Genomic DNA, 70,251 nt, shown 5'->3' on the forward strand with positions numbered 1-70,251 from the left:
GTCCGGAGCAAATGAAGGCATCAGCGCTCGCCGAGCCAGCCACCACAAATTACAGCATGTACAAAACAGGCTTCGTTCTCAACTGCCTGCCAAGCCAGGCCGTTTCCTTCTGGTCTTCCGTCCTCGTTACTCGACCAAGCACAGTCCAGGTGCCCGGCAGGAGGCAGGGCCCGGCAGTGCCCCGGCATGCGGCTCGCCCCACACCGGCTGCTCTCGAAGGTGCTGCCATGTCGCCCCAAAAGGGTTCGCTGGCTTGTTTTCTTCACACGCCATGTATTCTTGCACATCGCCAACCGTAATTAAAAAAAAAAAAAGTTTAAAAAGAATATTTGAAAGTGCATGGAATGGAGGTTTTTGCCCTGTTGCTGTGCTCTTGAAGTAGAACAAAAATGGGAAGTTTAAAGAACAACGGTCAGAATTAAGGGCTCTGTGGCGCTCATAGAAGATGCACCATAAGTAGTAAGAGATTTTCAACTTGCTAGGGGCCAGCTTCATCATACTGGTCTTTAAATGGTCTTATTTCTACCTGCAACCTTTTATTTTATATGTAAGTGGGGAAGATGTATAGCATCTTCTTAATGCACGTGGTGTTTGTGGTGTTTATTTTCTCTGCGCAAAGACTTCCAGAGCTGCGAATTTACCATAACAACAGGGTGGTCCATGCAGATTTGTGGATGTGTGTAACCCTGGGATTAGCATGGATGTCTCTCCCTGGGTGACGGAGGTGTCGTTTACACAACCCGGAGCTGATTCAGCTGTTGTACAACTCCACTTCCTCTTGAGGAAATGTAACACCCCGTGCCTGGGATTGGGAAATGTAATTTTTTAATATATTTTTTTTAAGCAGCTAGGAAGAGGAAGCGGTTGAGAGCTTTGCAGCTGGTGCAGAGCAGACCTTTCGCGGGACTACAGGTCCAGGTGGGCAGCCCAGAAGGGGGTGCGATGGTGGCTGGTTCAGAGCAGGAGGAGTTCGGCGTTCCCAGCGGGGCCAGCACAGACCGAGCCCCGTGGGCCAGCCCACGCAAGGGCCGGGGTCAGCTGGTCTCTGCTGTGGGTCCCCCCCGGTCACCCTCCCGGGGACTCCCCATCCCCTCCCGCCTGCGCTGACCTCCCTGTGAGCGCCGCAGCGCAGGGAGAAGCTTCCCCTGGGATGGGACTGAAGCGTCTTTCCAAATGGTCTGGACAGGCATGTTATTTAAATAACAGAGACATATTTAAATAACAGAGTGAAGAAGGGTTTTCTGAGTGATTTTATAAATGTGCTTCTGCTTATATTGTCCTTCTACGTTTATTTCCTGGCTTATTGTCGTATTTCCACTTACATTCCTCGCTAGGTCAGATAAGCGGAATAAGCTTGCAAAAGAAGCGTTTTTTTCAGCATGCACAGCTCATGCCACAGTGACGGACTTGTTAGCAGATCCTGCTACTACGGCCCCTGCCGCTGTTATAAATGAGTTGTGTGCGGCCTCTACAGGAATTGGTTCTCAATTAATGCTTTTATTATACTGCCTAACTGTTACGAGATGCCACTGAGTAAGTGATAAAGAGACAATTAAGGCAGCCCGCTGTTGTGTGTAAGCTAAAATGGTAGATTTTATTTTGTGGTCCTGTTTTGAATCCCAAGTAGCATGAGTAAAACCTACTTTGTGAGGAGAAAAAAAAAAAAAAAAAAAAAAAGCCTCAGCTTTTAAGGCTAAATCCAGATAAAATTGGAAGCATGGTATCCAAACTGACTGATCAGGATTGATGCAACACAGATACAGATGGGTGGCATCGTATTGATTTTTTAATTTTAGCTTTTTCCTGGTTTCTTTGCCTTTCTAGTGTAACCAGGTCAGTTCCTGCTCTCCCTTAATAATAAGGAAAATAAAATCTTTGCTTTCTAGGATAACTGTAGCTGTCTGTCTCCAGGATGTGGAGCTCTGGGAAAACGTCAAACACTGCGAGATCGATGGCAGGCCCCAGCGTTACTTGCACCTCATTCACAGATACTCTGAGGCAAGGCTGCTGCCAGCTCCAACTTGGACACCTCTGTCTGCCGTTATTGATGCCGGAGGGGCAACTGGCTCCTCAGGGAAGCCTGGGCTCCTGTTAGATTTTATTTTCTTCGCGGGGAGGTTGGACAGGGAGGCAGGTGTCATGCTTTCCATGCCAAAGAAAAAGGCTGTGAGCACTGAGACAAGTGAAGCCTTGATTCCCTGGGGCTGGTGCTGGGGGCCCTGGCAGCCCCTTGGCGGTGGGTGTGCTGACTTCCCTTGCTGGGGACACATCCGTAGGGCTCATCCCGCTCCCGACTTCGCAGCCTCACAGGAGCAGATCCAGGGACGAGCCCCTTCGGACCTTTAACAGAGTCAGCTGAAAGTGGCCAGAAGGTCCAAAAGTTACTCCGGAGAGGAAGGGGAGCACCCAGCCCCCACCCCACACACCCCTCTGAAAAGTCAGGTTTACATGACGAGAGGCAGCATAAAATTGGAGTGCAAACTTGGCATATCACTGTGAGGTGACTAAAACCAGAGAATGGCAGGACAGGCCTGGGGGCGCCGCCGTCACCAGCCATAAGGCCAGCGGGCACGGCCGGCACGGGGCACAGATCCGGTGGCACCCATGGGGACTTTGTCCCTGTCACGCACCTGGTTGGGACGCTTCTGTGGTTGGTTTGGGTTATTTGATGTTGTTAACGGGGTGGGGAAGGGGTTGTTTGGGTTTCCTTTTGGGCTTTTCGGTATTTTGGGGAGGTGTTTGGGTTTTTTTTTTGTTGTTGGGGTTGGGCGTGATTTTTTTTTTTTATGTTTAAACCGATGTTTAAACATACGTTTGGCTGCGGCCCCTGCTGCCGCCCCAGTGACGACCCCGCGCCGGGCCGGGCCTGGCTGGCCCCGGAGCGCGGCGCTGCCGGCAGCCGGCACTGGGGGGCAGGAGTTCCCCGCCAACGGGCCCTCTTGGAGCCACCTTCTCCCTTCCCGGCCTGGCGCCTCCGGCACGGGCGGCACCGTGCACCCCCTGCGCGCCCGGCCACCCGCCGTGCGTGCCCAAGGGCTCCCTCTGCATGCCCAGGCCACCCCGCCCCGCCTCCATGCATGCCCAAGATCCCCTCATACGTGCCCGGCACCCCCTGTGGAGGCCTGGCCCCCCCACCCCGTGCAAGAGGCAGCCATGGCAGCCCCAAGGCTGGGCGTGCAGGGGTGCTCAGGGAGGGGGGATGCAGGTGTTCTCACGGGTGTGCAGGGGTGCTCAGGAGTTGCAGGGTTGCTCACGGGCATGCAGGGGTGCTCGGGGGGGTTCTCATGGGCGTGCAGGAGTGCTCCAAGGCACACATGCATACCCCAAGGCCCAGCCCACGTGCTGGGACTGTGGCTTGTTGGGTGAGCAGAGTTGGGTGTCCCTCCAGCTGTTTGACAAACTGGGGGACAGCTGGCTGCAAGGCTGTAACGGCTCCAAGAACTTCCCAGAGCGCAGGGACCTTCTGCCCCTGGTCTGCAGCCTCCCACCAACCTTGGGCTCCTGTGTGAGAGTTCTGCTGCTCTTCCTGCTTCTCCGCTCACCCACAGCCCTCATCCAGGCACTAAGCAGCACCCGGAGAGACCAGAAGAGGCTTTTATTGAGGTGCAAAATGCAGCCAAAGAGTAAGAGGGGAACAGAGGGATGGATGGGGCCCTTGAAGTGTACACATGCCAGGAGCCGCCTACAGATCCATCTCCTGAAATTTAAATTTTTTTAAAGTGAGCGCAGTGGGTGAGTGCATGGCTGCGTTACCCAAGAGTTAACCAGTATCAGGAGTGGGCCTCACGTTCCCCTTTGTAGAGAGGGTTCTTGCAGACACCTTCGACCCTCACTCCCAGGCAATAACCAGTCTCTGATACTTCAAGAAAATCTGTTTTCCTTGTTTTATCTGAATCTGTGTTTTCTAACAAGCAGGACCCAGCAGCCTGTAACCTCTGGCAGCCACTCTCGGAGGTCTGACAATATGCTACGCTCTGCTTTAGGGCTCCCAGTATCAGAAGAGGGGCATTGTTGCCCAGCACGTGGCCCCAGTAAAGTCTCCTGTTCCATACACATCTCTCTGCAGTTAGCAGGTTACTTCCACACCATGGGCTTCCTGTGGGATCACAGGCATCCAGCTCTGGTACCCAAAGGAGCACCCATCAACGCAGCACAAATATCATGTCTGCTCCTGCCAGATCAAGAGAAATTGGTGCAATGGGACAAATAAATAGGAAAGGACCCAGGTCTGCTCCCCCAGGACAGCCCAGATTAGTAAAGTACACCTGGGAAATCCCTTAGGGGCAGAGGGCAGAGCAGGGTGCCCAGGCCCTGTTCGAAAGCCTGAGATGACAGGGAAGGGTGACACTTTATTAATATGCCACTAATGACTGTCTCTTTGGCGTTTCCTGAAAACTTTGTGTGTTGGCTTTGCCTTGTCTGCTCAGGGAGGCTCTGATGTCAGCAGCCAGAAATCCTGCTCAACCAGCCGGACTTGCAAATGAATGAAAGTCAGCTAATCAGCTGTCTTATCTCCTCTCCGCCCCCAAATCACCATCCACTTCAGGCATCAGAGGGAAGCTAATTGACTATTGAGCTTCCTTTTCGTGCTCAGACACCTAGGGTGACTTGGTTATTTTCTCTCATTTTTGTTTCCTAAAAAATCAGCTTCAAAGGCAGTGCTGGTGCAGGTGTCTGTGCTATGTGATAAATATCTACCAAATAAGTAGGGGAGAGGCCTTGCTTCCCTCGGTGCTTGCTGCTTCTCTGAGAGATCTGGTTGCAGTTTTTCTGCCCCTCCCAGCTAACCAGGGCGAGAGGTAACGTTGGAAAAGGACATCGGTTGCTGCTCACCTTCTCTCTTTTCCCTTATCCCCCAAAGCAGAGGGAAGTGGGGACTTTTGCGTGGAAAGGGCTGGTGTGGAGTGGCTTTCCAGGCAATGGGACCTTTGAAGGGACAAGGTACTGTTCCTCCGAGTGGCTTTTGTAATGAGAAGGGCAGATGTCTGTGGGAATGGTCCCCTGCTTGGAGCAGGAGGCTCGCATCCCCACCTTATCTGACCCACTGTGGTCTGACTCTGACCCTCATCCTCCTCCACCCTGCAGCATGCTGGGCTGGGCATGCTACCAGGCTGTGTTTTCCTTCCCCAGGCTGGAGACGCAGTAGAACCTTGGAGGGAGGTGGGAGATGCTGACCTCTTGCCCTGGCATCAGCTGGGGCAAACTACCCCCCCACCCCTGCCGTCCTTCTGGAGTTGAGAAAATAGGAGCAGGTTGCAGAGAGCTCCTCACAACGGCCCCCTCTCCTTAATGTTTCAGGGAGCCGCCCTGTGGGGAAGGAAGCTGTAGCCCTCCCTGTTGGCATGTGCCAGGGGCATGCAGTGAGCCAAGGGCCGGCTGGGCATCACCACTGTCCCCAGCAGGGAGAGGAGCACCTGGGTCTGCACCAGCCACCTGTGGAGGCAGGTCTCAAAAACCATCCCGGGGCAAAGCGTCACCTATGTTGGACCCCAGGGAACCACAAGGGGTCTTTCTGTGCCATGGCCTGCTCGCCAAGTCCCTCCCCAGGAACAAAGCCCAGGCTGGGGGAATAACTGGGACACAACCAAAAGGCTGAGGACACTGTGCTGTAGGATGCGTCAGGGTGTTTACTGTGGTGACAGAAAGCAGGGGCTGCAGGCCATGATACAAATATTTGCATACGTTTTGGTGTTTTGTTTGGATAGAGTACCAACAGTGATATCCAGATGGCCTGAACTGCTCCAAAACTCAGGCACTCGCATGCCACAGGAGTACCATTACGGGCACACCGGGGATGGAGGGAGGTGACAGCAGAAGCATGTTAATCAAAGTGGGTTAAATGGGATCCACCTATACAGACACCTCTAGAGCGTGGCAAAGCACCTACAGAAACCACCGTGCAGGGCACTGGGGAAATCCAGGGACAGGTGAGGTTCAGCGTGGTCCCTGCCGCAGCGTGGCAGCACAGGATGCTCGGGGTTGTGCAGAGCCATGGTGGGGACAGGGAGGTGGGTGGGAAGCAGGGTATGCCGCCAATAGAAGCTTCAATCTACCCCACCTATAATTACCTGGGAGGTGAATGCAACCATGCAGGCAAGGCTGCAGGAGCGCCATGTCTGTCTGGGCTGGACATGACATATTCCTGGTGACAACAGCCTGCTCCAGGAGAAGAGGGGTGGGAGGGATCCAGGCACAGGGGCCACCGGGACTTGGCATGAGGAATCCCAGCATCCTGGTGAGTGCAAACCCACAGCTCCTGTGGTACCATGTCGTGGTGTGCAGCTCTGCCAGGGGTGGTCCATTGCTGCTGGCCACGTCCCTGCGCCCTCTACAGCCCTGCACCAGACAAAAGGAGGTTTCCACCCTCTTTGCCTACTGCAGCAGGGAGAAGTGAAAGAACAGCACTACAGATCAAAACACAGCCACAGCTGCCAACAGCAGGCAGTTCAAAATCTGCTCCTTAGGTTGGCATTTTCACAGGGACAAGCCATCAAGCCATCCCTCAGAACAGCCACTAAACCACGGCCTGGGAAGTGCCAGAGAAGACATTTAGGAGAATAAACTGGCCAGGTGGGACCTACCTAATCCATGGAGGCATCGGACCAAATCTCTGATGGCCGGTCCTGTTTCTCAGGGCTTTGGTGCTACCCTGAGCAGCTCACAGCCTGAGGACAGTCTGTGGGAAGCAGCTGAAGCACAAACCTTGGTGGTCTGGCACCATGTTGGGCCAGCCTGGGTACGTTACTTGTCCTTTCTGAGCTTACACTTGCAGATCGGTGACCCATCTTGTGCCAGGAGCTGGCAGGGGAGGGAGGGCACTTTGCAGGGTTTCCTCTCCTTGTCAGGGTGTGGGGCAAGGACGACATTGGAAGGCGACTGCTCATCCTGCCCGGCAGCACCTGCATCCATCCCTCGTCCCCATGTCCATGGCTCAGGCGCAGATAGCAGTGACAGAGCTGAGATGCCATATCCACCTCGTCCCGCTCACTGGATCCCACAGCCCAGGCTCATGCTGCCTGCCACTGCAACGTTTTTCTTGTTACTTTGCCTGCTTCTGAAAAAATCACTTCATTTATTTGTTTGTTTGTTTTTGTTAGACATGCCTCTATGGCCTAGGCCAAACAGTGCATCCTTTTGGCTTGTGCAAACCCTTTCAGGAGGCTGGCTTGTTCCTCTTATCTGTGAGTTGATGTTTAACCAAGTCAAGCATTATTTTGTTATAATCTTTCTGCATTGTCACTGTTGCCCTTGAGCCTTCCCTCTTCTCCTCCCCTGATTTTTTCAGTCTGTCAGCATCTTCCTTGACTTGCCCTGCCATAAGCACAGGCTTTTCAAGGTGATGCTGTGCTTTGCACCCATCCTGTTCGGCTTGCACAAACTCCCAGATCATCTCTGGTCTTCTGTCCACATTGTGGTATGGGCAGAAAGTTATGGTGGAGAGAGCTGTGCAATCCTGTATGTTTCCCACGTGGTCCATAGGTTGCCATTGAAACTGTAGAAGGGTATAGTCTCGCTTTCCTTTGAGAGCAAAGAGGAGAGGACGGGCCCAGGAGAGGCAGAATGGAAAGAGAAGAGATGCCCTGTTGTGCTGCATGGTAGCAATCAGACCAGCACAACGCAAAACTACAGCCCGTCGAGTTTTCTTTCTTTACATTGCAAAAAGAACAGTTCTTTTTGCAGGAACACACAGCTCTGCTGGGTTCGTTTCCTCCCCGGGGTTACAAAATCTGCTCCCAGGCCCCCATGCGACAGCCTCAGCTGCAAAGACAAAAAGCCTTGCTCTGGTCAGCCACCCTCAGGGCAGGAGAGCTTTCAGGGAACTGAAGGTAACCTTAACAAAGGAAGGGTGAGCCCACCTATTCACAGCTTTCTTCTGCATTTTGTCCTGTGTGCCACAAATACAATTTTGGTCCACAAAATCAGTATGTGAAATAAGGTTAGTCACAGGACTTCCTGGCAAAGCAGCTCATAAACAAGCTTTCCTCACTTCCCTCTTATGAAAGTTCAGCTCCCCTCTGCTGCGCTGACTGCTGTGTTTCCCTCTTCTCCCACTTATCCCCTGACTCCCATTAGTATCTGAGTCAGTCTAGTAAACATTTCGCCCCGTGGCAGCCTCTCCAAACACAGCAGGAAGATCAGGCTCTGGAGTGCACTCTTGACACATCTCCCAGAGATCCTTTCTTCGCACTCTCTGGTAGGTTATTTTGCTGTTGTTCCTCATTCACACGTTGAGAAGGAGGGAACCAATGGCCCATGTATTTGGCAGCTCGTTAGCAGCGAATGGCAATAGGGTCTGTGATGCTTCCTCCTCCCTTCTCCCCTTCCTCACTGGTATCCTCCCTGTGCTTTAACCTTTGTAGTCGCGCTTTCCTGGCCTGAGCGTGCTGTTCAACGTCTGCTGGTAGAAGGTGGTACTTATCTAAGTCTCACCATCATTTATGTTTCACTGAAAAATACGCCTGCTTTCCTGGATGCCAAGGTGGTCGAGCACTAGCACGCACGAAGGATGCACCAACCTCTGTGCATTTATAGATGCACACAGGCCACACTATCAGCATCGTGGCATTTACAGTCTCACCAGTAGCCTCGCTGGCCTTGATCCACATATTTATGTCTGACTTCCTCATCAGCACAAGGGATAAGTGTACGTAGCAGTTGGACCAGATAGAGGAGAGCTCCCAAAGCAGCCAGGAGAGATGTGTACTTATGAGTCATCTGCTCTTTGGTTACTCCTAGTTGGCAGAAAAATGACTCCGTACATACAGGGTTGTACTGGAAATTTCCCCTCCTTGCTGCAGCCTCTGTCACCGAACTTGCTTAGATCCACTCTGGTGGCCTGGCCTCACCCCTTCGCCCAGAGAGACCCTGGCCCTCACACAGCACTATGTTTTACCTACAATGCTCTGCCCATACCAGTTTGGTTGCAGAGCTGTGACTGAGAGTTGTCAGCCCTGTTGTCACCGTGTTTGCCCCCCAGCTAGTCGCAGCCGTGCTGGCAGCCGGACTGGTTTGCAGCATTGCTTGAGGGTTCATTTCCTGGAAACAGGAATTGTGAAGGCAGGAAATTTTCCAGATCACCCTACTTACATATTCAAATAGAGCTGAAAACCTAGCAGGATTTTCTGGTAGCCCTGTGTTTCTGTTATCTTTGTCTTGCTGTAAGACTGGCAAAACTATGAACCGTCCTCACCTCAGCTTCTCAGCGCCCTCCCTTTCCTTCTTACTGTCCTTTCTGAAGTCTTGAGCATCTCCTGATTTTCTCTATGCAGGAGCCACCATCTGTGATGTCTAGCAGCGCACCCAAAGCCGAGCGCTTGCTGTTCTTGTCAAATGACAGCCCAACTGAGACACAGATGTTGAACCTCATTTCCCACAGTCCGGTGGCTTTTTGTACATTTTTCCAAAAGATTTGTTCCATTCTCTCCTCTTGCTCAAATTCCCTTTTAACAACCAACTCAGCTTTGCACGTCTTTTATGCAAACTGCAGTTTCCTTTTGAAGCTCTCCGTGAAGGCCGTGTTTGTCACTTAGCGCTCTGGGAGGATTTTGGGTAAATTGGACTGGAGGCAAAAACCTTTCTGTTCCCTCTCCCAGGAAGGTATCAGATTCCTGCATTTCATGGGCATTTCTGCTCTGAGAAGGAGCTCAGTAACAGTGGTGTTATCAGGCTGTCCCTTTCACATCGATTCCTAGCTCAGCCACATCCAATTCACCTGTTAAAAAGACTCATTGCCATTGTTACTAAGTTCCAGCTGGAGGCTCAGGTGGGTCTTGGTGTGGTCCTGCCCCTACTAAGGCATTGTCATTAATAGCAAAAGGTATACATGACAAATACAGCACTTGGGTCCACTGCCTGTGACAGTAATACTCTCCTGACAGTTAGAGCCCACTGTCCTGTTTGGACTTGTCTTGCCATTGTGTCACAGTGCTGCCACTGCAGGGACATGGGAATGCAAAGCTAGAAAGAGGGAGCAGAGGGGTTTGCATTTAGTGTCCCAGTTTGGCCTTGCAGAAGCTGTAGGAAGAGGCAAAGACAACAGGTTTCTGCCTACCCTGACCGCTCCTCAGGGAACTGCACGTTAACTGAGGGCCACCAAACACATGCATGGGCTCCAGGGGCAACTGATTTTCCACAGCTGCCTCCCACTGCTTTCTTCCTCTGCCTGCACTGGGGCGACTGGGAAGAAACTGTCCATGGGCTGGGGTGATGAGCGCACACACCAGCCCCATGGAGGGAACCACGGTGCCACTGTCTCTTCCTATCTGCCAGCATCGCTGCAGGGGCAGCAGGTTTCTAAGCTGTATTCCTCCAAGGGAACTATGAAGTTATTTCTGGCTTTGACCAAAGTTTTCTCTTCCGAGTGTCCCTGTCTGTGCTCCCCACCATGCCGTGACTGCTCCGCCAGCCTGTTTTCAGCAGGTACTGATAGCTGTGATGTGCCAGGAGCCCTTGGAGGGTTGCCAACGCATTTTGTGAGCCCTGTTGCCACGATACTGAACACAGAGCAGATGTTTATTTCAACAGAGATGGCTTTGATTGCTTTTCGACTTTTCTCTTGAGCTGCCATCGTGTGTGAATACTTCTTCCCAGGAGCCAAGCACTGTTAGGGTCCAACAGGCAGGCGTTGTCGCTGCAGCCAGCGCGGAGGGGAAGGGGGTTGAGGGGCATGTGGCAGAGTGGCACAAAGCAAGCTGGTGGCCCTGGCTGCTTGGGAGGGATGGCGGAGGCTCTGGGAAGGCTGTCGAAAACGGCTGTGCGTGTATGTGTCTGTGCACACGCATGTGTTCGTGTGCACATACCTGTGTTTGTGTGGCTCCATTTTGGTGGAGCGAGGCCGGGGAGGAGCAGGCTCATAGGCTGTGGTCCCTGCACTTCGTTTCTCTGTTTCCTCCCAGTTACCTTCATCAAACCATCAATGCCTCGCTGCAGACTTGGACTGGCGTGGCTGGGGGCTGAGCTGATAAGACCATCCTCTTCTTCAGAGCATGAGAAAGCCAGGCACCAAAAAATATTGAAGATGTGGTAGAAAAGGTAAGGAGATGCCTTTCTTTAGGACAGTAATTCCAGGTGAGAACTACTGAGAAGGGATACTACTTCTTCCTGAATTTTTTTTTTGCCTTTTCCTTTCCCCTTTCATTTCCTCCCTAGTTTTCCTGTTGGAATCTTTTAAAAATTGTCTCTTTCTTTTCTCTCTCTCCTTTAACCCACCTTGTCTCTTTCTTTCTCCCCACCCTTCTCTTGGTGCTGGCGGAGGCAGGTGCTGGGAGCAGCCCACCCCACACGCAGCCTGCCCAGGGCTCCTTTGGAGCGGGTGCTTTGTTAGTATAGGAGTTCCACCAGAACCAGCTTCTTGTAGCTGTTCCCTTATATAGAAATGTTTTCAATTCTATAAATACTGTATGCATTTCACTTAAAAAAAATAAAAATAAAAAAAATTGTTGTACCAGCTATGCAAAGACGCTGTGCTGGTAGGGGTGGTGTTTTGTTTGCCCACTGGCAGGGCCTCTCACTCACTTCCTTCACCCCTTCCACTGTTGTGGCCAAACTATTTTTGGTATTCCAAGAGCGTGAGCTTTGCTGAAATTTTGGTTTCCTGCTAAGGGGGAAATTAGAGCAGGGAAGAGTTATTTAAAAGAATAAAATATATTTTCAAGCCGGAAGGAGCCTATATGAGAACATTAATTTGAGAAGATCAATGTTCTGTGATGTTAAACTACTGAATTGGATATAATTACCTATAAATATATATATGTGTGTGTGTGGTTTATTTTACAGCTGGAAGTGTAAGTAGAGTATACTTGTAATAAAGAGGTCAGAAACACAACACTAACCCCATCTCACTTATGTTGCAATATTGGAGGCATAGGACCATGCCACAGAAGACTGGCTTCTTTAAGCCAAATACTATATTGAAATAAAAAAATCAATATCAAGGATCTTTCTGTGACAAAGGGGGAAAGTTTGCCCTTGAATTTATGAACAGTCCATTCAATGCATTATAATCTTTAGTCACGCAGTGACTCACCATTCGCCACACTGGTACAATACACATTCTCTCTTAGCTTAGTACCTGCCTAATGACAACTTACTGATTTTTTTTTTCCTGTTATGCAAAATTAAAGATAATGTTGAGGAAGAACTCCCAGGAAACAAATGAAACTGTGCTACAGACTTATCTAGTACCATGGGTACGAAGTCCACTTGACCTGCTAGCAAGTAGCCTTGCCTACCATTGCAGGACAGTTCTTCCCACCTCAGCTGTGTCCTGCTTGCCCAGATGTTGACCCTCCGGGTTGAAGCTTCAACATGGGCGCAGCCCAACCGTGCCAGAACAAAGCCCGTCCATCACGGCAGCTTGTCTCTGGCCGGACCCAGTGGCAGGGGCTGAGGGAAGCGCCTGAGAACAGGGTGAACAAGGGCAATGCTTGCACTTGCCTGCAGGGATTTGCAGCTCACGTACTTCCTCAACCAGAGGTGCTAGTTTTATAAACAGTATTTCCCAATGTTGTTGTTTTTTTCCTTCCATTAGATTGTCCAGTCACTTTTGGCCTGTAGCAAGGAGTTCACCAGCTTAACTATACCCTGTGTGAAGAAGTGCCTACTTTTGTTTGTTTTGAACTTGGCACCTGCTTGTTTGATTTAATGATCCTTGGTCCTTGCATTGAAGGAGATGGTGAACCAGCATCCCTCACCCATCTCTTCCATCCTAGGCATTTGCCTCAGCCTGATTATTTTCCTTAAAAGAGCAGGAAGTGTCAATTAAAAAATAGTTCAGCCATTTCTAAGAAGATTGCAGGAAGATGTATCATTTTGCCCTGCTCAAAAACATCATTTTTCCCCCTTGCTTTTGAAGGAGGACATGGAATGTGATAAAGCCATCATCCTTGTGTCAAGGATGTGCCATTGTCTCCTGGAGAAAATGGGGTTGGCCACATTATGTGAAAATCTCCATTTGTGAACACTTAGTTGACACTGGCAGACTTTGACAGCTGAATACTCTAAATAATCCGTTTGTGCTGAAGGAGGTCCTTGCAGCCCCTGTCCCGCAGAATAACTCAGCTGTCCCTTCTGGGGGAACCCAGAGCTGGAGAAGGCTTTTGCCAGACAGTTGTCCTGGTGGTGTGGGACTGCTGTCACCATGCTGGGAACAAGGGGAACCTCTGCTTTATGTCCTGGCACTTGGCTGTGTGCATGCAGGCTGTGGGAGGCTGGAAGCAGCCACGCCAGGTCACGGAGGCAACAGGGAAGGTCGGATGTTGCAGGAGCTGGAGAATGAGAGGAGGCGAAGAGGATGGATGCTGGGCATGGAAAGGAAAGTGCTGGGCAGAAGTCGATGTACTGTGGTACTGTTTCTAGTCCAGCTGCAAGGTTTTATGATTTTAAGTGATTAACTGGATACAGAAATATCAAATTTGTAATATGGGATTGACAAGAGCCACAGCTATCTCCCATGGCAGTGAGTATCAGCAGTTTCTAGGGGCAGTCCTGGAAATTCTGCAGCTGCTGAGTAAGTCGCCTCTAAGACAAAGTGATTTCCCTAATGCCTGTGAATCAGAGATTGATTTATGTCAAAGAATGGAGAAATTATAGCCTTGCAAAAACATTTTCATTCTTCCTTTCCCATCTCCGGTGTTCTAATTCATAAAATAAATATGCAGCCCTTTTTTCCCAATCCCAGTCAACTTTTAACCTCCACAACGTCTTTCTCAAGGTGTTTCAAATGTAAAAACTTGAAAGGCATTGGATTTTACCAGTTTGGGATGCCATGTATTCCACTTTTATGTGATGTCCCATTAGCTGTTCTGCTTGTATTGATAGAAAGGTGCAAGGAGGAGAATTGTGGATCACCACCATGAGCCCGAGGCAGCACTGCACCGGCCGGCTGAACTGCGCAAAGGCGCCAGAGGGTTTGAAATACCCAGATCCACCCTGATACATGGAAACTGAGCATCACATTTTCTAGACAGATGTGTGAGTCTGGTGGGGTCTTTCCTCATGGTGAGTTTGCATCAGCTCTGCTGGAACCAGATCAGACACCTGCTCCTTCCCTCAGCCCAGCAAATCGCTGTGAGGAGCCCCTGGAGCCCACAGCTATAAGATGCAGTATTTTTCTGTTTAGCAGTGCAAGTAATTACATTTTATTCATTTATGTTTGGAAGTTTGAGAGAAATTTCTACCACTTTTTGTGGTAGGTCTAAACCAGCTAACGCAGTGCAGGCACTCTCAAAGAGCCCAGTATTTTTATTAGCTCCCTGCAGTCTTCTGATGTAAAAATAATTATATTTTCACACCAGTAACACAAAAATAGTAGTTAAACACACGAAACAGTAGAAGGTCTGACTTGGGTCACATCGCTACTGCGAGGCCCTGTGAGCTGTCCTAAATGAATTATAGACCCGCTTTAAGTCTTGGAAAACAGCAGCAACTGGTATTTACAGGGCGGGCTGGGAGGGGGAAGGTCTTTCATACAGCAATATCAGCAACTGACCATCTGACTTTCTTAATGCACAAATTAGAACTTGCTAATTACAGAGTGGCATACAATATTACAAGTCTTTTCTGAGGTGTTATGGTGCCAGCCTACCTCACTTCACAGCCTGGCTCGATGATTCAGTTGTTACATGACGGGCTGATTACTTAAGATTCCCTGACAGATTTTCCTCCCTGGCGTCGCTCACCGCATCATGCCGGGACTTTCTGAGTGAGGGAGGAGGGCACAAACAAGTCTTGCCTTTTTGCTGAACATTTTGCTTAGTGCTGTTCCTGCAGTTCTCTTAGCCAATCTGCCATGGGTGGGAGATGACTACAGGAGATAACTACCAGGGAGAATACCTCATCACACGCATAGCAATTGTCTTGCTCTTACTGTTTAAATAAACCTCTTACAGTCCATGCTGCATGCAAGTCAGAAATGCATAAAAGGCCAAAAATCTCAGTGTATGGCCTCAAAACAGGGAGTGTGGATTGGCAGTTAGTACTCTTCTCTGGTACGAAGTAAAGAGGTGTCTTCAAGAGGAAATACATGAAGGAGAGTATAAAATCCAGACAAAGCTGAGACAACCAGTTAGCAGGATTCTGGGGAGAAAACTCAAGGTAACAAATGGACAGAAAAAAGAAAAGCAGAGCCTCAGAGCCAGAAGTGGAACGGAGGGATGGTACTGCATTAGCAGCGCAAAACAAAAATCCTCCAATTTCATTTGTCAGGATTTTTTCAGGGGTCATGTTCTAAAGATCATTAAAAGGTAAGAGGAGAAGCAATTTAACTATGTTTGAGCAGAACAAACCAGGCAGGATTTGGAAGTTCCATGAGTGGATGTTCATTCATTTATTTGTTGAACCACTGTACACAATTAAGAAAGCTTTTTGTCAGTAGAAATCCCTCTTTCTTCCCAAATGTTTATTAATAAAAAATATTTTTAAATTAAGTATACAGTATATAAACTTTCAGAAAATACTTACCTTAAATATTCCACCCATTAAAATCATCTCCTTATAGTTTCGTAGGTAACTTAGGCGTATAACTATCACGTAGAAGCCTTTTAAAAACACGTTATTTTTTAAAAGGTGCGGAAGAAAGTAAATATTTTAATAACGGGAAAGGCTTAACAAGCTGGCAAGTTGGAAAAAAAAATATTCCAGCATGAACCATGAGTCTGTCCTTAACTAACATCACTGTGAGTTTGTTTTTTGGTTCAAACCACAGTGAGTTAAGGATGGAAAGACTGCCTAACTTTGAAATTCTTGGCTTTTGCCTGCTTTAGCACAACCTTACCTTAAACAGAGGTGTTTTGTGTTCCTTGCCACAGTACAATATTTCTCCGAGTCCTAAGGGAGGGAGACTGCCTTCCGTCACATCCTTTCCGAAGGGACCCACCCTCTGAACAGGGTAGCTCCGATACGGCCAACAATCCAACATCTCCAGCTTACCTGAATGTTCTCTTGGCTTTTAGACCCATAAACCTGCGAATCTGAGACAAGTCCCTGCAATACCCATGAGGATATTTGTGGCGGGCTCATGTGATTTCTACACTCTTGCTCAGAAGGGTGAGGGGAAGACCAGTGTGATAAAAGATGTCATTTTTAGCTTTAGCTGGCAAAACTTTCATGTATGGGAATGTGAATCACACACACGAATAGGTGACTCATGTCTGAATGGGAAAAATGTCACCCCAAACCAGTGTTATTTTCTCCTCCCCAGGCCCCGGCAGAAGGCAAGGGGCTGCCCGCCGCGGAGGAAGGTGGCGGTGGGGGACAGCAGCGTGTGTCGGGGGTTCCATGGCAGCTGGGGCAGGGCTGGTGGGGAAATCCTCCAACCACCTCAAACTGGGAGCTGAACCCCCATGGCCGCATCAGGTTTGCCCACACAGCTCGCTGCCAGGAGTGCCCCAAGATGAGCACGCACCCCCTGTTTGTGTCGCAAAAACAAGTGAAACCCATCAAATATCCACTTGATTATCTGCAACTATGTGCCTCTGAGGTGCAGGAGCCCGGGGTGTGGTGATGGCTAGCTGTTTGGGGGTACGAGGAGCTGAGGCTGTATGTCTGGCGGTACCTGTCCTGCGACAGCCACTCTGAGGGGGACAGGGCCCTGTGACAGCCCTATTGAGAGGGACAGGGCCCCGTGACAGTCTGTCTGAGGGGGACAGACCGGTGTGACATCGTATTCAGGGGCCCTGGCCGGTGTGACATAGCCCGAGACGCCCCAGGCGCCGCGCAACGTCGCGGTCGGCCCCGTCCCCGAGCCCAGCCTGGCGCTGAGAGGCGGCGGACCCTAAGGGGCCGCCGCCGCCGCCTCTCCCTCCCTCCGTGCCCGGTGCCTGCCCGCCCGGCGCGGGCGGCCCGAGGAGGCGGGGGCAGCTGACGCCGGGGCCCGTGCGGCGGCGGCTCCGCCCCGCCAGGCCGGAACTGAGACGGAAGAAGCCTCCGCCGCACAGCAGCCGCCCGCCTCCTGCCGGAGCCCGACATGGCGCTCTGAGCCCAGCCCCGGCCGTGCCCAGAGCCGCCACCCCACGGGGAGCCCCGAGCAGCCGCCCCCGCGCCGGGACCAGGACCGGGGAGGGGGGGCATGGGCAGGGCCGCTGCTGGGAACCCGGCGGGCATGGCAGAACGGCGCTAGGGACCCCCTTCCCGCCTGCGTCGCGCAGCTCGGCCCCAGCCCCGCGGCCGCGAGGTGAGCCGGCCGCGGGCGGGGGCTGCCGGGCAGGGCGGGCCGCGGGGAGGGAAGGAGGGAGCGCGCCCCGTGCTAAAGCCGCCTCCCCGCCGCTTTGTCCTTCCAGGCCCCGCCGCCGCCCAGGAGTAGGGAGGCCGAGAGAGGGGAGCAGCGGGCGGCGCCCGGCCGCCGCAGCCCGCCATGGCCCACTCGCCCGTGGCGGTGCAAGTGCCCGGCATGCAGGTGAGCTCCGCGCCGGCCCCAAAATGGAGGCGACGGGCCCGGGCTGGGCCGCGGGGCCCGGCTCCGGAAGCGGCGCTTGCGGCCCCACCGGGCGGAGGCCGCCGCTGGGGTGCGGGGTGGGCCAAGCGTCGCGGGTGGCGCGGCCTGGCCGCCGGGGGGCGGCGGGAAGGCCTCGCTCGGCCTAGGGAGCCGGGGAGCCCTCGTCCAGCGAGGTGGGGGCGGGGGTCGGAGGTAACGGGAGGCCCTGGAGGGACCCTGCTCCCTCGGCGTGCCCCGGGGCCCCGCGTACCTGCAGCTAGCCCCTCGCAGGCCAGGGGTTTCCTCTCTCTCCCTTCCCCCTTTGTTCAGGGTTGGCCGCGCCGCATCTAGGAGCGCGTAAGAGCTCCTAGAACTGATTAAAGGCGAAATTAAGTTAATCGCAGGATGTGTGGGTGTGCTGTAAATGACATATCGGGCTCGCTGGCAAGCATACCTCCTGCAGGACCTCTCCACCGACCCGCGCCTGCCGCGGGGCCTGCGGCGCAGCTTCTCCCAGGACCTTGCGATTAATGGAAAGGTGGTAAAGGGGAGCTCCGGTGGTGACGGAGGGCAGCAGCCAGCCTGCTGCTGGGAGCCATCACCTGTCAGAAATCTCTCTTCAGCTGGGGATGAGGCCTGCTGTCATTTCTCCGTGTTAGGGGTTGTATCTGCTTGGAAAACAAACAAGCTTATGTGTTACTGATTTTCATCGGAAAGGTGGAATACCGCTGACTTTTCGTTCTTACTCTGCTGAACAGTCCAATAAAAGTTTGGTCAGGGGTCTTTATCAAATGTAAAGGAGCTGAGGATCAAACTCATTTCAGTGTTGTTTGTTGCTTGTCAGGCACTGGCAGCTCAGTCAATGTTTTGAGCTTTCTCTTAACTTCTGGGATAGGCATGCCTGTATAATGTTGGAGGTTTTTTTTAGTTCAAATAACATAGAAGCCTTTGTGGTACATCCCTATGTATGCAAGGTAGACAGTAAAGAGTTCAGGAGGTTTCAGAACAGGAGGTTAAAATTTCTCTTGGTCAGGTGTCTTTATCACTTCTGGAAAGTGAAGAATTGATGTATAAAGAGTATTTATATATTAATTTAGGCTAGTTACAATACCGAGGTTTGGTTTACCTTTCTGATTTCGAATAATTTGCAGGCTTTCTGCAATTAGTAAGATTTTGGTCTTCCACTGACTTTTTGTTGATGTAAGAGGATATAAATGACATTTTTTCAGCCTCCTTGTTCAGTTAATGTGTCAGGGTTACTGTTCTCTTGGTACATCCTAAAGAAATTTTGTGATAAAAGATTTAGAGGCTTTAGCCTGAGCTGCTTCTGTCTTTTTTTAAGTATATTTGTATTGTGAGACTTCTGTTTCAAAACCCAAGTCTGTCAATTTTTTATTTTTGTATTTGCTTAGTGTATTGTTGTCCTATTTTTCAATAGCTGCCCTGCCATCACTAAAAGACCTTGAAATCATTTAGAGTCCTGTTTTCCATTGTTAAACCAATAAACTTTATGTAGTAGCATACTTAATTCCACTAGTATTGTTGTTAGTTTAACCCAGACCCTTTAACATGTATCTGTAGGTTTAAAGGATTTTTCTAACTGTTAAATATGTACAGCTGCATAAAATTAAAATATATTTTTCCCTTGGTGACTTTTTTTTAGTGAAGACTATTGCACAAGTCCTGAAAGTCTTAGAATACAAAGAAATAGAATTTTGCGAAAAACTATTCTGCTCACTCTTTTTTTTAGAAGGGTCATAATACAGTTTTTTTTTTAATTAAAAAAAAAAACCCAGCAACAAATACAAAAACCAAACTACCACACCTATTTGCTAAAACAGGTGGAGTGTGGTAGTTTGAGGTATAAGGGTTCCTTCTTTTGTGTTTTTTAACTTATCTGAACTACTCAGTCAGGATTATCCAAGTGATGATAAAAGCGTCACTGCTTCTGCTCAGTGTTAAAGTAAATGCACGGTGATCGACTGAAGAAGGAATAAACAGGTTCTTCTGTGATGGAAGAAGATCTGATAGTTAAGTTAAAACTGTCACTGTGGGAAAGTGCCTGTAATGTCGAAGCCTTTGTTTTGTAATCTGTGTTGAGGGAAGTGTTTTATTGAATGTAACAGTTGGAAACTGAATTTACCAGAGAATGTATTACAGGTTTGAAGTCTTCAGTTTCATTGTAATCTTGTACTTTCCCTCCTGTTTCATTGTACAAAAAAAAGTATCAGCAAAAATCCGTAAATAATGTATTGTATAATTACCATACTCCAAAAAGACAACTTTGACAGTTTATCACCAAAATATAACTTTTTTGACTGTTTTAAAATCTTTCATCCTGTGAAGAGTGAGGTTCCCTTTAAAAAAAAATCCGAACATGGAAAATTACAGAAAGTCACAAAGAGTTACTTTGGTGAACTCAAAGCCTGACTTTCAGTACCCTGGCAACAATGGAGGACCCAGAGGTAGTATTACCCGTTGCCCTTATGAGTAGTTAGGGAACCGTTTGTTTATGTAGTGGTTGTGTTCTCTTTAACCTGTCTTGTGTCCCTAACAGAACCAAATTTTATACCTAACAATTCTTGCCTGTGCAAGCAACTTCCTAAACACATTCATTTCCCTCAATCCTTTGGAAAGGCTGTACTTGATCCAATTGTATGATGTTAACTTACCCGGCTGCCAAACTTCTAAGCCCGTTCAATAAAATCAAAGTACTTGCTGAATGTATAAAATGATTGCTGTGAAGTTGAGCATAATACACCAAATTATGGCTCTTTGTACAGAATCCGAGACTAGAATGAAAGGTTGGTGCAGCTATGTGAGCACAATTAAGGTGTCCAGTTTGTAATGAGTTTGAATGCCAAGTTGGAATTTTTATTCAGTCACTGTAAATTTGTTCTTTCTTCTAATGGGATAGAAATATTCACGCTAGTTCTTAGTCTGGAATGCTTTGAGATATCACAGTGAGAAACTTGTCTGCTGGGACCATCTTCAAGGGATCCAGTTGAGCTCATACGGAGCATTGCTGGATGTGGCTTACAAGAGAGATGTTAGAGCCTACCTGTGTCTTTTACTAACAAAGTACATGTACTGAGCATAAAGTACTGAAAACAGAGCTGGAGTGAAGGTTTTGGAGCCCTTGTTAGTAGCCTACACTACGGCTTTTCTCCTGCCCAGCAGGCAGGATGCATAGTTCAGAGGGTTATGTTTGTTTCAGGTGATCAGAGAGTTTAAAGTACGTCAGTCATTTCAGATTGATGGATTTCTTATTAACTTATGGTATTGGCAGCATCTCGTATAGTACTCCAAAACTGCCTTACAAATGAAAGAGGCTGGAAACTGTTAACTTACAAGTGAGTAACAATTAACCTTTCTGAGGTGGACAGTGAGGAAATCTTTCTGTCAGCATGCTAAATTTCCAAACTAGTCTGTAAACTTCAGCAGTGGAGCATTACTCAAGTAATAAATACCGTTTTTAGCTGATAGTTTTTATGTATAAACTTTCCTGTTTCCTATTCTGTTGTGCAGAATCTTAAGTCTGTGAAATATTCATTCATTAAGTGACGGAAATATTGTTTCTTCTCATTTGCTTGCTTCTTGTCTGTATGTGTGTCTTTGGAACCTGGTTTGGGCCTTTGTGTCTCTTTATCTCTGCTATCCTACTCATCTAAACACTTTTTGTTTCCTTTCTCATGGCTTTGTTGATATCTCCTGATCCTGTGTGGCAGCAGTCTTGAGTGTGGCCAGAAAGATTGTTTAGACCTATCTCCATCTGTTTTTATTGGCATTCAGGCTATCTTGCAATAAAGAGCGTAACTTCCTCTAAAAGCAGAGCAGCTAGCAGCATGTGACCTGTCAGCCAGTGTGCTCTGATTCACAATTGTAGAATTGCGTGATTAAATACATACTGGGATGTAAAGGTGAGCTTTGCTCTCCGTGGTGCCAGTTACCAGGCTGGCTGTAGGGCACTGCTTGCCAAACAACCTGAGCCTGGCCGCTGGAGAGCCTCTCCCTGCAGGATGCTCAGAGGCAGATCGATTAGACTCTAGTTATTGGATGATGTATATAGAAAGGTTAAAGAAAAAGTAGCATTTCATTTTGGAAGTGGTCTTTTTCATAGACCAAGAAAAAAAAATGTTTTCTCTTAAATCAGTGCACCTGTAGAAATGGGCTCTGTGTGGTGCCTAAAGCTAGTCTGGAAGTGTGTCAGATTTCGAGTAAACCTTAAGCATTGTGGTTGGAAGAACGTGACTTCTGTTAGGAGAAAGCAGTCTCTTACTGTCAAATGTTTCAATGTTTTGAGGGTGGGCATTAGAGGAACTTAAATCTTTGAAGAAAGATCCATTCAAGGATCTGGTACCTCATTGCTCTCCTAGGAACTGCATACAGATGGTTCCACAGCAAGTTTGAAAAGGCTTTAAACTTATTATTTAGAGACAAGACTTACTTAAAGGAAACTGGGAAGTGTAGTGCTTGCAGGGCACCAGGAGACTTCCACAGCAGAACACGTGCCCCTCTGCTACTTGAAGCAGATATGCATCAAAATATTTGTGGAATTCAACACTGCGGTTGTTCCTTTCCTTGTTGTGCTTGATGTATGAGCTGTATCATACCTAATAGTCTGCTAGCTCAGCTCAGCCTTTATTAGCTGAACTTGGCGCGTCCATCTTGTGCATTGTGGTAAGTTACTCTGATGACAAATAAAAGTAGGGCTCAGTCGTACTGTCTTACTGTTATCAAAGGAGGAGGATAGAGCGAACTCTGGAAAGTGTTTGATACATGGGAGCTGTGTAGGTATAATCAGCTGGAATTCAGCAGATGCTTTTATCAGGCTTAGAAGAAAAAATCCACAGCAGTCTTTTACTAGTACTTTTTGTGCAGATTTTACAGTTTAATACACGCGTTAAGTGCACTGACCTGGAATTCGGAGCAAAGCTGCTGAAGCTGCAGAGAGCACGTAAGACAAACTGAACTCGTCTCACCTTAATATCTCTGCTGTTCTGTATTCTCAGTTTTGGGCAGAGAATAATTTCCCCCAAAAGGTAAAAACATTACATCTGAAACCAGACTTTTAGCTTTTAGAAATATATAATTGTTACTTTATTTTGTAGTGGCTTTTTTCTGTGGAATTTAACATTGAAAAGATTGACACTGGCTGGTTTTGAACTCCAGCATCTTACTGTCATGCTTTACAAGTCCTAGTGAAAATTTTCTTTTTATTTTCTCCTTTTCCTCAGACAGGAGAATATATAGCTAGTAGCAGCTCAGTAATATATTGCAATTTGTTATCTAAAAAAATGAAACAAAATTCTTTAGATGCTTATTTTGAGGGGAGGATTGTTTTTTGTTTTTTTTTTTTTTTTTAATATATAGTAACTTTGTGGCACACTATGAAGAGTGTATGTGACTGAATGTGCCTCTGCAGCAGTATTTGTCATATGAGACCTATGAAACATCTTAGTAAAGATAGGCAAGTGAATTATCCGCAGTTTTCATTGTTTTCAGTTGTCTCCAAAAGTGAAAGACTGAATTTTAAATCTGTTAGTAAAAGTACCACTCATTTGCTCTTTGGTGATTCCCTTCAGGTTCAAGAAAGGGTCACCAATTCTGAAAAGTGGTAAGATACTATTATTTTGTCTTCCACTTATTCTTAGGAACAGAGTTTAATAACTAACAGACACTTGAAGAGTTCAGGGATGGTGTTGGGGTTAAACAGTATGAAGTTGGTTTTTGAAATTTTTCTGTGACAAATGATTTTCTGACATGCTGTAATTAGAGGCTACATGTACGTTGTCTTTGCAGAAATAGAGTTGGTGAGGTATCTGTCATGTCAGGAACCACTGTTTCAAATCCTGATATTTCATTCTAACTTATAATAATTGAAAATCAAATTTCTTCCTAATACTGCCTCACCGGTTTTTACTCTATTTCAAGAACTGTCATTTGTTCTTTAAATTTAAACTTCGAGCAGTTCTTCTAGAGCAAGTCTGTTCTGCTGATTAGATGAGGATCACCGAGCACACTTCTTAGCTCTGAAGGAGAGACTTAAATCTCATGGGGAGGGTGCCCATCTAGTGATATTCACTGAAATCCCTTCTGCCAGAGGGATTGCTAGCCAAATAAATCTGGCAAAAAGAACTCAATCAGAGGAACTATTAACAAAGGGACTGACAAGGTAACAGTAGCTTGCTGGTGTCAGTCTCGTTCTTCCTCCTATCTTGTGCATGTGATTTTGCAGAAATAGGCTATATTGATTAGATCCATAGCTTGGGAAAGAACATGGCTTCAGCTTAGATCTTTCTTTGTAAAGAAAGCTTTGAAGAACTGCGTAGTTGACTCTTAAAAGCGTGAAGCCAAGTTTGTCTTGCCAAAATCTGTATTTGAGTGGTCCTGATTGAGGCAGCTTTTCTGGAAGAGCTTTGTGGCGTGATCTGTCTTGGATCTGTGTGAATTCTCTATGCGTTGGTGAAGGAGAACGAGGAATGAGGAATACGAGGAATGAGGAATGTTAATTATCTGCAGGTTTCACACTTGCGCTGTGGAAGGGGAAGCCTAAGAGCCCAGGGTGGCTTCACTGTTTTCATGAACCAGAAGTCAAGTGCCATCTGTTCGGTCCTGAAGAACGTGGGTTGTTTTTCTGTTCCCCTCTGCTCCTTGATCTTCTGCAGGCTTTACTTTCAACTGGGTACTGTTTTATGTTCTGAGTATTTGAATAATGTTGAATGGGGGGCGATCAGAGGGTGTCTGTACTTTGCTAGATGTCAAGTTGTGTTTCAGTACAGGCTTCTGTCTTGGGAGCTGAACGCAGAATAATAAAAACAGTGTACAGAGTGGAATGACCATAGGTGTTGTAAAGTGCCTAAATGTAAAACACTGAATGAAAAAGATTGAATTTCTACTGATGTAAATCAATTAAAAACATATAGAGAATTATGAGGGGAGCAAGATCATCTTGCTGTTGATCTCTCACCTAGGAAGGTGTCATCTGGCAACCGGTCATAGCAAGAACATTTTTACATTCCTGCACAGCTTTATTCCAGCCTAGTTGGCAAGAAGAATCTGAATTTTTTTTTTTCAGGGTGTTTCTCTTCCTTCTCCCCCCTCCGCCTTCCCTTCGCCTTTTATGTAACAAGATGCTTTGCCATGCTATGAATGAGCTGCAAAGTAATTGAAAAAGGATTTTTTTTGAAACGGGCAGGTTGGTTCTGGCAGGGTAGGTTTCTTGCTTCCTTTGTAGCTCGTTTTGAAGTTGTGTTTCTGGTTTTTCATTGTGTGCTTCTTGTAGCTTCAGGTCCAGTGTGATTGATATGATCAAGGGCCAGGCTTCCAGAGGAGAGTACAGCTTTCGGGCTTGTGGTCATCTAGCCTTGGGGAGAGGATAGAAATCTAGGATTCTAGTAGACTGGTGTGTTTGCCTTCCTTTCTCAAAATAGTCCTTACTAAAGCTAAAGAAATGGTGTGATACCCTCTAACCGTGGGTTCCCACCGGGGCTTCATTGCAGGCAGTGATTACGCCCGAAGAGTTATCTGTTGTAAATAAACTTGTGGCCTGCTCTTTAACCCACATTGTGTTTTGGAGCCATCCTTTTTCAACCGGTGTTTTTCTGCCTTGCGTTAATTTTGTTTAGCCTGAAAATAAGTAATGACTACTTCAGCAGAGAGATTTAACAGAGATACTTATGTGTGTGTTAAACTCGAGGTCTTGTTGTTGCTTTCTAGTTTATGAACTGGCAAGTTAAAAAGCTGGATTTTGTTGTTATTTTTGTTCTATCTGGACTTTAGTACGAGTTTAATCTTACTTACGGGAGGAAAATCTGTGTATCATGTTCTAACTTGCACAGAAAAAATGCTGAAATGGCTTCTCAGAGCATTGAGGAGGCCTTTAAAATTTATGTAGCAGTTGCCATTTAGCTGTAGGTACGGAGCCTCTAAATATTAGGAAAATGGTCCAAATGATATAGTTTATTGCTGGCAGAGTTTTGACGTAGTTTTTCCTTTAAATGGGTGTGGCAGGAAAATTAAAAAAAAAATTGGTTATGTGCTGATAAGCAGGCTGCTTGGTGAAAGGAAAGGCATATGGCTAAAAGTAGGCTGCAGCCCATAAATGGTCATTTTTCCATATTCCTGTTAGATGTGGTTTTTGTAATCTGTCTGCAGATTAGGTTTTTCAAAGCAGTTCATAAAATGGAGAGATTACAAATGTTCCTCAGCAATGAGGAATTGCAGTAGTCCTCTGTCTTCTGACTTCTAATTGAGGTGTACAGGCGGTTAGTTCATTGAGGTGGGTTAATTACCATTCAGCAGTCACTTGTCCTGCACCGTTCAGCAAAGGAGGTTAAATTTTTGAAAGATCAGCTTGTTGAACTCTAATAAATGCAGTGCGGAGTTTGAACGCTTTGGCATACCAGAACCTGTTGTTTTCTTGAACTGACATCCGTCTCCATCCGCAGATGTCCATCCTTCCTAGCTATTGAGCGATCTGTCACTTAATGTCTTTTTCAAACCATGGTAAAGACCTTGCCACGTAGTTTGTGCTGTTCTCCCTCCCCAATTTCTCTGACTATATTGGTAGGCCACGCTTCTCAGCGGTGTGGGCAGACTGAAGGATGTGCAGCTGTATGTAGTGGTTTGAGGATTTTTTTTTTTTTTTTTGAAAGATAGTAGGTGGTAAAAAAGTATTGATAGGCAGAATGGAAGCGGAGTGGTACTCCATCTGAAATGTAAGGATACTCAGTTACAGAGAAGCCCACTGACATGGGAAATTTCTCTTTGTGTTTCCTCTCCTCCCTGCAGAATACTCTTCATAAATAATCAGTGTAATTTTTTTTTAACTGCCTGTGTCAAAGAGCTGATCTTTGGGAGATGCGTTGCGATTCTTTCTTTTTGCTTATTTATGCTGTTCGCTAAGCTTCTTCATGTTGTATTACCAAAGTGAAAGAATAGCTATGAATAGAGGAAATGAGTTCAGTGGTTTCCATTTTCAGCACAACATGCTATTGACAGCTTGCGTCTGCCACAGGTCAGAGATGGTTTGAAGATGAGGGCGATTCTTTCCCTAAAAATGTGCGAATGGGTGGGTTTGTGTGCTGATTTTAAAGTTTTGATAGTCGTATGAATTTTCAAGCATCTCGCCTTATGGCTCACTTGATGAAAACAAAGCCACGTGGATTTTTTGCTTGCTTATTTTTGCTTTTGCTTTATATTGAGGTTCTCTAGGTGCTCACTAAAAATGGCAACGAGTTTTGGCCTTGTCAGATAAGGGAAACATTTCATAAAGGGTGTAACAGAGGTTGGGTCCCATTTAAGAACAGCAAATCTCAGATCTAGTTTTTCCTACTGACTGTGTAGAAAAGCTCGATAATGTAAAAGTTTGATAGTTCATAAAATCAAATTGTTTTGCTTTTAAAATACTTTTTTCTTCACTATGTATCATACAGTTCCAGTAAATGTAATGAAGTGTCTGCTATCCTGGTATTTGAGTCTTGAACAGGACTGCAGGGTAGTATCAGTTTAGCTACATGTGAAAGTCACTGAGAAGCAGGAGTGCGTGTACAAGATGAAGAAAAAAGATGTCTACAGGTTCCACCCTTGTTTTGAATATCTGCAGGTTAATTTTTTCTGCTTCATTGTAAGTAATAATGGATCTGCACCTGTGCCTTCATTAACTTCAAACTATTCAAATTTTTATATGTGTGTGTGTGTATATATATATATAGACACACCCCTGTGGACTGTTCGTGTGAGTAACTTCAATTGTAATAGGATTTAAAAATAAAATTGGTGGGGTGAGGTGGGAAGGAGCACCAGGAGTTAAAATCTATCACTACCTGTGGTGGCTTTATTGTAGAGAAGAAAATATTCCTTCTGCAGGTATAATATGGAAATATATATAATATATGTGAATATATATTGTTATATAATAGAATATGCATGATGTATAATTAATGTGTATATATAATATATCTGAAACTACATGCAAATAGTGTATGGAAAGAAATTCAACTAAGAAGAACGTATCGGTTGATTAAGACATTAAGAAGTTGCATATCCAATGTTACTCCCTCTTAGTTTCATTTTTTTGGGGGCTCTGAGCAGAAGAAAAACTTAAAGATACTTTATTATCTGAGAATAGGTAAATGTTTATGAATGGACCGATTACCTATGATTTCACTGTGTTCAACCCAGATGCAATGTAAGAGTTAGATGACTGCTGAGAATAGATGAAATGTCTTAACTTTTAATCTGTTTTTCTTTTATTGACTTTCAAGTGTCTTTTTTACTCATCGTATTTCAGGTCTTCATTCTTAAGACAATAAAAGGTATCTTGGAGACTTTACAGATAATAAACTAGGCCTCATAATTGCTGTTTAATTTTATTGTTAGCCATAATTCAGACAGTACAGACAGTGGAACTTAAAGAGAAATGGTGCGGTGTATACTGACTTCAGCAGCAAAGTGGGCATACATTCCTGATCTGGCATTTTAATGCTAATGTAACTATGAGGCTGTGCAACAAATTAATTACTGGGGTGTTTTTTTAGTGGAGGGTTGGTTTTGGTTTAGTTTTAAATGTTTTGTCATAAGATAACCTCCTCCTTTTCCTCAGCCTTTCTGTAAGATGACTCTTTTCCTTATAGTTTACCTTTGACTTCTCCCTGGCTATGAAATCAGCTTTTTTATTTTAGTGAGCAATTACTTGAAATGACAGTCTTTTAAACACACAGGTAATTCTGGTGGCTTGCAAAATTACCAGAACATATTAGGGTGCTTTAATAGTGGATACTTGAAAAACATACAAGTAGACATTCTGGTCTTCTCTTACCAACCTTTTATAAAATCTTTTGAGTTAATTATTGCTTCTTTATCTAATGTATATTTGAGTAATGTCTCCCAGTGTAGGCAAGCTAATCTGTAGTGCTGCTGCAGCTTGGAACTTTTGTTCCAAATAAAGCCTGTGAGATGCTTGGAAATCCAGACAGTATAACAGCATTTCAGAGTCAGGTTTTAGAAGCATTATTAAGACGACAGGATATGCATACTCACATCGACAGACTGCTTAGAAGAAATCTCACAAGACTATGTTAAATTATTTGCTTTGGATCCTAGAGGATCCTGGGTTTGATCTTGTTAGATAGAAGGCATTAGCTCAGTCTCTGTCCAAGATTCTTTGAAGCTTTGGTTTTTCATCCAGTTGTACTTGGCACCCTTTAATGGTATTCATTGATGAACCTTCTTACAAGACCTGTTTCTGTGAAAGAGCTGTCCTGTACTGACAGATCCCGAAGCAGTCCAACATAGATACTGTTTCTTCTAATTTGGTTTATGTCATTAGATATCTGTACAATCATGGAAGTTAGATATTCGGTGTGCTTTAACTTTGCTTCAAAGGAAGAAGGCAGACTTTGGAGAACAGGTGTGTGAAAGGTGAGTCAACAAGTCAGTCTTGCAGCAGAACGCAGCCGGGGTGTTGCTGCATAGCCATGTTTATCAGAATAGAAAGAAAATACTAATGTAAGCCATATTGGCTGAATATTTGATGCAACTACTGCAAGTATGCTGGCAGAAGTTCTGCTCTAGTGTTTTCTATTTGGGGCTTCTGAGCGGGCGGTTGGACTAGGTGACCTCCTGAGGTCCTTTCCAAGCCGGATTACGCTGTGATCCTGTGACTCTGTACGTGCGCGTATGTATGTGTATAACCACAGACAGCAATGGCCCAGGGCTGGAGAGGAGGGGAGACTTTAGTGAACTCTAGTGCGGGCTGTATAGCAGTGCTGGGCTGGTGACACGGGGCCTCCCTAAGCTACGCGGAGGGCTTGTATTGTCACGCTGGTGCTGGGGCTGTTACTCCTGCTGGCGAGGTTGGAGTTGGCATGCGAATTTGACTCTGCTTGTCATACTCTCTGCTGCTTTTGTCTGGGGAAACAGACTTAGGGAGGGAAATCTTTCTGATTTGTCCACTTAAAGGTATTATCTTCGGAGAGGTGATGATGGAATCCATACGCTGACTATTGTATTGTTACCATCTGCTGCCAAACAGATGTGACTCCCCATAGAAACCAGTATTTATTTTTCAAAGGCCAACAATTATTCATGCAGGCAACTTCCAAAGCTTTGAAACCTTTTTCCTGTTCAGTGAAAGATCTGTGAAAGAACAGGGAATAACAATTGGTTGTTTTGTGCAGGAGTGTTAATAGTGTGAGAAATCTTAATTTTTACCCTCGTAGAAGCTTAGTTGGCAGTTGTACTGCAAAAATGTTTTGCTATACGTTGGGGGTGTGTATACACACATATGCGCTTTTCTTTATATAAAATATATTTCTGTTCTTTTCTATACCAGGAGAAGGAGGATAGGCATTACTGGATTATATAAATTTACCTTTGTTTAAAAAGTAGTCTTTTAAAGTTTTTTTTGTTTGGTTTGTTTTGTTTTTTAGTTAGTTGTAGAAAAACATTCCTGTAGAGCAATAGTCTGAAAGACAAGGAAATTAAGAAAGGTGAAAGCAGATCTGTTTCAAAACGCAGTCTTTGTTCTGACGCCATGTTTTAAGTTATGTAGCGTTCTAAGTTTGAAGCCTTTCCAAAGGACATTATCTCAATATTCATCATAGTTGGTCAGAAATATTTGCCCTTATCCTGGAGTGCCCTGCAGTCCCTTGTCAGCCTTGGTGAATAGCCGGAGCTGTAAAGCTGACTTTGCTTGCTGTGAGAGGATTTTCTCGGAATAGAAAGATGTGACTCTTTCGTCTTGTAGTCCCACACAGTTTGTTCTCCTCCACTGCCCCTGCGTACCACCTCTCCCTCCCAGGGATGTACAGGCTGTTCTGCAGTGCCCCATCTCACCCGTATAATGGTATTAGTAGTTGTTGGAAGTTAAAATAGCCTTTAAAGCCCTGACTCACAAGATGTAGCTTGGGGGAGAGAGTTTGGAGGTCTGGCTGGTTTTGCTGATGGCCGATAAGTGGGTGTACTACCGGGTTGAGTGATGCGCAGCTCCACAGGGGAGCCCAGAGCAGTTTTCTGCTTAAGGTTTTTCCCCAAGCAAAACCCAAGCGTTGCCCTTTCAGTTCATGAAATATTTGCGAAGGGTTGGATTAGCTGACTATGTCTGTGACTAAATTGCTTTTCCATTTATCTGTCTGGAAGTGTTTAACAGGTTTCAGCTCAAATAAACAGGTAGTTGAATACAGGTTATTAGGTAGTATGAATGATTCCTGGAATCCCGGGTGTGTCTCAAGATGAAGGTAGTTTTTGTGAAGATGAGTACTTTAGGGTTAATGAGAAGTTTTGCCAATCCTCTCTAACTGTGTTGTTTCTTGGGAGTGTGTGCCTTTGTTTAGCGTAAATGTAGAACTATCGCTTAATTATTCCTTGTTGCAACTAATGTAGTTTAGGAACACATTAGATTGCTATCTAAGCGGGATTTGGCAGCTTAACTAGCAGCAGGGAAAGACTTGGTGGCAGTTGCTGCTGCTGTTGTAAAACCTGTCCCTACAATAAGTTTTGAAACACATCTGAAGACAGATTTTAAATTTAGATTTCTTTTATTAAAAAATGTTTAAAATATTTTTTGGTCTTGATGGCAGGAGTATATGGCAATATGGCTATCTTGAGGCAGTTTGAAGATTTGCTGTTTGTTTCTTTTTTCTTTTTAATTTTTTTGTCTAACTAAAAGCTTTATGACCTAGAATAATTTTCTTTCCCAGTATAATAATATTGGTTGTCCCAGATTTCAGATGAAAATAGTATTCATCCTGTTTTTTCTCATTTGCTTTAATTATGTGTTTGTTCATCTTTTAAGTCTTCCACTGGATCTATCAACAGAAGAAAATACAATTTTTTTTTTGCTTAATTACGTCTCTGAAGGTGGTGTGGGGTTTTTGTTTCTGTTTTGTCTTTAATGGAGCAGAGTAGCAACAAGCTCACTGTAGACAGAGGGGAAATTCATCATTCCTCTTGCTTTAATGTGCTGCTTGGGAACAGCAGTGTGTCTTGTATATTTGGAAAAACTAAAAATCCACAGATCAGCATGAATCTGCCATGCTACTTCATGTTCCCTCTTGTGATAGCACAAATGACAGCATGGTTTCTATGAGCAGTGAACTGATTCTGCTGAAAATAAACCTGACAAGTCATATGGTTAACTCTTACCTAAATCTGTTTCCTGATTCATCTCACCATATTGTGGAACAAATTCTGGTTCTGGTAGAAGGGAAGAAGCGACAGTAAGGGCTCGGTAAGGAAATGAGGCTGTCCATTTTGGACTAGGTTAAAGTAGTATTTTTTTTTTTTTCCCCCAGTAAAGAAGTATTCTGGAATTTCATGTTGACACTTCAATATTTTGGTATCTAGCATAATCTATGCCTTGGGTTGAATGTCTGCTTTGTCCAAAACTGTCACTTCTTTTGCTGGTTCTGGGGTTTGGGGTGTGAGAAAGATCTAAAACAAAGCATCTCTTTCATATTTTCAAATGTTGCTATTGAATCAGAGGGCTTTTTTTGGCAGATGTTTCTTGATCAAAGATTGGTTTGTGCAATGAGTTGCCCAGTTCTGATAGCAGTAATGTGTTTCATTCTGATGCTCTGCAAAGCGTGGGCTGTTCTCTTAGCACGTCTGTCTTGCTCCTTAAAAACACTTTCCTGTAAACTTTCTTAGTATGGCCTGAAGTTTTGCGTTCTTAAACTGTGGAGCAAGTCATCCTTATCTTTCAGAAATCACTGCCGTGGCTTTTGGATGCGTAAGGTTCTCCAAGCAGCCATGTGGCCTGCTTTGTCTTGAAGGGAAAATGAGAATTTGTTTCCTTTTCGTTTCTGTTGTGACTACTTGAATGGAGCTGAGAATTTTGAAATATTTGTATAATGATCAGTCTGCTGATCTTAAGAGCAGCTGATCAGCAGAGATTCCAAGCCAGTTGTCCTCAGCAGTGCTGTGCTGCTAAGGCATGCTTGCTTGGGTGATACCAGACAGTTCTGATCGGTACCCCAGTCTCAGTGCTCTGCTACAGCCTTTTTATTCCGTCTTCGAATGTCTGTCAGTCCTTTTTGCTCTGCTTTCCGTCAGCACTTTTAGCTGCCCTGAAAGATGCCTTATCTCACCAGATCTCAGACGTGCAGTCCTCTCACAAGGAGCTCCACGCTCTCTGACTTGACAGGGTGCTTTGTCTGCCCAAGGCTGTTGGGCAGGAAGGCCGCCCAGGCTTTTCTGCCTGGGTGATGGTATTAGTGCTTCTGTGCCAGTAATTGCATTCCCCCGTCTTCTGAATTACTGCACAGATAGGATTAGTATTAAAAACAGCTCTGTTCTTTCACGTTTAAGGGATGTCACGTGGGGAAGTGAAATGAGGTTTGTACCTGACTCCCTCCCTGGTGCGGCTCGTTTACCTTTGACATAATTGCATAATGTACGTTCTGTAACTAATAACTGAATTAGAAGTTAGCGTGCAGGAAATAAATTTCTGATGCGAGCCTTCTAGTGATGATAAATCTGGATGGTGTACTTCTTGGGAAGTAATGAGGGCTAATAAATTGGAAGTAAATTAAGTAACTTGTGTGTATTTTTTTTTTTTTTTCCTAGAACCATAGAGCAGACCCAGAAGAACTATTTACAAAACTGGAACGCATTGGGAAAGGCTCCTTTGGTGAAGTCTTTAAAGGAATTGATAATCGGACACAACAAGTGGTTGCTATAAAAATCATAGATCTTGAGGAAGCAGAAGATGAAATAGAAGATATACAGCAAGAGATAACTGTTTTAAGCCAGTGTGATAGTCCTTATGTAACAAAATACTATGGATCATATTTAAAGGTAATGTATAATATTGCTCTAAGATTTGCTAGCATCCAGTTGTGTGGAATGCAGCTAGGAGAAAATTCTAAAATTGAGGAAGAGTTCATGACAACATGACCTTTTTTTAGCGGGTTTTTGGTTTTCCTTGAACGGAGCTTTTCACTTTGTTTTGCTCCTTTTGCCGCTTTGCTCTTTGAGGCTGAAATTTTGCACAAAATGGCTAGAGAATGAACAGAGTTGATAGAGGATTCCTGTTGCTATTGCTATTGCTTTTGGATCTTGGTTTTCTGTCTTCCCTCCACCATCCCAGCACAGTTTTGTGGCCCTTCTGGGGAAGAAAAAAATACCTTCATAGCTATAGAAACAAAAACCTTTCTTTGATATGGAAAGAAGCCCTGCACTGTGTAGAGATGTGTTGGTAATTATGCGGCACGGTAGGGCTGAGACAAAGTAAAACTGACATCAGCAGAGTTGTGTAACCGCTGTGTGAAATGTTATCTAAGGCATAATTTAAAAACAAACAAACAAAAATGAAAACTTACAGAAATCCAAAATGTTGAGTAAGTCTTTTTAACTTGCAAAACTATCCAGGTATAATCACCTTAAATATTGCTTAAATGATCTGCAGGGCATACGTTTTCAGATGGTTTAAAAAAAAAAAAAAAAACAACCATCAAACTAAAACCATTTAATAAAAGCTAAAGTATTAACCATAGTTAGAGATATCTTAAATGTCTGGGGTTTTTTGTTTGCGTGTGTCTGTTTGGGTTTTTTTTGGGGGTGTGTGTGTGTGTTTGTTTTTGGTTGGTTTGCTTGGGTTTGGGTTTTCGTGGATTTTTGTTGGTTTGTTTTATGGAGTTTTTTTCTTCCCCTGTCATTTCTGGCTCCTTAAGGTACAGTGTGTTTTTTGACATTATTCTAAAGACAGATCTCTGAGAGAGGTTCCTGTGTCACGCTTTCTCTTTCAGTGATAGTGTAGAAGTATTTGCAGTATTTGTTTAATAGCGTTCCTTGTAGATTTGCGGATTTTCCTCTTTAAATTGCCAAAGTATTCCATTTTTAATATTTGAATGCTAAGTGGGTAACTTAATTTTCTGTAGTCCAAATACTAAATTCTCATTTTGACCAAAGTAAGACAGCTGTGGTGGCTTGCTGTTTACTTAGTTGCTCAGTATTCTTTGGGTTCTTCTCCCTGAAGTGAAAATACAAGTTGTCACTGATGTCCCATCTTTCCTTCTCTTTACTGGGCTCAATCAATGAGATTTTCGTTTTGTTTGTTATTAGGTGATAGAGGTCTGGGGTGCAGTAGAATTTACTTTCGCACAACATAGTGTATTAGAACAAGCTGGTTCTTCTCAAGATGACTCTGAATTCAGCTAGCAGTGTTCCCCGGGAGCAGTGCACAAATGGTACTGCAGATCCAGACTTCTTTACAGTCTTTTTTACAGTCCTTTATTTTCTGAGGTGAGCTAAGTCCTAAATATTACCCTCCTGGGTATCTGTCACTTCAAGTTTGTGTTGTAAAAGCCCAGTTGTTTGCCCTGAAGTATGAGCAGGTCAAGGTAAATCTTGGAAAAGCGTTTTTGCTTGGAAAAGCGCTCTTGGTAAAGTTCAGAATTAACCAGTGATTTCAGCAGCTGGAAATGGGGAAATGAAACCGCTCTTTGAGTGTTTTGGTTTTTTTTTTTTGTTTGTTTGTTCGGGCTTCTTTTTGAGGGGTGGTGAGTGGAAAAAGCTTTATAAGTCATCGATTGAATAGGGAAAGAAAACAGTCTTTGAAGGTAGGTACGGAAAGCAAAAAGGGTGTTGCAAATCTGCATAAGTACCTGTGCATCTCAGCAGATTGGCTTGGTATGCAAGTCTTTCCCTTTCTATTCCTTTTCTTAGATACATAAATATAGTTATTCTGTCAGTGATATAAAACTTTAAACTTCTGGTTAGGTTTTTCTTACTTTTTAAAAATCCTGGCAAATACAGGATCATGTTATTGCTGCAGTATTTTCTTCCCCACTGAGTTCTTTCTATGTCTATTCTACATGGATAAATTCTGAAAGATTAATGCTGATCTTCTGTTTACTTTTCACACTTCCAATGTGTTTGGGGAAGGAAAATCTATGTGTAGAGCTTGGGGAGGTGTTTGTGGTATTTTGGTTACTTTCCATTCCTTTCAGAAATTCCTCTTTAAGAAAATAAAACAAAAGAAAACCCTAAAAAGTGGTTCACAGGAATGTTTTTCATCCCAGACTAGCATGACAGGTAATTCTGCTGCTTGCTGTTCCCCAAGTAAAGGAATAAAAATGTCCACAAATATATGAACACTTTTAGTTCTGTAATTAAAAATAAATAAATAAAAGGACTGTTTAAGTAGAACCGTGGCTCTGAATTTTTCTTAGGCTAGATTTATCCTTGGTTACTAATATGAGATCTTTCAGCTTGAGATTCCTCAGGGGAAAGAGTGTATTAGCTTTGTTAAATGTGCAAAGAATCTTTTATGCTGCATTTTCATTTCAGTAATAACAGCTATTTTAAAAGCTGCATCTGTCTACTTTGTTTTTTTTTTTTTACTTAATTGCTGTAGCTTTTAACTTTTTATTAGCTGTTACTCTGAGAATGGCTGTCAGCCTACATTTTTAGCCATGTAGTTATGTCATTCATGATTTAATTTCTCCACTGTAGATATCTCTTGGAAACACATAACTTTATAATTAACGGTTAAAGACCATTGAGGCTAAATTCTGAAAATTAAGACAATTTATTTCTTACAAAGCAAAATCCTAGGCTGCAGAGATTAACAGCAGTTTGCTGTGGATATGACTGGTACGTAGATCACGCTCAAATTGGTCCCATAGGTTTGTTGGTGAATACTTAGTTTTGTGTATAAAGATCACTGAAAGTATTGTAGAAATACCTTTTAAGGTAGTGGTTAAAAAGAGCATAAACATACAGTAAATAGGAGGTATTTCAAAATTGAAGAGAGGTTTTTTTTTTGTTTTTTTGTTTTTTTTTTCCTTTTCATCTTTATTTACAGGAAAACAAAGCAGTTGAGCCAGTCTGCCCTTTTTCAGATCATGCTTATGGAATAGAAATAGTTTACTAAAAGGTATTAATCATATATGTAGCTTTCCCTGAAGCTCTAGGAATGGCATTAGAAATGTTTTTGAGTTTTGCACTGTTTAAATCAAAGAAACTTAGTATTTTCCTGACTATATCAAAGCAAACCCTCAGTGCAAAGGCATTCAGGTTGCCTACAGCACTTACTGATATTTCTTAGCTGAATAATCTAGATCTGGTGTAAATCTTTCTTTAAATTTGGTAGTGTCTACTTTGAAGCAACTGCAGCTGAGACAACGTGTTGGCTTCAGGCTTTTCCTGCGTGCCTCGGTTCATCCAGCTGAACTGTAGCGGAACATCTTCTGTTGTTACTTGGGTTTTTAACCAATTTTAAGTAAGCTTTGACTAAGCAGATCATTCTTGTCATCAATTAATAGTCAGTTTCAGGTTTCCCTCTGGTAAGATAGCGTATTTGATAATTAAAAGTTGTTATGACTAAACCACAAAGTAAGAGATGTTAACTGTGAGTGTTTTCTAACTGCAAGCATTTCAGATGAGGTATTTTATTTTTGTACGGTCCGTTCTACATGTCCTGCAGCTTTAGAGTTTCCTTGCGCTTCAGGATGCAAAGCCAGCCTTGTGTCTGACAGCGATGGAGTGGCCAGGTCTCTGGGAGCCTGGGGCTTCCCAGCTACAGGCTGGAAGGCTCTTCCAGGCTCTTCCAGATGCACCTGCTGCTGAAAGGGGGAAGGGAAGAGTGTCTTCATCTCAATTACTTGATTTACTAATTTTTAACTTAGTCAGCTCAGCTGATGCCGTGTAAGATACTCTTAGTTCTGCAGCCTAGCTGCTCGTTAGCTACAGCTTGTAAATCTGACTTTTAAGTGCAATTTTTAAAATACGGGCAGTCCCTTAATAGTTTTACCTAGCGTTGCAATGTCATTTGTCTGTTACCAGATATTTTACCCTTTACGAAAACCTTATCATTGGTAGAGATGGCAAGGTCTACCTTCTTGAGATTCTTGGGATAAAGCTGATGCCAAGTTTCAGTTATTGTGACAGAAAAAGCTGCAAAACTCCCCTATCTTTGTAATTTGTGGAGATTGAATAGCATTTCCCATTGAATTAATTTTAGAGCTTAGGTATTAGCAGGTTTTTTTCTGAAATTTTCGTTGAGTATCTAGCATGATCAGTAGTGTTTTCTAAACGTACTGGTGGGTGATGTACAAACATACATAAGTCAAAGAATGCACCATAATAAATGCAGTTATGTACGGTAGTAAAATGTTTTACCTTTACATCATGTCTTTCACAAATGCATGTAGAATTGTACAAGCTTAGAGCTGTGTTAATGGAACTCTTGTAACTGCAAGATAACTAAAATCCTGATGTAGATGTCTGCCGGTGTTTGTGGTAGGTCAGGATCTAAATTTGTCTCATCGTCCCATATTGCACTTTGATTGCAATTAACATCACACCTCAATAAATAAAACGTCGGCTGTGTAGGGGACCCTTGAAAGCGATAGTACGTAGCAACACAGCAGTGCGAGGTACACTAGATAGCTAAAATGAGTGTTTTCCGCAAACCTAATGGCTTGTCAAAAAGTATTATTACTTTATCGGTTCAGGCAAGAGAAAGATTAAAGGTATTAAAAGTTACTGTGGTTCTGGCATGTTTTGGTTATGCAAATTTGTGAAGCTTGATAAAATACTTGAGCTGTACTTTCCATCTGATCCCACGTCTTCTCTTGATGACCGAAATTTCATGATTATTTTCCCTGTTTTTTGCTGTCTAGCCAAGGGGCTGAAATACCTATCCTTGTGACTGTTACAGACACGTGGGCTTTCTCTGTTCTTTTGCAATTAAAGCAAGCCTGAAGTTATTCTCAATTTTTCAGATTTGATTATGGAGATCTCCTAGAGTAGCATCCAGAGACTTCCATTAAAGTTGTGCAGTACTTTGTGCAGCAAAGCGTTGAGACAATCTAAAGATACTCTTTGTTCTACACTGTCTATTTATACTTGATTGACCTAAAATAGCTAGGAAAAAGGTTGTTCATGCTTGGCTAGAAAATATCCACACCCGGTTGCAGTGGATAGTAGCAATTTCTTTGAGACATTATTTCAGAAACACAGGACTTACTCATTTTCACCTGGTACTGTTTTCAAGTAATAGTCAAATCCTCCAAACACGTCTGGTAACCACAATGTTTGCCTTAAACTGCAGTTCCTTGCAGGTCTTGTCAGCTGACAAAGTTGAGCTTTATAAAAACTGCTGGAATTAGCCAGCCCTTCCCTGCTGATCTCATAATATTGGAATAGACTCTCATAAATGGTGTGTTTTTTAAATTCAGTGTAAACCTAATAGAGCACACTTTGTTAAGATAATTGGACGTGCTTCTTTTAGAAACTGCACCTTTATTTGCTTGTTGAGTTTTCTGTAGATTTCTGTCACCACTCAGGCAATAGGGTCGGAAAGCATACAATGTAGAATGCAAAAGTCTTTAAAAAGTAGTTGTGCCCTAAGTTTGTGCTCTGTTACAAGGAACTAGCACTAGTAAGTATTTGCTGGAGAGTTTAACAGCTTGCGTGGTACATCGCCAGGTCTGGTTCAGTTGAGTATTTTTAATAACTAGGTTTTGTTTTAAATAAAGAATTGTTTTTATTCATAGAATTTCTTAGAGTAGTAGCCCATAGATTAATATTTGGGTTTCTTCTGATATGTGAGGGGACTCCGGCAAGAACTAGCAGAAGGTCCCAGTTTTGAAACATACACTCTATACATGTAATACCAAATTTTTCCAGTTTTGTTTATGTGAACCAGCCACCTTTTGCAGGTATGTCCAAGGGCGAAGTCAGCATCTAGAAATCAATGTTAGAAGCATTTGTCAGTTCTAGTATTCTAGTAGTTGAGACATCTCCACTAAGAAAGCACAGAAACTCCTGTACTCCCAGGGGTTGAGATTCAAATAGCACATGGTGAAGGAATACATGCACTGTCCAATAGTACTACAAATAATTAAAAAAATAATTCTTAAGGCAGGTTCCTTAAGTCATACATTTCATTGAATTCTGTTGTTCTTATCTTTGGCTGTTTAATGGCTGATTTTGAACCTCTGATCTGAAAACTTTGGAAACCTGAGTGTCTCTAGGGTTCCCGGTCTGGCGGTGCTGTTTCTCCTGGCTGGCGGTTGTAGTGCTTGGAATCGGAGCAGCCCCTGCGGTAGCGGGCATGTCTGGTGGCGGGGTAGGCGTCCTTGGGTATGGGCGTGTTCAAGGGCTGTCAGTTTTCACTTTTTGCTGGATTTGGCAGCTTAAGTTGGAGCTTGTGGATGTGTCAGATACACACTTGCATGTAGGTGAAGAGGCACCTGGCAGCTTTAAATTCCTCTTGTCTTTGAAGTGTGTTCATGCTCACTTTCGCTCAAAAGCAATTTTAAGTTCTGAGTATTTTCCTCGGATGAGAGGTGTGCTGATGTTACAAGAAAGTTTCCTAGTAAAATGTTAATGCTTCTGTATCACAAATGGCTGGAATTAATAATTGTCATGCAAAGGCAATCTTTTGTAAGAACTACAATCTTACACTAAAACACCTAGTTTAAATTTAAACCACCACCAAATCACTTTCTTCTTTTAAGTTCCATTCCTTTAGGTGGAATCATTTTAGATACCAGTTAGTGGAAAATTATTAGTGGTGGTGGGGTTTTTTTGTTGCTTTTTTAAAATACAGAAGTCAAACTTTAATTGGTATTTAGACATCTTGCACAGGAGCTGCGTAATCATTCTACAAGAAGTAATTACATGTGACTTGGTGATTATTGGGGCTCAATGTTTGCGTTCTCCTGACAGTATGCTGGTAGTCTATAGAAATAGATGTTTGTTGGTGGTGGTTTGGTTTGTTTGTTTTGTTTTTATGGCAGACTTGGACTTCTAACCCCTGCCTTCCTTTACAGGGCACAAAACTATGGATAATAATGGAATACTTGGGTGGAGGGTCAGCTTTGGATCTTGTAAGTATATGATTTTTTTGCATTATAAATACTAGTGAACCTTATTTCCTTGTGCTTTCGTATCTCTTTATAAAACCTAGTCTGTGGAGGCGGCTGATATTGCATCACTGCTGCATTGTAATGCTCCAAAAAGGTGTGAATTTGCATGGTAGTTCTGTTATATTGAGTTGATGTAGATTTTTTTTTTTTTCCCCCTGTTTGTCTCTAAGCATTAGAAGCATCCATTTGTTTTCAGTCAAATTTAAGGCAATTTTTTTTTCGTTAGTACAAGGAGAAGTACCATTCTTGCCATACGTGGTGGGTTTTTTGGGTCATCTGTCTCACATGCTGTGTCCCTCCCCCACAAGTGGAATATTCATTACACTTGAATAAAAAAATGTTTCCTTTGGGATTGGGTCTCACGAATGAATGAAGTGTGTGCCCACAGAGTACAGTTAATTTTAACCGGTTAAAAGGTGTCAGGTTTTCCATTTTCAGGTATTTTCAGTTAAGCATGAAAGTGCCTTTTATTTAAGATAGTGTAGCATTCATGAAGGATGTAGTTTAGAGAGCACAAGAGCACAGTCCACTGTATGTGGATGTGGTTTCCCCATCCTTTCAGTGCAGCTCTGCCTCAGCTGTAAAGCTTAGACCCACCCTTTCCTGTAAGATAATATAACTCAGTCTTTGTTTGTGTGATTCTGAAGGAAAAATATCATGGCTTCAGTGTTAAAGAACAGTGTTAATTACGTATTTGCTAACAGTGGTCCTGTCTGCAAGAGTTGAAGTGTGTGCTTAACTTCATAAATCTTCTTAGACATTATGAAATTACATCACATCAACACAGCTATGGAGATGCAAAAACATAGTAATTATGTGTAGTGTGTAGTAGTTTGTAGCTCTGGAACTTAGTCGTTTTGAGAAAGGGCTGTTAGATGCTTACTGTTTAACACTTTGGAGTAGTTGATAGTCCTCTGTGGAACGTCAGAAATAATGAAAGAGCTTTCACTAGTGACAACTGAAACCACTGAACCTTTAGAGGAATAACACTATGTTTTGCTTCAGTTTGCCATACCATAATTTTGTGGTGTTCTCTGTTTGTGTTGTGTTGTTGTTAATTTTTTTTTTAATAGCAGAATCACCCACCTTAATTGCTTCTGTTCTGTTTACATAGCTTTCCAATGTGTAGAGTTTACACTTGTTCCATACTAGCATTTTTATAGTAGCACATTATGTTCTTGACGCAAAAGCAAATATGGAATCAAAAATGCTGTAACAGGAAAAAAAAATGCATCATTAAATTTAAAAATGCCAGTCAATAGACTAATTTGTTTTGAAATAAACTGAGTTGCTTAATTCACTTAGTCTAAAATGGAAAATTCAGTCTGCTGTGGTTGCTGTCTATAGGAAGCTGTAACTTTGTGGAAAGCTAGTTCTAGCTTTTCACGTGCGTTGCATGCTGAGAACAGTGCATACTTCAAATAACAGCATTTTCAGTGTAGTATCAGTAGATATGTGAAGGTGATCCTGCCAATGGCACCTGTTTCGGACAGAATGGTTGATATACTTCATTGACTATTTCAAGAATTCTGTTAGTTCTTTGCTTTAAAAAAATCTTTCAAGTTTAAGATTTAATGCAATTGGTAACAAGGCAAAAATTAGATGCAAGACTAAAATTCTTTTAATGTGTCTTTTCTCTTAAGCTGCGTGCTGGCCCATTTGATGAGTTCCAGATTGCTACCATGCTAAAGGAAATCTTGAAAGGTCTTGACTACCTACACTCAGAGAAGAAAATTCACAGGGATATAAAAGGTGTGTAATATCTTAAATGTTGCTTTGTTAAAGCCTTTAAAATCATAATTTAACTTAGATATTGTTTCCCCTTGGCAGCTGCCAATGTCTTGTTATCAGAGCAAGGTGATGTTAAGCTCGCTGATTTTGGAGTTGCTGGGCAGCTGACAGACACGCAAATTAAGAGGAATACCTTTGTTGGAACTCCATTTTGGATGGCTCCTGAAGTTATTCAGCAGTCAGCATACGATTCAAAAGTAAGTATGAGAGTAGAATACCTTTTCTTCGTATCTGCAGCTCCAACAGAAATTACTTTGGTTTTTATGTTTTTTAGCTCTATCGGTATGGAGGAAAAAAGTAGATGTCAAATTACAAGGTTTCAAATAATCAAATAAAAATTACAATTAGATTGTTTTTATACAGTAGTTCCATGTCGCTGTACTCACGTGCATGACCTGTGTAAACTCACCACGTAAACTGATGCTTTCATGTTACAGATATTTCAGAGAAACTCCCTGGATGCTGGGTTGGTTAGTTGGTTTCTTTTTAATTTCACCTCAGTATTTTGCATTTAATTCAAACAGTAATAAAGCTCTCACAAATAGAATGCCACCAGAACTTACCAGCTTATTTAAAGCCAAAATGATGCTGAAATTTTACTGTCTTCTCAGATTTTTATAAGCAGCTATGGATATAGTTTCTTTCGTGGTATTTCTGAGCACCTGCACGATGCTGAAGATTTTAGCATGGGTGACTGATCTTGAGAAGGAAAAATAGTGCGTCCTTCAGAATGGGTAGCTGTGATAGCATTATGGTACCATCTACATTTCTTCGTCATGGGAGCTGTTGATGGATGACCAGTTGCAAAGGAGAGTTTCCCTATGCGAACTAGCAGTAGGAAAGCAGACCTGCTCCATGCTGTTCTGAGGGTTGGGAACTGCTGCCAGAAGTGACAATAAGGAGGGAACAGTTCCCTCTTCTTCCATGTGTATACCCGCAAGACAACCTAGAGCATGTAGTTAGTGAAATGGCAGTGTACTTTGGTGCTGGCATTGGACTTTCCACAGTCTGTAGATGCAACCTTAAATAGGAGGAAGAAATCTAAAAATCTTGGTATATGCAAAGTAATACTTCCATACCGTTTTTTCTTAAACAGTAAACATGATGTGCACATAAAGAAAAGACTGTTGAATATCTGAGTTACATTCACACCCCAGGAGACTTTCCCAGGATCATTCAGACTTGAAGGAATTTCTGTACATGTCACTGGGGTCATCAATTAAAACTGAGTTTTAATTTTCATGTTTTGGGTTTCAGTGGCGCAACTGTAACGTGCTCCCTAGGGCATCTTGGAAAAGCACCCTACCCGGTTTTAAAAATGTGCGTCGTCCAGTCAAAGGGAGAATAATTCCTCTTCTGCTTGCCGTGTTTGTAAATCAGCTGTCCCACCCCTTCCTTTACATTCTCCCAGCAACCTAATCTTTTGCCTTCCATATCTCCTCAATATGTTGCAAAAGCAATGCCTCCCCCTTTTCTTTCTATGCCAAAATGCTGGTGGGAAAGCATAGAAGATGCAAGCCTTGTTCTTTTAGAGTGAGGTGTGAAACAAGGTTGGATACCTCAGTGCATCTACGCTTTACAAAGTAACACGAGTGTGCAGTTTTGCCATCGAAACAAAATCTGAATTAGATACAGGAAATTCGTGGCAGTTTGTAGTTCATTATATGGAAAAAAAAATCAAAGGAAAATTTAATATTTCTGAAGCTTTTTCCAAAAGCATGTGTATTTAGGTGCACATTTAAGTTGCTGAGAGTGTTGCAACAGTGACAGCATGCATCTCTGTCATTAAAGGCTGTCAGCCAGGTCTTCGGAAATTATAGCCTTCAACAAATCTTTGTGCATTAACTGCTTGGACCATTATGTAGACGTGGTATATGTGAAGAATTCAGTTGTTCAATACCTAGTCACAATAGTGCTTCATTTTGTACTAAAAGTAGCTTTTCGCTTCCTCAGGCTGACATCTGGTCATTGGGAATCACTGCTATTGAACTAGCCAAAGGGGAGCCTCCCAACTCTGATATGCATCCGATGAGAGTCCTGTTCCTCATTCCAAAAAACAATCCTCCGACTTTATTAGGAGAATTCAGTAAACCTTTTAAAGAGTTCATCGATGCATGTCTGAATAAGGACCCAACATTTGTGAGTAGATATATATATATATATATGTATGTGTGTGTGTCTGTGTGTATAGAGATGTTTTGGTTTTGTTTTCTGCTCTCTCTTGCTTGTGAAGTATTTTGTTGATGTAGCGCATCATAGTTGATTGAAATGATTTTTGAGGCTATACTTTCCATTGTAAGTGGTAGTGGTGCTTTTTAATAGCTGTGTCTCCGTCCTAGTCTCTTTTGTTTAAAATACTGGAAGGAGGAGGGAGAATGCTGAAAGAAACGAGGGTGGCAGAGGCAGCTTCCTCAATGCACTCAAATGCAGGATATTGTCAGAAGAGAAGCTTTAACAGAGGCGAGGCTCTTAAATCTTTTTCTCCAGCAGAACTTTTGCTGTCTGTCTGAATTCTGCTTAGAAGGAAATGTTGCATTGGAGAATTTTGATTAGTCATTTTCCTGGGTGTGTACCTTCTAGTGTAGAAGGATAAGCAGTATAGTGTGTGTTTGTGACTTGGTCATATTTTTAGAGTGCTTGTAAATGTGGATTACTGGCTTTTCTGACTTCCTGTTTCACTAATTTCCGGATACTATATGAGTTAGCTCTAGAAGTCAGTTGTCTTACTAAATCTCCCCTATTAACATTTAAAATCATGAAATGTTGGCATAACATTAAATATTTAAGTGTTTCTTACAGCGCCCTACTGCAAAAGAACTTCTGAAGCACAAATTCATTATGAAAAATGCCAAGAAGACTTCCTATCTGACAGAACTGATTGATAGGTTTAAGAGATGGAAAGCAGAGGGACATAGTAGTGATGAAAGTGATTCCGATGGTTCCGATTCGTAAGTTTATTTTCAGTTTAGTCTCTTTTGGGCCTTTTTTTAAATTATGTTACTAAAGTAGGTTTTTTGCAGTTTCTCTGTGTAATTAAGTTCTCTTGTGTATATCTGCCTTTGTTCCTTATGTTTTTCGTTGGCTTCTTTCAAGAAGACCCCTTGTATGAACCTAAAGACTAATGCAAAAGTCAAGCTATGTGCTCATTATTTTGTTAAGCTTTCTCTAAACTCAGTTGCAGTTCTGTTTAAGTGCTGTGTGTTTCCTAGTCTAGGGCTAGTGGTTTTACCAAAAGCAATGACTCACAATTAGAAATATTGCAGAGCAAGGTTGAGGTGTATGAAGAAGTTTGCACAATGCCTGTGGAACAACATACGTTCTGTAAGTCTCTTGCTTTTCTGGATATCAGATAACTGTTTTAAATGGGACGCCATGGGAGAAGGTAGACTTTCTGGGTAGATAACATCTTCTCTTTGCTTTGATGATATTTCGATTTATTCAGCCTCTGAAGTTGTTTGTTGTGTTTTGGTTTTTTTTAAAGTTCAGTTAATGCTTCAATACACGTTTTTCTTCTTATTTTAAGGAATACAGGACTAATCCATATAGATTTATTATGTATTAGGGTTACCTGCACTCACTTAGCGTTATGTTGTGGCTGGTATTATGTACATCGTATCCTTTTTCTTCAGGGAGTCCAGTAACAAAGAAAATAACTCTCATCCTGAGTGGAGCTTTACTACAGTTCGAAAGAAGCCAGATGCAAAGAAGCTGCAGAATGGGACAGTAAGTACGGTCTGAGGAGTTCTTCTTTCTAAGTGCTGGTGTTGAAACCAAGTTAAGGAAGATAGTGATAAAACTTAGTAATTATTCACTTATAAGAACTGACTATCTTTTTGTAGTTCAAGAGATGATGCTTGTTAGTGACATTTCTTATGCCCGTGTCAGCCTTAAATGCAAAAGATACCGCATGCTAATAGATTGGTATCTGTTCATAGGGATGTGAATTTTAAAGACCATATAATATTAGAGAGGAAAAACGGAACTGTTTTTCTGGTGATATATGACGTTTTCAGATGTGCGATCAGGCATCTGTTCCCACATCACGTAACGTTTGTTGATGCACTGTGCCTTCATTGGTTTTACAAGTGCTTTGTTGAGTTTAACTGAACTTCCAAAATCACTGTGCTATATTAAATGCAACCTAGACGTCATACAGGAATATGCTAATGTCATCCTTATTTGTTAACTTTTAGGATCAGGATCTTGTTAAAACCCTGAGTTGTTTAACTATGATAATCACGCCTGTGTTTGCTGAGGTAAGTCTTGTCTTAAAAAACTTCTTTGAAAGCATTACCCAAGCGGCTGATAAGTTTTTTAAGTTCTATCTATTTTGGTTTGCTACTCAGCTCAAACAGCAGGACACAAATAATGCTAGCAGAAAGAAAGCAATTGAGGAACTTGAGAAAAGCATCAATATGGCAGAAGCAACATGTCCAGGGATCACAGATAAGATGGTGAAGAAACTTATGGAGAAATTTCAGAAGTAAGTTAAGGAATTTTTTTTGTATGCATTGTTAAAAAAAAAACAACAAAAAAACCACAAAAGCCTTCTTTTAAAAGAAAAGAATTAAGTTAAGTACTTACGCCCAGGAAAGGTTAGTTACAGTGAACTTTCTATGTTGGGGAAATTTGAGTAGTTTAGTGGTAAGTGAAAGATCTGCTGTGTCCTGGGCTTTAAACTTTTATCTTCGGTAGTTATACATAACACTTCTGTTTGAGACTGAAACTACTAGTAGCCATTACTGTATCTGTTTGCTCTTGTAGTGCTCCCGTTTTACTGTAGTTGTTATACCTTGCTTCCTTTAATTTAGCCTGCAGTTTTGTTATAAGCATGTTTATAGCAAGTAAGAGAGCAGGAGAATCTTTAACTTATCTTTTTAGCAGATGCTTTCTTGAGACTGTCACTTTGGGTGGCTTTTTCCTGTAATCTGTTGAGATGAAGGCATATGCTGGTTCAGTGATGCAAAGGTAGTTCTGTGCTGTTTGCCAAGCTGAAACAATACAGTTAACAAAGCTATTGATTGCGCTTTTTTTTTAATCTGTAGATTTTCTGTTAATGACTCATCCTAAGAAACTTCACGTAATTGACTGCTGTTTCGTATGGACCCAGTGAAACCCACCAAAACTACTTCAAGCTTGGCAGTGCTTAGCTCATGAGCTCCTTGTGCCTTTTGGATCTTTGCAACATATCGATGGTGATTGAGGATTTGAAAGAACCTACTCGACTATTTTGTGGCAGTGCACATGGTTTTATATTTTCAGGAAATTATTTTGTAAAGAACAACTTTTAATATTGTAGTTTCACCCGTTTAATCTGATAAATGTTGAGGTGCAGTTTTGCTTTTAGAAATAACCATTACTTTAGTTACTATAAAGTGCAAGTACAGTATGTTTTGATGCTATTTTGTTCCTGTACATGGGGATGTACAGGTCTTTTGTATTCATGAGTTAAACTTTTGTAAATCACTAACAAGCTTCAGAGAAAATAGCTTTTTCACAAGCGTATTCGAAACACGTAATGTAGTGGCAAGGGTATTGCTGTAGCACCTGCTTCAACCAGCATATAGTTATCGTGCCCTGAAAAATAAACCTGCAACAGTATCTATTATAATTCTAAATTGGTACAGTATTTTAGGCAGCTCTATGATTAAATATATTTGAGAGCAATATGTCAATAGTTTGCAGGTGATATGTAGCAACAGGTGTATCCTGATGTACAGTATATGTATTACCTTTTAGAACAGGTTCTGAAGTAGTAATTCAATCTTATATCATCATGGTAGGAAGATTTAAAGCAATACAGTTGAGGGAGTGGGGCTTTTGGCAATAATGGACAAAACCTGAAGTCCAGTTTAACTTAATTTAATTTTTTTTCCTCTGAGTATACATGCCTGGGTGGAAGGGAGCCAGAGAAGCCGAGCGTCACATGATACATACCTCACAAGCAGGTATAAGCGTAACACCAGCGTTCTGTGTGGTGGTGTTGTTTCTCCTGTAAGATATTTATACACGTTTTTGTTCTTAAGTACATTAAATACAGTACATCAACATAATTTGTTTATAATTTTCTGAAAGTGTATTTTAAATATGTATTTACCAGTTAATATGCAAATAACTGAGTTATAGATATTCTTTCACAAAAAGGTAGTACTGTGCAGTACAGAGTGATTTTTTCTTTTTTTTTTTTCATAAAAAGTAGGTAAGACTATAAAGTTGCTTTCAGTTATATATTTATGGTACTGCTAGATGGGTAATCTCTTCTGTTGGTTTTGTTTTTTTTTTTCCCTTTTTCAACCCAGTATGTATATTATGCTGAAGTTTTGAACTGGGATTGTTTTTCAGTACTTAGCTGTGGAACTGTTGGTGTAAATTTATTTTTTATAAAGGCTGGGTGTGTTTATTTTATGGTTCAGACCTGCACATTTTGTTTTTGCACAAAAGTCATTTTAAAGAATCTGAAATATATCTGCCAAATATTGAAAAAGTAATGGTGTGCAAGTAAATACTGCATTTTTAGTCAAATGTTGCCATTACATCGTTTTTATATAAAGGACACTTGCGAGAGATGGTGGTTAGATATGCCAAGGACAATTATTTTCAATGGTGCCTACACTGTAAAAAAAAAAAAAAAAAAAAAAAAAAATTACTTTTAATTCCTTGTTTTAATTTTAAAAAAAAAGTTTCTGTTTAAAACTTTCATCTGCTATATAACTGAAATCTGATTAGAATTTATATCTGAGAAAAAAGTCTGGAAATAGTTTTTGAAAACAATAATGTTATGGATTAAATAAATATTTTTATAAATGTAAAAGCAGCAAAAGTTGTAAATACAGTTGATCTGAAGCTTTACAAAATAACTGCATCACAGAAACAAATTTTAGTGCTCCTCTAGCTTCTGTAGTCGTTAGTCTTGTAAATCTGTTTATAGATGAAGCTTATTTCAATGTTTTGGGGGGTTTTAAATGGTTTAAAAATAAATATTTAAGTTCTGTAAACTTTCCTGAGCTTGTTCTGTTGTGCGTTTCATTATGCATTTTAGTCGATGTGCGGGGGTGTGGATATACCTCTCACAAACTCGTGTTCTAGTTCAAGAAAGGTGTTCCTCGCACAGAGTTGTGTGGTTGCTTTGAAAAAGGCTTGGGTCCCCCCTGCTGTTCTTGTCCAGAGGACACCTGGCAGCTGCTACGCCGCAGGGAACTCTGGAGGCAGACAGAGCAGCCCCAGGGGCTGGTTTGGTTCCGTGCCTAAAGAGGAGTCTCCGGGATCCGTGTGCTCAGATGAACGTGCGGCCCATGACAATGTGGGGGAGATGTCAGAAGACTCTGGCTTCGTTGTGAGCTCGGCGCTGTGGAGTGAAGGTACAAAAAGGCTGGTGCCACCCTTACCTTGTCTTTCACTTCAGCAGTCTTGACCCAAATCTCTTTTAAAAAGAGTTCCACACAAATTTCTCAGAATTCAAAACATGTTTTTGCTTCCACGTCACTTCCCTTAAAGTGTTCTTTGTATGAGGAGAGCCAGGGGAGAGGTGATGGGAGTTCCTCCTGAATTTTGTAACTGGGCTCTCTACCCTGTTGTCACAGGGCCTTTGATCTATGCAACTCCATGAGCAGCTCTGAGTAGGCAGGGTTAGTGAATTATTTGGGAGTTGTCCTTTTGTGATAAGGCTGTAACAAGTCGCTGAACTATGGTGCCTCTTCTTTTCCTGTGAAATGGGTGGGATGTGCCCCTACCTCGTAGCACAGTGTGGGGAAGAACTCATCCGCGGGTGTATAATACAGCCTCCATCTCTTCAAGTCCCTTTGAGAGGTTTTGTTTGGGTTTTTTTTGTACTGCATATGGCATCTTATGTCTCTGTGCATCATAAGACTGTGAAGAATGGATGTCTGTATTACTGGTTTCCAGAGAACCGTTGTCTTTTTCCCCACCGTGCGTTAGTTATTGATGAACTGTGTAACTTAATCAGCAGTATTCTGTTGCCAGCCGATAGCTAATGGAAAGATATATTAAAATATTCGTGCGGGAACCATCTTCTTGCTTGTCTGGTTTGCTAGGCTTCCCACTGTAGGCTGGGAAGAATTGCTATTGCAGTAGTCTTATCAAAGTAGTTTGAATCGCAGAGCAGAGAAATGTGCTTGTTCTTGGGAAGGTGAGTCCTTTATCGATGTAACCGTCCTTGAGACCCTCTGACCGCTCTCCTGCGCCTCTGTACAGTGAGCACGTGGTATCGGAACCACCTGGTCTTGCCTTCCGTGGAATGGCTGTAGCTGAGTAGGAAAGTATGTAGGTGCTTAATGTGTTTGCACAAAGTTTAGCAGTTGTTAAAGGTCTGATTTTTATCACACTGTTTTATGACTTGACACTGGAATAAAATTATTTTCCTCTTTGCAAAGTTTTAGTGGTATGTATGTTGGCTTGCCTTTTTTCACATTTTTTTGTAATAAATGAAGTAACGCTTAATATGGCAATGAGGTAGATACACTGAAAACTGTCTTCGTGCTTCTCCAAACTGAAGTTCTTTGCATACTGTGTCCATTTTGCTGCTTTTTATATCCTGTGCCTAAAAAGTTGCTGCGCATGGTGCAGCTGAATTTCAAGATTAGCTTCCTCTCTAAGGGATAGATTTTATACGAACGCCAGTTACTTCAGTCCGAATGCATTGAGGAGCTTAATGGTTTTACGCTGTAATGTTGCTATACCTCCCCCCTCCCCTGCCCCCCCCTTAATAATCCTTACCCGTGTAAGAGCTATAAAAGTTTACGCTTTCCAGGTACTGCTGATACCTCTCACTGTCAACAGGCCAAATCCTTCCACGTCCTCTCCATTCTCGTTTTCTTCCCTAGTGAAATACAATCACTTAAATAGATGTTCTTGCCCCTTTCTGGTGAATAGGGCTGAGCAGGGACCACGGGGAAGGGCTTACTCGAGGGTTATTTCGGCTGTCCCTTGACACACAAGACACTGCTTACTGGGATTGTTCCTTTATTTTAGCCAGTCCCAAGAAAGCTCATTTAGGCAATGAATTTATCTTGAAGATGTCTATTTTGGCCATGAGCTGCTTTGTTCCTCTGCTGTTGCCCATCGTGGGGGCTATGCTATGGCAGAGCACGTGCACTGTGCCCCGGTGCTCTCTGCTCAATGGAAAAATCCCAAATTAGTTCCCAACCCTTGTTTCTCCCTCTCGGTACTGGTTTCCTAGCAGCGTCCTGAGTGCCAGAGCTGAAGCTCCTGGAGATGGGGGCGGCGTGGATGGATGTTGATCCCTCTCCGTGGGGACGCTGTGGCTCTTCTGGGACATGCTGAAGGCAAACCCGACTTGGGCAAGCCTTTACCCGTGTCTCTACCTGTTTTCGTGAGCAAGGTTGTAGGTTTGCCTGTCCCCTCAAGCTATAACCCTTTACGGACGTTCTCCACAGGCTGTGAGTGCACTCTGTTCACTCTGTTTGAAACACTGCTGCTTTCTTTTTTTTTTTTTTCCCCGCTACCAAATCGTGCCTGTAGACCGTCAGACTTAAATGCTCTATTGAGTGGTGGTTCTTGCTCTTTCCAAGGTGCAGAGCTTTGGGAAAGGGAAGAAACAACCCTCTACGACCAGAAAGTTTATACCCTCTTTAATAGAAACGTGTGCCAGAGCAGCACATGGAGCCCCTGTGGTTCACAGCTTCTTCAGCACAGGGTAACCAGGAGCAAAAGCAAACCCTACAGCGCGCTCTCTTCTTGATCCAACGCATTTCTTTGGGCAACCAGCCAAGAACGTGGCTGTTTCCAGCAGCATTCAGGGCTCTCAGCGAGGCTCCCCGGTGGCTGTGGAGGCTCAGGGGGAGCAGCAGGGAGAGGGGAGTGGGCCTGGAGGGAGCCTAGGGGCCATGTGGCGCTGGGCTGGGGGGCAGGGACGCCTGCAGGGCTGGGGGCGCGGATGTGGCAGGGCACAGGGAGGAAACCAAAACTCGGGCGTGAGCAACTAATTTTTATTGTCCACCTTCTAAAACAAGAGACAAGTGACGTGCGGGGTGAGCAGTACCCATAGGCCCAGCTATTTTTACCTATTTTCTGTCTTCTAACCTGTTTTCTGTCTCTGTCGCAGCTTCTTTATTTCTGAAATCTGTTCTAGCAGGTCACAGTGGTTTCTCAACCATGGATTTAGTGGGTTGCCGCTCTTCTTACAGTCACATCCTACAGAATGTTACAGGGTTGTTCTTACAGAAAAGTAACGAGATCCTCCCCTAAAATCTTACAGAGGTGTCACCATTCTCCAGTCTTTTGAGTGTATTTTGTGTAGTTTTAGGGTAATAATAAGGTTTTGTAATAAAAATACTTTCAAGAAGTATCTTTATGCCTTTTCTTTTCCAGGGATCAATGGATAAATTGGGAATCCCCCTCCTGCCGCCCCACTGATGGTGAGCAGTCCCATCTCCTCCTCCTTTACAGCCAGAAACAACTCTGGTAAAAATAACATTGCGCTTGTGCGGCAGAGGAGGGTTTGAAAGCACCATGGTTACAGCAGACTGCCTCACGCCAAGGGTGAGCACCAGCTGCCTGTTTCTTTCCTCCCCCCCTCCTGAGCTCTTTCCCCCGTGCTCCTCCACTGGGGCCTGATCTGGGGGAGCGGAGGACCCCTCACAGGTCTTTCTCCCCCTGCCTTCAAGCGGGGCACTGAGGCGCCAGGGCTGTGGAGGTGCTGCCAGAAAAAGGCAATCAATGGGCCTAATAGAAGCGGGGCTTTGCGATATCATTCATTAACCTCCTTTCCACAGCTTGCTGTGGGATGCTGCTAAATGGTTTACAAGCACAGCTGGGATGCTTCTTGGGGAAGGCTAATGCTCTAAACCGGCCAGGGAGAAGGCGGAGGGGTTTGCTTCCTCCATGACTCCAAGCATTGCAAGGAGCACCCCAACATGTGCCCCTGTCTTCCGGGGCCAGGCGCTCCCTTCAGCGTGGGTGGGAGGAGAGGCAGGATGGAGGAGATGAGCTCTGTGCTGGGGCATTGGCAGTGTCCAATGGAGGGGGTCAGCTCCTGGAGCAGCCTACCCTGGACATTCTGTTCTTCTCCAAACAGGCCTCAAACACCCTTCCCACCAGTGTGCTTCCCTGCCGCTGTGAAAAACACGTTTAAATTCTTCTGTGAGATGTCTCTTTTCTTTTTCTCCCTACCCCCTCAATGAAGACTGGCGGCTGAGCTCCAAGCATGGGGAGGACGCAAGGTCTTTGCAGGGCTTTTAGGAGAGCCCTGGCCCTTCTGGCTGGAGTGGAACCCCCGTGTGTGGTGGCAGAGACACACCAGCTTCCAAGCGTGGTGCTGGTGTTGAGTACTTCTGAACCTGTTGTCCGTTAACACATCCTCTATAGCTAAGAGCAGTCGTACAACACAAGCCCATCACAATGGTTTGGAAGCAGTATCCCTGCAAATGAGAGTGTCAGCCTTCTGCAGCCCCAGGTTGGCGCTGGCCACCTTGGCTCCCTCTGGCCAGTGTGAGGCACCTAGGTGAAATACCTGGAGGACCCCCGGCAAGTCCTCTCTTCAGCAGCGCCAGTGGCAAAGGACACCTCCTCATCCTCTTCATCCAGCTGGAGGCTGCCGGAGGACAGCCGCACCCGGGCCATAGGCGACCGCAGCACCCGGCCGTACAGGGAGCAGTAGTCAGTGGCCAGGAAGTCGGAGTCGGAGTCGCTGGACTCGGTGCTGCTGCCCACATAGCGCTCGGCCGAGCGCCGCGGCCCTGGCTGGCCTGGTAGGTGCTGGAAGACGCCCGGCCTCCGGCTGCTCAGCACGGGGCACGGCCCCAGCGGCCTGAACTCAGAGCCGTAGGGGAAGCGGATGGTTTTCATGTCCGACTGGCTCCAAGACCGCTTGGGGGGCTGCTCCTGAAGGCCGTAATCGAAGGAGCGAGCCAGCAACCTGCTCTCCCCAGCTGGGGCCATGCTTCTGCCCGCTGCCACACCCATGGCATCACGGTGAAAATTCCCGGCCCGGGTCCCGCTTGGGCTGCGCCTGGGGGGTTTTGCAGCTGCGGGGCTGCATCCGCTGTCTGCGTCCTCGCCGGACGCCAGTGTGTGGCATGGGGGCTGTGGAGGCCTGTCCAGGTAGAAGAGGACCTGTGGCGCCGGGGTAGCCACGGGCGGGGGGCATGGCACATCCGAGTACACCAGTGGCTGGGCGCTCACCTCCCGCATGTTGCCCACCGAGGTGCTTTTACTGTTCCCGGCGAACTGGTGGTGAGGCTGAAAGGAGGTCAAGGGGTTCCTGGCGCTGAAGTGGTCGGTGGGCTCCCATGCTCGCTCCAGCTCGGCGTAGAGCAGGGGGAAGGCAGATGAGCTTTTGGAGTGGGGCAGGAAGGCGGGGGACGCTTCGGGCTTGGAGCGCTCCAGCTCGGCAGCGAACGTCACCTCCACAGGGGAGCTCCGGCGCCGGCCGTCCAGGATGGGCTCAGAGGTGTGCACCCCATTGGCATGGTAGGAGCCCCGGCTGCCATAGGCAAGGCGCAGCTCCTCCACCTGAGCAGGGGCAGAGGGTGGGTGGGTGCCCAGAGCCCCAGCCAGGCAAAGCAGGGCCGCTAGTGAGCCCACAGAGCTGAGGGTCAGCCCTGGGGACTCCAGCTGAGCTCCGCCAGCTGGGGCTGCGATGCCAAGACTCTCCCCCAAGCCCTGCTGTTACCTCTCACTGACGCTGAAGGGACATACCTGCTTGGAGATGTCTGTCAGGAGGTCTGGGGAGGAGCGGCACTGCCTTTCATCATAGCGGGACGCGTAGTGCTTCCTGCAAGGCCAAGAGCGTGGGTGGGTTCATGGCCAGGAGGGTTGTGTCCACCCGCACCACCTGGGCACTGCCCTCCTCCCTGCTCCCCGGTACCTCTCAAAGGGCAGGCTCTTCATCTTCGCCTTCCTCCCATGCTCCAGCAGCTGCCGCTGCGTCCTCCCGCTGCAGTAAGGGGGGAGAGGTGTGAGTAGCACCATCAGCCCCAGCCCCAGGGCATCCCCGTATCCCAGGGGAAAAGAGGGGACGTGGCAGGACCGAGGCAGCAGTCTCTCCAGGAAAAGCGGCTATCAGGCATCATCCCCTTGCATCCAGCCAGGTCCAACATAAAAGGGAAGCTCTGAGCCATCCCCACGCCCTTCCTGGCCTCCTGTCTTGGGTTTTCCCTCAGGACTTTACCTGTAGCGGAAACTGGAGCCCTTGCTGCAGAGAAGGGCTTTGGGCTTTGACTTGGGCTCTTCAGACAGCCTGAAGAAGGCATGGTATTCCACGCAAGTCTTCCAGAAAGCCTTGCAGGCGTCCCGGCTTGCCATGGTGAACTCCAGCGTGTCCTTGCACAGCGCCTGCATGGCCAGAGACAAGTGTCGGGGCGCAGGGCCAGGTTCTGCCGTTCGCCCTCCTCACCCCCCAAAGGACCACACTGGGCTGCTGGCAGCTCTGGGTGGCGCAGTGTCACCCTGCTGGGGACATGGGGGTGGCACACACCACACTCACGAGGAAGGAGCATCATCCATGAGCAGCAGAAACAGACTTTATTCAAAATCAGGGATTTTGCTTGCCTGCTTCTGAGGCTGGCAGCTGCCTGCAGCGCGGTACTTACAGATATGTTTGCATGGAGCTTGATGAGAAAATGCTTCCTCTTGAAACTCAGTTTGCGAATTTTGGACCAGTTGAATGTGTTGATCTTTGTATTGCCCTGCAAGGATGGACACAGCAGTTTACAGCAGGATGGGGCAAGTGAGGACTGCAGAAACATGATGGGCCAAGACCTGAGCTGGGAAAGGGATGCTGAGATTTGGTGTTTGACCCTCCTCTCCAGCACTTGGTCCTAAAAGTGGAAATCAAGGTTCAGGCCCTAACTCTGCCTCCTGCAGCTATTTGTAAAACTCCAGGATCCCAAGACAAACCCCGCAGAGGCAGAGTCTCCCAGCTGTCCCAACTCAAACATCACATGAGTTAATGCAGAATCACCCCCCAAAAGAAGACAACCCCTCCTCTCCTTTGCTGGAAGCACTGCAGAGCTCAGCTCCCATGCCTTCAGACCCAGCCCAAGCAGGCTGCGAGCATACCATACCCCTCATTATTGTTATGCATCAATTAAGATGCAGCCAGACAATAAAGGTTTCATGGCAGGAACGTGTAAAATTGCGTTACTCCATGCTGCGGCACTGAGACCCCCTCAGCTTTCTGGGAGAGCCCAGATTTTAATGGGCTCACAGATGCTCTAATCATCCATGAGGGGCGTTTATGGCTCTGAATAAATAACCGGGTCTGGCAGCGCTAATTATGAACAGCAGACCTACAGTTGGTTTTTTTGTTTTTGTTTTGTTTTTTGTTTTTTTTTTTTCCCCTGCTCTGGCAAGATGTTCCCAGGTTGAAATTAGCCGGTGTGGGAGGCAAGCGCTGCTTCACGCCGGCTGCGAGGAAGTCTGTGTTTATTCTGCAGCTACGCCGTGATTACAGCATTATGTAATTGCATAGACATGAGGTGGCTATTTTCGCTGGAAGATTACACGGTGAACACATGTGACGCAGCAGTGTAACCTGTGGTGCTTACATGGCTGTGCTCGCCATGACAAGGGCCGAGTGAGCTGGGGCGGGCATGGCGGCATGCAACCGGCATGCATGGAGGTGGTGGGGCTGAACCCCGCAGCGATGCCCCAGAGCATCGCCTCCGTGCCTGAGGTCTGCCCGGGAGTGCTCCCTCTTTGAGGATCTGGGAGGGTTTGGAGCACACAGGGTCCCCCCCCCATCATCCAGAGGCGATGTCTCTGGGGAAAGGCTGCCCGCCCTGAGCGCTGGGCTCACCCGCAGGACCAGCACCCCCATGTGTGTCACGGCCAGGTTGATCTGCGTGCCCTCGCCGTCACTGGCGGGGTGCGGGCGGATCCCATACATCTCCAGTTTCCTGGCCACGTCCAGCAGCTGAACGTCTGACTCGGCCGGCGTCTTCCCGCTGGAGACACAAACGCATCGAGAAGTGGCAAGAGCGAGAAGGCAGCCACTGAAATGGGCTGAAAAAATGCCTTTGAGCGTGCTGGCATCGCACCCACCCCGCTGCCCGCTAATGGGGACAGGCCCCTCAGTGGGCCCCTGCCGGGTGCTTTGGGTGGGCGGACGAGGCGCGGAGCAGCCCTTACCTGTGTCTCCGGTGGTAGTGCATGATCTTGTTGTCCAGGTACTCCTGGTTGGGCAGGTACCTGTGGGTTGCCAGGTGCTGCTGGTCTGTCTCCTCATGGAAGTCGCCCAGTTCGGCTGTGGGGGACACAAGGAGAACATGGGTTAGGCTGCGAGGGGTCACGGCAGGGGGAAACCCTCGCTGCACAGCCGAAGCAGAGCCCGGTTGTCCTCCTCCCCAGGGAAGGGGCACCGTCCCCGCGGGCGCTCGCCTGCCCTTACACTGCAGCAGGTGGGAGACGAGCAGCGCCGCACTCTTGTCGCTGCAGGGCAACCGCCCCAGTGCCAGGTCCTTCTTGATCTGGAGGGTGAAGAGGTACCTGTGGAGGGGACAGGAGTGTGCCCTGGGCAGGGGTGGCAGGCGCCAGGCTGAGCCCCGAGGGCTCTGCTGCAGGGGGCTGGCTGTCCCCGCACCTCTCTCTGCACTCGCCCATGTTACAACCCAGGGGATGAGGGTTTGAGGGGGTCACGGGAGGAGCGCCCAGCTCCTGCAGAAGGCTGCATCTGGGCACCACCATGACCAGTATGCCCCTGCCATTGAAATCCCCATTAGTAGCTTTCAGAGTTAAGATTTCTTTGTGCTTTTGAGGCCATTTGCATCTCTCACGGCTAACGTTCTGCAGAAGCACTGTCTTAGTTTTATTCGTAGCTCCTGTACACAATGCTTTCTCTAAAACGGAAGAGCTAACAATGTAATTTTCAAAAATAAAATAAAGGTTCTTCTTTCAGAACGCAGCATGAGGCAGGAGCTAGCCTGAGCGAAGTCAGACCTGATGCCCAACTGCTAAAGCATTTGGCAGTAAACAACTTGCAGCCTCTTTAGATGGCTGATCCTTCAAGTGGACTTTGTTTAAAACCAGGATCAAGAAAAGATACTCTCTCGGTTTTAGTTTTTTTAAAGCACATAGCTCTTTCAATAATTAGAATAACCACTGCTAACAGACAGGTTTGGGTAGATGAAGATAAACAATTAAACACATGCTTCACAATTGCAAAAATACAGGACTGTGCGGTAAGAAAGTAACAGAACAAGTACTGTACCTGGTCAGCTCTTCTCTCAGATGGCCAGGGTCCACTGGGAAAAATTTCACCATAAATTTGAAAAGAACCTCCTTAGGATCTTAAAACACAACATCTTCATAAGTTTTCTTTCCTGTGTCTATTGAGAACATTTACAACTCTCTTCACGCATGCTGTCGCCTTACAGAGGAAATCGCTCTGAGCCCTTACCAGTCAGGGCTGGAAGCCCTGAACATCAGGGACTCCAGCCTCTCCCCAAAAACCAGCCTGCCCAGACCCCCAGTGGAAGCAAAAAGGGAACTGGATGCCTAAAAAATATGAAAGAGAAAATGCCCCATCAATTCTTTAAATTGCAAAAAACCCTACCAGGAGGGGGGGGTTTCCATGGAGTGGTGCCACGGGTGCTTGTCTGGAGCATGGCCATCGGCGGGGTTGGACTTTAAATCCAGCCCTCCAAGCACTTGGAATGTAACAGCTCCATAGGACACTGGGCAAAGCTTTTCTGTGGGTTGAGTAAGAGCAAGTTGCCAAGCCCAAGGCAAAGAGCATGGAGGGAGGGAGGCAATTTTGTGGGCACTGACTGTCCCAGGACACAGTGGGACGGTTCAGGGGCTCCTGGAGGCACGGGAGCCTGAGAGAGCAGGCCAGAAGTGACGTGAAAGAAAAAACTGGCACCTGAAATAATCCCACTTCTGATGCACCCAGAAAGGGGAGGCTTTTTTCCAGGCTTTCCCCTTACAAGAAATTCATGCAGACACTGTACTGCAGCCTCCCTGTGACAAATACTGGGGTCATGTGCCTGACCACCTCCTGGTCAGCATGTATTTGGGGAAAATATCCTTTGGTTTGCCACAGGGGTGGAAATAGGCATAGGCTGAAAGGGGCACTGTGTTAGCACCGGTCCTGGCCACAGCACAGGATGCTGAAGTGAGGTCAGGCTCGGCAGCATCTCCATGCAACGGCCTCGGGGGGCTGGGGGCTGGAGAGGGGAGTCAGAGCCAGCGAAGGGCAGGGCTCAGGTGGCTGAGTTGCCAGGAGTTGGGAAGGGAACAGGAGGGCATGCAGGGCGTGATGCCCACCACCCTGCCAGCCTGGCAACGAGCGCGCACGCACGCAGCCGCCCCCCGTGCCTCCACCAGGCTGCAAGGCAATTAACGGCTCAAGCCTAAAATGACACAGAAGCCAGATTGCAAAGGCAGTGGTGTTTCTACAGGGTTTTATACGGAATGTGGTGTCTTTGCAACCCAGCCTCATGCTATAAAATGAGCTCAGGTAAATGCTGGAAACCAGCCCCCCGCCCCATCCCCAAACAATAAAGGCTGCACAAATGTGTCTGCACTAGTCACTGGCAGTGATTTAGAATTTTATTCTTTAAGTACTTACTTTTGACTTGCTTTGTTATGGGTTTTAGTAGCTCCAACCAGACCTGAAAGAAAGCAATGAAGAACTGTGTGAGTAAACAGCACAAGAGAAGGGGAATAGAAGCAGCAGCATCATGCTACAACGCAACACAGAAATGTTGGCCAGCTTAGCTGCTGCAGCAAGGGGTCCTGCTGGCAGGCCCACGCCGATGGCTACGGATAAACTCCGTGGGCCGTGGCTATCATCAAGGCTTTGCCAACCAGCTTGTGGCTCCCCTCATAACTCCCATTTTCAAGGGCTTTTTGGCATTGTGGCAAAACTTCCCATTGAAATTTTCCGTCCAGGAGGTGCCAGTGAGCCCCCAGCCATACAGGCAGTTGCTGCAAGGTTGCAGCGTGGTGCAGCGCCAGGGCCCCATGCTGCACTCACGTGGTTCCCAGCCTGGCTGCAAAACTCCAGCCCGAAGTACTCCTTCTCCGCAAGGTTGAGGTGGCTGCAGGTGAGGTTGAACAACCCTTTTCCGCAGGATTTTTGCTAGCAAACAAACACACCACAGAAGCAGCAGGTTAGGCAATGCCAACAGCTGTGGTGATGGGATTTCAGTGCGATGGGGGAGAACTTTTAGCTCCCTGCCTTTACCCCAAGAGGATCTGTGGGAATTTTCCTGAACATGCTGCAGCAAAACCCTGCTCAATAAACGTTGCTGGCTTCAGCATGTGGGACAGGATGACTGCGCACTGTGTGCCCCTAACTTCTCTTGGAAATCAGATTCCTTCTCATCACTTCTCTCCTTTATTAAGGAGAAATTGCTGAGATCCCATCCCTGGAAGTTGCCCAGAGAAGCTGTGGCTGCCCCATCCCTGGAGGTGTTCAAGGCCAGGTTGGACGGGGCTTGGAGCAACCTGGGCTGGTGGGAGGTGTCCCTGCCCAGGGCGGGGGAGGGGGTGGAACAATGTGATCTTTAAGGTCCCTTCCAACCCAAACCGTTCCATGCTTCTATAAGGAATGTAAACCAGAGAGGAAAGGTAAGGGAAAGAAATGCTGCTTTTGGCTCACCTTTTGCAACCGTCACTGTCTGGGCAGCTCCATCCCTGGCAAACTGGCAAGCGCTCCCCAGGATGAGCATCTGCCTGAACCAGGGGTGGCCGTGGCAAACATGCTCGATTAAAAGCAAACGGGAGCACCCCCCAAACCTGTGCAGCAAGCCTGTGTGCCCCGACTGCCGGCGACTGGATTGCCGGGGACAAGCTACTATTATGGTTAATGGTAATTAACAGCAAGAGGACCCTGCGGAGATCCTGTGCCTTGGCCCCTGGCTCATCTGTGCACTTTAGCAATATTAATTAAGTGGCACTACACGCTGATAACTACACCAGGCTGTAGTTATTCCGAGTAAACAGAAACACTTGGTGGGTGTTCTGCTTGGCTTGTTGCCGCGCGGTCTGACAGAGCTGGGGAGCGACCCAGGAGGCCCCTGACTTTGGAAAACGCACCAGAATGCACCAGAAACGAACCTGGCAGTGACCCACCCCAACAAAGACCCTGCTACTCCTTTATCAACTTGTGAAAAGCAGACTAAAAATAAGTGTGGGTTCATGCAAAAGCAAACTGGAGCAGAGAGGCTGGGTTAGACAGCTGCTAAATTATGGCATTTTGGGTGATGGAGGTGAAGGCAGGCTGCAGGTCCCCGTGCCAACGCTTCTCCCGGCAGGGACGGGAGGGACCCTGGCTGCTGGCAGTGATGCACACTAATAACCACCTTTCACGGCTTCTCCTGGAAATTGCTGGCTCCGCGCTGAAAGGCTGCTGAAAAGCGATAGCGTAATAACAGCATTCACTCTGCAGCACCCCCGGTTGTCCTCAAAATTACTAGATCACAAGGGTAATTAAAACAATTATAAATGTTTCTTTCCAAGCTAGAATTTTCTAGCATGAAAGGCCTTGGCCTTTGTCAGGCATCCAGGAAAGACAAGCATTTCTTACTGGGTTATTACTCACCACATGTCTGCTGGGAGCAACCCGCTCTCCTCCAAGCCCAGAACTGCCCAGGGCGGGCACTGATGGAGACCAGTGGCCCCATCCGCGGGAAAACCTGCTGGCTAGGGAGACACAGCCCTGCTGATGCTGGCGACGGTTGAAAAGCAGAGCTTTTCCTCTCACCGAGTGCTGCTTGCAGGTGTCCCGTCCTGGGTTTGCGGGGTACCAAAGTTCCAAGCCGTGCTGGGGTACGGTCGTGCGCAGGTGCACAGCATTGGGTGGGAGTAGTGGGCGCTGTGTTGGAGGAGTGCAGGGCAGGGCAGGAGGGTGATGCATGGGGCTGGATGCCCCACTTCCCACCCTAAATGTGCCTTCAGTGACGTTGCAGGACTGGGTTAGCCCTCACAGACAGAACCCCCTGTGTATAAGGCAGTGGAAAGCAGAGGCTGTGCTCGCCATTCCTGTCCTCGCTGAAAGCAGCTGGGACAGGGTAAGAAAGCAAGATGTGCATCCAGAGGCAGAGAGCAATGTTTGTGACGCATGGGGACACATACATCTGTCCCCAAACGACACTCTGGCAGCATTTGCTGTCCAACAGCAAAGCCATGATTCTGCAGTGTTCCCCGTAGCTTGGGCTGCTGCACCCAGGTCTGCGGTTTTAGAGGGAAGCGACACCTTACAGGATTTGGTGTGATCTTTCTCCATCACCGTGGGAAATGCCTCCCATGCTGATGTCTTTTGCATGGCCACAGCTGGTACGCACCAAAAGGTACCAGCCCCACTGCTCCCCATGCCCTCGCTGGACCAGCTCACGTGCAGCTTCTTGTCAATGAACACCCACCGATACTTGTCATGATGGACACAAGACCATGGGAGATTTTTCTCCTTCACTCAGCCCCAGCACTTAGTTTTTCTGGGCTTGTTTGGTTTGCATTTTCTTTCTTTTTTTTTTTTTCCATTCTACTGCATCTTGCCCTCTAGCAAATTCCGCTAGCAGAGACGCCCAGGCTTTGTCTGCCCAGGCTGCAAAGTGGTTCTCCATCTCTGTGCTGCTCTGGGGGAGTCTCCGAAGCCTGACCAGGCTCAAGGCTGCTTCGTTTAAACTGTTCCAGAGTGAAGGGTAACTTTATTGGTGAGGGCACATGCCAGGTCACATCTCTGGGTACCCAGGGATGGAAGGAAGAAGGGAGGCAGCTTTGCAATATCTCCTCTCAGTGCAACAAACCTGTTAAAGGCTGATCTGTGACTGTCCCCGCACCTGGACCCTGGGGCCAGGGGTCCTGATGCTCTCCCAGGGCCAGGCGCAGGGCTCGCTGGCGTGGTTGGCAGCATCCCGGCAATATCCTGTCTGCACCATGGCTCAGCCCTGGCGTGTTCATCAGGGAGGGCACAACAAGAGACGTTTGGACAAGTGGCAGGTCCTCCGCTTTCCCCTGCCTTGAGGGCTCAGAACTGACTCGTCGGTGCCATCCCAAGAACAACCTCCATCGCCCAGCAGAAGGAGATCCTTGGAGCTCAGCGGCCACAGAGAGGATGCCAGGCCCCAGCCATCAGCAAGGATGTAGATGAAGGCAGAAGGCTTCCCAGGCCAGCACCCAGCAGGAGAAGAACTCATTCGGGGGCAAAGCCGGACTGAAAACGAGCCTGGCTGCAGGTGCCAGCAGCTGTGATACCCACGTGAGGCAGGTATGGATGCAGACTCCACGCACGAGGCTGAGAGGGAACCAGGCCCGCCGTGTTTTCTCCCTTTTGTTCTTTCCCTTCCATTATACTGAAGTACTGCACACTCAAAAGAGCTTTCCAAAGTCAGGAGGGATTTAGGAAGAGTTGCTTGATGTATCTGCTCAAAACTTAGCCCAAAGCGGTCCTTTTATAATGGAGAAGTCACTAATTCAACTACTCATTTATTGTACCCATACAGCATCAAATGCATGAAATGCCTGAAAGGGGTTTCCAATACTGTTCCATAATAAAAAGGGAAATGACCAGGAGTTCCTCTAATGGAAGCTATTTGCTGCAATAACATGTTGTGCAGAGCTATAGTGCTGTGTTTCAGGCAAATAAGAAAGCAGAGATGGAAAAAATGCAGCAACATTGTACCAGCAGCATGTGTTAAATTGTCTCTCGCTATGCCCTGATCTAATCAATATGGAAAAAAAAGGCATTTTAAAATGACTAGTCTCATTTTTAAGCTGACTCCAGGTCTAGGATTCATTAATTAAACCAAATCAAACAACTTCCATGCTGTACCAAGGAATGGAACTGCTCTACAATCCTCTTTTGTGCAAAATACTGTCACAAAGAAACAGAGCAGTGCACCCAAGACCGAGCAGTTCTCAGGCTATGCAGTAAAACCAGAGGACAGGACAGGCTGAGAAATGCAATAGAACGTGAAAAAACCATTTATATTACACACTCTGGTCCCATAGGAGATGCAGGTAGGTGCTAGAACAGATCTACTTGAATTAGCTAATTCAATTAGCTACTGTGATTATCAAATCCTAACCAACAGTAAGTGCTCAATCACAATTGTAAAAAGCTCTGTTTCTAACACATAGTCAAGATATACATAGTTTCAGTTACCTATATACATATATATGTAAATCTGACACCATAAATATTAATACTTTACATTTAAAATCTATTTCAGAGCTAGCATTTATTAAATGTGAATTTTTTTAGGACAGTGTGTTGTTGGACATTGTCATGCAGAAAATAAGATACAGTGAGTTTTTCCCCTTAGCTATTCACAAAAACACACAGTTTTCCTTTCCAACTGAAGCCCCGGAAGAGATGCATGCAGATGTTTCTCACTAGGGATAATTTTGTTAAAGATGCTACTTTTATCCAGTTGCCAGATTTTTCTTCCTTATTGAATGCTTATACTGGCAGCCAGACAAACAAGAGAAGAACTCCACACTTGTCAAGAACAGCCCTTCATATTACCATTACCTGATTTCCAAAAGACGACACCAGATAAGTAAAGGCCATTCCTCCTTCTTTATAAATAATGCCAATAACAGAGGAGAGCATGAGTGTGTTGGTGCTGAAAGACACTTCGCAACCAGCACTATAACTTCTTGTTTTGGATTTCAGGCTTTTTTTTTCTTTTTTTTTTTTTTTTGTTTTGCTTTTTTTGTTGTTTTTGTTTAAAACTGAAAACCTGAAGCTATCAGAGACCATGCAATCCTTCAAAGCAGCAATGACTTCAATAATTAGCACAAAAAAACCCCCAATAAGAACATGATACACACTTACATCAACTACAAAGATCTTCTGGGAGTCATCCAGAAACTGGACTTTCAGGTGCAGCATCCTTGAGCATGTGGCTGAGCGTGCGGCAGGCACAGGAGTCCTAGCGATGTGAGCGGTGTGCCAGGAAGGCAGCCCTGATTCCTCTTGCACACATAATTTCCTCCTCTCAGCTGGATGGAGAAGGCTGCGTTCACAAATGTGGAGCGGAGGCTGGAGCAAAGGAACTGAATGCCTAAAAAGGAGTTAACCCCCCGCCCCAAACAGATACCTCCCCTGGTTCAAATACCACCACGGCATTAAAGGCTATTTTCCCCCTGTGAATTGTGCGTTTATTAATAGGGGGAAAGGCTGTGCAGCAGCTCAGCAAGAGTGGCACTGGTAGGGCTGAAATAAACACAGAGTGTTTGCAGCTGGTGGTGAGCAGCGCGAGGGCAAAGTGAGCCCACGCATTTTACCGCGGGGTCAGGGAAGGAGAGCTGCGCAGCTCTCCTGCCAAAGCCACCCAGAGTTGCCTTTCCTCTGGTCTGGTTAAGGTGCACTGAAGACCAGCTGTCACAGCTCGCTCCACGAGGTGGGCAGATAAGCTCCCATCTGCTGAGCAGATGTGTGCAGGGTGGGCTGATGCTCTTGGCTGGAAGCTGGGAAATGTTTCCAACTGAACTTGAAACGAGGTGGAAGTCCTTCCTGGAGAGGACTTGCTGCTAATTCCCAGCTGGCAGCCTGGTTTGGCAGCTTAGTGAAGCCTCACAAGCCTTTGAGACACCTGTGTCAGACCTGGAAAGCCCACGTCCCCACGCACTAGCTCGTCCTCCAAGCGCCGGAGCCAGCTGCCCACCCTCGAGACCCCCCCCAGGCTCAGCCCAGGCTGCCGACTGCAGCCTCCCCGCAGCGTGGAGGGTGCCTGAAGCTGGCGCTTGTGATGCTGCTCTGCCCCAGCTACTGTGGGGACACCATTAGCCACCTGACCTCTCTGGCCACTCTCTTTCGACAGAGCCCCCCCCCCACTGAGGATGAAGGCAGGGCTGGGGCAGGACCCCCCACTTGCAGAAGCAAATGCACTGAGTAGTGCCAAAAGGCAGGTGGTGGACTGTCGTAGGGGACCATTGTTGCTGCTGCTCTTGATGGAAAAAGCCAGAACCACGCGTGATCCTGTGGGACCTAAAGCGATGGAAATGCATCCCCGCAAACCGAAAAAGCCACGTTACGTGCTGCGGAGACTTTGCTTGTTGCTTCCTTCCAGGCTTCCACTGAAACTTCCAGTGTAAGTCACTCCAGGACATTTGCTGTGGTCCCTCTTACTCTTCCCAAGTATTCCTGGGGAAGTCAGGACAGAGCCTGTCAGGGCATATACATGGCTTGCCATCTGGGCTGGAGAGAGGAAAAACCGGAGCGCTGTTTAGCTACAGAAAAACTTGTTAGTCTTCTACTAACCAGGACAAAAAAAAGAAGCATAAAAGTTAAAGCAAATCTGTTTTTCCATGTGAATCTGCTCCACAAAGCAGCTGAGCTCCTCTCCTGCCAGCAGCCGGGGTTGTCTGGCTGTACCCTGTGTGCAGGCACTGCGTCCGAGGAACAAATTTCCAGTGCTGCCCTTGGCCGGGGTCTGAGAGCTTTGTGTCATGGGAGAAGGGCGTTGTCACGTACAGTCTGGAGGGGCTGAGTGCATTTTCTCTCCACAGTTTTAAACATTCATGCTGTCAAATGTTGATGGGCATCAAGGAGAAGAGCAGCACCCCTGCGAGTGGCTCTCATGTTGTGGGCACTGCTCTGCCAGGGCAGCACTGGGAGCACTGGACCGGCATGAAGGATGGACGGGCACACCACGGGGGAGACACCAAGCCCCTGAAGCAGCCAAACCTCCCTACTACAGGCTTTCTTGGCATGACAGGGGCACTGACCCTGGGCTCCATGGATCCTGTTAGAAGCCGAGCACTCTCCAGCTGGGTTGTGGGTGAAAGAAAAGGTTTTTTTTCACTACCATGACATGAGGGAAGGGGACTGTGCTGGGTTTAGCTGGGCCTCTAGCCACCCTATGGAGGCATTTGTGCAGACAGTTGTGGAGCCAGCAGAGGCGAACAAGGTAAATAGGGACTTTTTTCGGTTCTGAGAGCCAGAAGAGATGCAGGATGAGCAAAGACCACTTGGGACGTGAGGAGAGGAGATACATCACCTCAGCAGACCCATTTTACCCCTACCCATCTCCTTCCTTCTTCTGGAGGGGACTTTGGGGCCGGCCGGTGTAGGATGCATAGGGAGCACCAATGCCCCGGGAGGAGCAATCCTGGCTCCCGGCCTGAGTCAGTGCCAACCTCCAGCTGGGCATGTATGTCCTCCCTCCCCACTGCAGCAGGGCATAATGGAAAACGGTGCAGGAAAGTGTGGAAAAGAGGAAGGCTGTGCGCAGCAGTATTGGCAGGCAGGGAGGAGACCCTGAGCAGCAGCACTGGAGCACAGCAGCGTCGGAGAGAGTACTGCTTCAGGGCTCTTTGCTCAGCCAGCTCAGCCCTTGATTTTTAATACTCTGGACCCCGCTACCACCATCCTGGACAGTTCTCCCAGGGAGGACTTCAGTTCACTGAGTGCATCTGACCCCATCTTAGGCTGGATGGTATTGCCTCCAATCAGGGTTGTCTTCAGCCTCTCAAACACCCTGGTTTTTGCCAGGATGGACCAAGCAGAGCAAGAAACAAGAAATGTCCTTCCTCCCAGACCCTCTGGCCTCTTTTCCAAGGTGAACTTTCAGACTGGTCTTTAGGGCTTGTTCCCCTGTTGTCCCCAAAGGTAGGGGCTGCAGGACATCTGATGGAGAGATGAGTCACTGCAGCTAACCCTCTGGTGAGCATCCTGCAACTGTGAGCCACTGGCGCTGGGCAGTGGGAGACTTCAGCCACTGCCCTCCAGAAGGGCTTGCTTTGGTCCCCGGGGATGGATGAGTAAATGCCCCAAACCTCCCCAGTCCCTCCCCAAGTCAATCCTGAGAGAGGAGCAGGCTCATAAAGCAGATGAGATGTAACATGCTCCCCACGCATCACTGTGGCAGCAGCTCTGCGCGCAGCTCTGCCATGTGTTTTGTCATGCCCCACCCCTGGAGGTGTTCAAGGCCAGGCTGGACGGGGCTTTGAGCAGCCTGCTCTGCTGGGACGTGTCCCTGCCCAGGGCAGGGGGGTAGAACTAGATGATCTTCAAGGTCCCTTCCAACATAAACCATTCTATGCTTATCTTCAAATTCAATTTAGAGGAAAGGGAAAGAAGACAGATAGATAAAATCGTGGAATAGAGATCTGCTAGGGCATTTTAAACACCGTAGTCCAAAAGCCAAGAACCCATACCTGGGTCAATGCTGAGAAGGAGAAGCACTCATCCTGTTTTTGACAGTCAAAGCATTTGCTATTAGCAGTTGCCAGAAAGAGGGAATCACCTAGGTGGACTTTGGTCTGTGATGGCCTTTCATACACTTACATTAGACCTCTGCTTCCTCAGCTGAAGCTGCTGGGAGAACATCCACATTCAATTTTCACCCTCCCAACTGCAGGGCCAGCGAGCAGCAGAGCCAGTTGCCTGCCATTGCTGGGAGCAGGTTTAGGCACGGCCAAAGTCCTTCTGAGCAGCACTAGGCACACGAGAGGAATATCACCAGCTGGTTAATAAATGGAAGGCATGGCACCAATACTGCAAACCAGGGATGTTTCTTTCCAGACCAGTGTACCTACAACGTTGCTGCTACCACATCAATAGGAGTTGTTTGACGCTCAGATGGGATCCTGGCTAATGTACTAGTTGCTTAAAATTTTTTATAAAGTATGCCCCCAAAAAGGTATTTTCAAAAAACAAAGCCTGAAGGAACCAAGTTAGTTTGGTGAAGAAAGAGGGAACAACAGAGGTCTCCTGATACATGGGGGACCATTCCAGAAGGACAGATCGGCTGTGGTCCCAAGAAATGGCTGGAAACTGCAGGGATGATTCGAGTTAGTTCCTAGGAAAGACCTTAAGCTTTCGGCAGCAGGAGTACCGGAGCAGGGTAGAAAAGCCAGGACTGGCTTGGACACACGGCTGTTAGGAACTATCTAGGCACACTTGGTCCTGCCATGAAACCTTTAACAGTGGCTATAACTTTTCACTGATTTCACAAGTCATATTGTATCTTGAGCATATCTCAACAGCTACAGTTCACATAAGCTTTGGCCCCAGAACCATTCTATTTATTGAACATCATAAACAATGATACATTTGCATTCCCATAAAACTTTATTTGCCAAACAACAGCAAAATAGTCTGACATCACTGTGCTGTAACTTATTACTCATAAGTAATTGCTTGGAAAATGGTAATAATTTAATTTTTTGTTTTGTGTTTTAGGTTGGTTTTCCTCTTTAGCTTCCAGCTGCGAGATCAGGCTTCTCTGACCAGCATTTTCTTTTGAAATCAGAAGGTGACATTATGCAGCAGCATCTTTTCTCTGCTTTTCCTGGGTCCTATCCAAGAACATCCTACCATGGTGCCTCCTCATCTTGCTAACATTCCCACCGAGAACTGTACAGCAATGCAACACCACAGATACTGTTCAATGAAATCCGCTCCACAGACACCCTGGTGTTTTTCAGCATTAATAACTTGTCTGCAAAACTGGATGAGACCGACAGGAGGGGTGAGCTTCCATGCGTTAACACTGACCCGAGGAGTGGGGGTGAACACTCCTCGCCTTAGATTGGAAGTGAAGTCAGATTTAAAGACTTGCACTGTCTGACAGCCTCCCACTGGGTGGTTCCAGCACAGGTGATGGCAGGATTACACACTGGCTATGCAAATGATTTGCACGGGTGTTCAGCTGGTAGGGGTGAACGGGGACAGGGGTTTGGGGAATGGGTGGTTGCTGAGCAGGCAGCTCTCCTGCAGACCCCCCCTTCAGTGCCACCTGCAGGCACCTCACCTGTGTAGGAGCAGAGCGTGACCTTGATGTGGTGCCATTTCAGGTGCTGGTTAAAATAATAATTAAAAAAAAGTTTAAGCACTGATGCAAATTGAAAGTCAATCGCCCTAATCCCCCTGCTTTATTGTTTTTTTTTAAGTAACAGTTTCTGATGCTCAAGGGAGCAGGTCATACCAAATCTTATTTTTGTGATTATATTTTTATTTAAGCTTCAGCAGCTGAGGTAAATGGCTCTTTTTACCCAGCTGTAATAACAGAGTAGGACATAATAAATAACTTCGATTATGCAGGAAAGACTCAAGATATGATTGCAATTCCAGATGCCTGACAGATTAAACGTAAGTGCAAAATTTTCTTTTAAGTACGATTAAGATATATTCACCCTACACTACCAAGGTCCTGGACTATAAATTTATTTCAATTTATCTTCTGTTTTCAACGTGTGCAGAACCGCGTTCACTTTCCAGGGGCGGGGCACAGC

General features: G+C 45.7%; 2 protein-coding genes across 3 annotated transcripts; one reads left to right on the forward strand and one right to left on the reverse strand.

The window, feature by feature from the left end:
• The first annotated feature begins 16,876 nt into the window (after positions 1-16,876).
• Positions 16,877-50,399, forward strand: STK26 (serine/threonine kinase 26). The gene is made up of 12 exons (XM_063345996.1): positions 16,877-17,170; positions 17,277-17,392; positions 32,981-33,211; positions 40,198-40,254; positions 41,937-42,045; positions 42,124-42,281; positions 44,038-44,223; positions 44,884-45,032; positions 45,714-45,807; positions 46,278-46,340; positions 46,431-46,567; positions 47,130-50,399. Exons 2-12 carry the CDS (start codon positions 17,351-17,353, stop codon positions 47,152-47,154), a joined length of 1,251 nt encoding a protein of 416 aa, XP_063202066.1. The 5' UTR covers positions 16,877-17,170; positions 17,277-17,350; the 3' UTR covers positions 47,155-50,399.
• Positions 50,400-52,441: 2,042 nt separating this feature from the next.
• FRMD7 (FERM domain containing 7) lies at positions 52,442-64,979 on the reverse strand. Of its 2 annotated transcripts, none has more exons than XM_063345994.1 (12): positions 64,847-64,979; positions 60,041-60,145; positions 59,633-59,675; positions 58,271-58,304; positions 57,452-57,549; positions 57,193-57,307; positions 56,861-57,008; positions 55,653-55,748; positions 55,232-55,395; positions 54,929-54,997; positions 54,760-54,835; positions 52,442-54,573 (listed from the first exon to the last, which is right to left on the reverse strand). In XM_063345994.1, exons 1-12 carry the CDS (start codon positions 64,901-64,903, stop codon positions 53,560-53,562), a joined length of 2,019 nt encoding a protein of 672 aa, XP_063202064.1. In that variant the 5' UTR covers positions 64,904-64,979; the 3' UTR covers positions 52,442-53,559. The 2 variants fall into 2 exon arrangements, with proteins under 2 accessions (XP_063202064.1, XP_063202065.1); XM_063345995.1 differs by having other exon boundaries at positions 58,271-58,349.
• Positions 64,980-70,251: the final 5,272 nt, after the last annotated feature.

This window comes from Chroicocephalus ridibundus, chromosome 9 (genome assembly GCF_963924245.1).
Source record: "Chroicocephalus ridibundus chromosome 9, bChrRid1.1, whole genome shotgun sequence".
Classification (NCBI taxonomy): Eukaryota; Metazoa; Chordata; class Aves; order Charadriiformes; family Laridae; genus Chroicocephalus; species Chroicocephalus ridibundus.

What these genes read in the sequence shown, in the direction of transcription:
- STK26 (XM_063345996.1), top strand. Translation starts at nt 17,351, where the DNA reads ATGGCCCACTCGCCCGTGGCGGTGCAAGTGCCCGGCATGCAG. An exon ending in TGCAAGTGCCCGGCATGCAG is followed by an intron (nt 17,393 to 32,980) that starts GTGAGCTCCGCG and finishes TTTTTTTCCTAG; the next exon opens with AACCATAGAGCAGACCCAGA. An exon ending in GAGGGTCAGCTTTGGATCTT is followed by an intron (nt 40,255 to 41,936) that starts GTAAGTATATGA and finishes TTTTCTCTTAAG; the next exon opens with CTGCGTGCTGGCCCATTTGA.
- FRMD7 (XM_063345995.1), bottom strand. Translation starts at nt 64,903, where the DNA reads ATGCTGCACCTGAAAGTCCAGTTTCTGGATGACTCCCAGAAGATCTTT. An exon ending in TGGGGGTGCTGGTCCTGCGG is followed by an intron (nt 55,749 to 56,860) that starts GTGAGCCCAGCG and finishes CCATCCTTGCAG; the next exon opens with GGCAATACAAAGATCAACAC. An exon ending in GGCTCCAGTTTCCGCTACAG is followed by an intron (nt 54,998 to 55,231) that starts GTAAAGTCCTGA and finishes CCCTTACTGCAG; the next exon opens with CGGGAGGACGCAGCGGCAGC.